The following is a 72,089-nucleotide window of genomic DNA, read 5'->3' on the forward strand; positions in this document are numbered from 1 at the left end:
TCCAAGATGCAAACCCATTATTCTAGTCACTTCGGAAGGACATTCTTGCTATTGAGGGAGTGCAGCGAAGGTTCACCAGACTGATTCCCGGGATGGCAGGACTGGCATATGAAGAAAGACTGGATCGACTAGGCTTATATTCACTGGAATTTAGAAGAATGAGAGGGGATCTCATAGAAAAATATAAAATTCTGACGGGATTGGACAGGTTAGATGCAGGAAGAATGTTCCCGATGTTGGGGAAGTCCAGAACCAGGGGTCACAGTCTAAGGCTAAAGGGGTAGGCCATTTAGGGCCGAGATGAGGAGAAACTTCTTCACTCAGAGAATTGTGAACCTGTGGAATTCTCTACCACAGAAAGTTGTTGAGGCCAATTCGTTAGATATATTCAAAAGGGAGTTAGATGTGGCCCTTACGGCTAAAGGGATCAAGGAGTATGGAGAGAAAGCAGGAATGGGGTACTAAAATTGCAAAAATGATCAGCCATGATCATATTGAATGGTGGTGCAGGCTCGAAGGGCCGAATGGCCTACTCCTGCACCTACTTTCTATGTTTCTATGTTTCTATGTAGACTGTGCTGTCAATAACAGGTAGGGAGGTGATCCAAGACTTGGTTGAAAGGATAGGCTTTAAGAGGCTTTTGAAGGTGGGGAGAGATGTGACAAAGCTCAGGAAGAGACATCCAGAGTGCAGGGCTGAGGCAGGTAAACGTTCTGCCACCAATGAAGAGCGAAGAAGATGGACTGTAGGCAGAGTTGCAAGAAACGATTGTGGTGATCTGGGACACAGGGCTGGAGGAGGTCACAAGATGGGGATGGGGTGAGCTGGGACAGAGGGCTGGAGGAGGTCACAGGATGGGGTGAGTTGGGACACAGGGCTAGGGGAGGTCACAGGATGGGGATGGGGTGAGCTGGGACAGGGGGCAGGAGAAGGTCACAGGATGGGGTGAGTTGGGACAGAGGGCTGGAGGAGGTCACAGGATGGGGTGAGTTGGGACAGAGGGCTGGAGGAGGTCATGGGATGGGGTGAGTTGGGACAGAGGGCTGGAGAAGGTCACAGGATGGGGTGAGTTGGGACAGAGGGCTGGAGGAGGTCACAGGATGGGGTGAGTTGGGACAGAGGGCTGGAGGAGGTCACAGGATGGGGTGAGTTGGGACAGAGAGCTGGAGGAGGTCACAGGATGGGGTGAGTTGGGACAGGCTGGAGAAGGTCACAGGATGGGGTGAGTTGGGACAGAGGGCTGGAGGAGGTCACAGGATGGGGTGAGTTGGGACAGAGGGCTGGAGGAGGTCACAGGATGGGGTGAGTTGAGACAGAGGGCTGGAGAAGGTCACAGGGTGGGGTGAGTTGGGACAGAGGGCTGGAAGAGGTCAGAGGATGGGGGAGGAGAACCAAGTGGAGGAGAGCCCAGTCACTGTGGGCAGTCCGGACAGGCCTGAGGCACCGCAAACAGCAGACACTCAGGCCAGCGCCCAACAACCGGAGCCCCAATTCAGGTGCTCTACAAGGGAACGTAAACCACCAGAGAGACTTAACCTGTGATCCCAATAAGACTTTGTGGGGAGGTGATGTCATGTATTCAACTGTCATTGTAACCCATGTATAAACTGACCTAAGTTGTACACCGTGAGAACATTGACCACTAGGTGGTGAACTTGTGGGAGACACTCCTAACCTGGACTTTCAGGTATAAAAGAGGAAGCTCCACCCACCTTCATCACTTCAGTGCTGGCTAATAAAGGTTACTGGCCACAGAGTGACCTTCTCTCAAGTGTGGGCCTCGTGTGCATTTATACTGTATAGTAAGGACATGTTAGATACTATCTTTTTATTCCAGATGTATTTAATTAACTGAATTAAATTCCCCAACTGCCACAGCAGGATTTGAACTCATGTCTCCGGATCAGGTCTGGATTATTAGTCCAGTGACTTAACCACTATGTTACCATACCCATAACAATGAACTGTCATCCCATCAGCACACCCCTCCCACCACTTCCGCACTCCTAATACACCGCTAGTTGTGTTCCCAAGTTCCACATCTCTCGCTCCTACTATTTCAAGACACAATGACCTCACCAATAGTCTTCCAATGCTTCCCACCCCATTGGCTCCTATATCATCCTCTAAAAACTGTTAACATCAGCATCCCTCATAAGAACATAAAAACATAAGAAATAGGAGCAGGAGTAGGCCATTTGGCCCCTTGAGCTTGCTCCGCCATTCAATAAGATCATGGCTGATCTGATCTTGGCCTCAACTCCACTTCCCTGCCCGCTCCCCATTACACTTTACTCCCTTGTCATTCAAAAATCTGTCTATTTCCACCTTAAATATATTCACTGTCCCAGCCTCCACAATTCTCTGGGGCAGAGAATGCCACAGATTTACAACCCCCTGAGAGAAGAAATTCCTCCTCATCTCCATTTTAAATGGGCCGCCCCTTATTCTGAAACTATGCCCCCTAGTACTAGATACCCCCATAAGGGGAAACATCCTCTCTGCATCTACCCTGTCAAGCCTCCTCAGTATCTTATACGTTTCAATAAGATCCTTCTCATTCTTCTAAACCCCAATGAGTAGAGACCCAACCTGCTCAACCTTTCTTCATAAGACAACCCCTTCATCCCAGGAATCAACCTAGTGAACCTTCTCTGAACTGTCTCCAAAGCAAATATATCTCTCCTTAGATAAGGAGACCAAAACTGCATGCAGTACTCTAGGTGTGGTCTCACCAACGCCCTGTACAGTTGTAGCAAGACTTCCCTACTTTTATACTCCATCCCCCTTGGAATTAAGGCTAACATTCCATTTGCCTTCCTAATTTGCAGGTACTTGCTGTACCTGCATGCTAACTTTTTGTGTTTCCACAGATCCATCTGTACCTCAGCATTTTGTAATCTCTCCCCATTTAAATAATAATTAGCTTTTTTTATTTTTCCGACCAAAGTGGATAATCTCACATTTTCCCACATTATACTCCATCTGCCAAATTTTTGCCCACTCACTTAGCTGATCCACATCCCTTTGCAGATTCTTTGTGTCCTCTTCACAACTTGCTTTCCCACCTGTCATTGTATCAGCAACAAATTTGGCTACATTACACTCGGTCCCTTCATCTAAGTCATTAGTATAGATTGTAAATAGCTGAGGCCCCAGCACTGATCTCTATGGCACCCCACTAGTTACGGTTTGCCAACCTGAAAATGACCCATTTATCCCGACTCTGTTTTCTGTTAGCTAGCCAATCCTCTATCCATACTAATATATTACCCCCAACACCGGGGGCTCTTATCTTGTACAGTAACCTTTTATGTGACACCTTATCGAATGCCTTCTGGAAATCCAAATACACGGCATCTATTAGTTCCCCTTTATCCACCCCGCTCGTCACATCCTCAAAGAACTCCAGCAAATTTGTCTACTATGATTTACCTTTCATAAAACCTTGCTGACTCTGTTTGATTGAATTATGCTTTTCCAAATGTCCTGCTACTGCTCCCTTAATAATGGACTCCAGCATTTTCAAATGACAGATGTTAGGCTAACTGGTCTATAGTTTCCCCCTTTCTGTCTTCCTCCTTTCTTAAATAGGGGCATTACATTTGCGGTTTTCCAATCCGTTTGGATTTCTCCAGAATCCAGGGAATTTTGGTAGATTACAACCAATGCAACCACTATCTCTGCAGCCATCAGGTCCTGGGGACTTGTCCACCTTTAGTCCCATTAGTTTGCTTGGTACTTTTTCTCTAGTGATAAGTTCCCCCCTCCCTATTGCCCCTTGATGATCTATTATTGGGATGCTTTTAGTGTCTTCTACCGTGAAGACTGATACAAAATATTTGTTCAAAGTCTCTGCCATTTCCCTGTTTCCCATTATTAATTCTCCAGCCCCATCCTCTAAGGGACCAATGTTTACTTTAGCTACTCGCTTTCTTTTTATATACCGGTAGAAGCTTTTACTGTCTGTTTTTATATTTCTTGCTAGTTTACTTTCATAATCTATCTTCTCTCTCTTTATTATTTTTGTAGTCATCCTTTGCTGGTTTCTAAAAATTTCCCAATCCTCTGGCCTATCACTAATCTTCACAACATTGTATGCCTTTGTTTTCAATTTGATACCATCCTTAACTTCCTTATTTAGCCACGAATGGCTCATCCTTCTCTTGGAGTATTTCTTCATGAAATATATCTTTGCTGAGAGTTATGAAATATCTGCTTAAATGTCTGCCATTTCTTCTCTCCTGTCTTACCCTTTAATCTATTTTCCCAATCCACTTTAGCCAACTCTGTCTTCACACCTTTGTAATTGCCTTTATTTAAGTTCAGGACACTAGTTTGAGACCCAAGTTTCTTATCCTCAAACTGAATTTGAAATTCTAACATGCTGTGATCACTCTTCCCTAGAGGATTCTTCATTAAGATCATTAATTAATCCTATGTCATTACATATTACCAGATCTAAAATAGGCTGCTCCCTGATCGGTTCCACAATGTATTGTTCTTAGAAACCGTCCCGAATACACGAACTCTTCCTCAAGGCTACCTTTGCCAATTTGATTTGTCCAATCAATATGATGATTAAAAGCACCCATGACTATTGCAGTACCTTTCTTACAAGCCTCCATTATTTCTTGATTTATACTCTGTCCTACAGTGTAGCTACTGTTAGGGGGCCTATAAACTATTCCCACCAGTGACTGCAGCCACGGTGCGCCGGTGGTGGAGGAAGTGAATGTTGAAGGTGGTGGATGGGGTGCCAATCAAGCAGGTTGCTTTGTCCTGGGTGCTTTCAAGCATTTTGAGTGTTGTTGGAGCTGCACTCATGAAATGTGAAGTGCCTTAATAATTCGTTAATCCTTTAATCCAGTCGCCATTTCATATTTATCTCTAACCTTCCCCTTCTCACATCTTTAACTTATTTAATTTCACTACCTCTTACTAAACCGCCGCCTGAACGACCTGAGCTTTCCTGCGGTGATGGGAAAGGTAATTTTTAAGCTGCTTCAGGTTTCGAAATTTTCGGTTTGTTCTGTCATATTTCTGAATAGTTTTATGTACCTGTATGTTTATTAAAGAATTCACAGTCAGTGAAAACACATCCATTGATATTATAATTCTTAGTAGTGAATGAATAAACAGGAAAATTATTTACTAGAAAAGCAATTTTTCTAGACTGTCTGGAATTTGTCCAGTCCCCACCTTATCAATTTTTACTGTGCCCACACCCATCGTCCTGTGATCTCTCCTACCCTCTGTGCCCACACCCATTGTCCTGTAATCTCTCCTACCCTCTGTGCCCACACCCATTGTCCTGTAATCTCTCCTACCCTCTGTGCCCACACCCATTGTCCTGTGATCTCTCCTACCCTCTGTGCCCACACCCATTGTCCTGTGATCTCTCCTACCCTCTGTGCCCACACCCATCGTCCTGTAATCTCTCCTACCCTCTGTGCCCACACCCATCGTCCTGTGATCTCTCCTACCCTCTGTGCCCACACCCATCGTCCTGTGATCTCTCCTAGCCTCTGTGCCCACACCCATTGTCCTGTGATCTCTCCTACCATCTGTGCCCACACCCATCATCCTGTGATCTCTCCTAGCCTCTGTGCCCACACCCATTGTCCTGTGATCTCTCCTACCCTCTGTGCCCACACCCATTGTCCTGTGATCCCTCTCACCCTCTGTGCCCACACCCATTGTCCTCTGATATCTCTTGCCTTTTTTTCCCATCACTAAGGAATGGCCCTTCCCACAATACTTATGAACAATAACCGACAGGGAAAGACCCTCTGGTCCATCCAACCTGTCCCACACAATTGTGATCCCGTGTGTATCACAATATCAGTTAATCCTTCCCTGGCCATTATCTCCCCAACTCCAGCAGGGTGGTACCAGTCGTGAGGGGCGAGACTTTGCGCCAGGCGCAGAACTCTCGCGAGAAATTGGGGTTACTGCCCCCCCAAAAGGATACTCCACTTCCGTTCTGGGGCGGTGATGGGGCACACACCTCGGGAGCGGGACACAGCGCTATGCACTGGGCTGGGTAACGCTGCCGTGGAGGTGGGCTCTTCCCTGAATTAAAGGGAAGGGCCCAAACTGCATACTCTGCAGCATAAAAAGGGTCCTACTTGGACCACCGGGGAGCGGGGGTACCGTGCCAACTGCCCGGCACTCAAGCAGCGTACTGGGCTGACTGATTGCGGCACAGAGCCCACGTTCAAAGCAATAATGGGGAGAGGGAAAAAAAATTGGCAATTTTGTTTTTAAGAGCACCGCACCTCCTCTTTAACTTTTGCCCCGCGGACGGCTGGCCGGTGCGTGTCCTTGTGAAGTTGTCGCTGTCATCGCCCGTCACAGCGGAGCAGGGCGCTATGGGTTACTGCCGCCGCTAAATACCAGCTGAATTTAGCGGGAGTCGTTAGCGGCCCCGCGCCCGGTCGCTAAGTCACTTGCGCCCCGTTAGAACGGGAGGCAAAAATGACCCGAATTTTCCCCTCCAAATGTTTCTATTGGTTGCACACCCCAGCCGGCAGGCTTGAAGAAAATAGCATGAGTTTCCGGTAATGAGGTTGAGAACAGCCACGCTTACTCTGCACCTTCCGTGGCTCACTGTGAGAATGGGGTTATGATCAGAACGCATAGAGGCAGGGAAGTAATAGCCGGGAGTTTCCTGTTTTAATTAGGTGATCAACAGATTATATAAAGATACACATACTTCCGTAGTCATTGGCATTCATGGTTGCATATTGCTTGCAGGAGAGCGCGTTTGTAGCTTAGGCTTGTTGTCAAAGCTGATGAGATTCTGCGAGAAAATATGCATTAAGAAAGAAAGAACTTGGATTTGTATAGCACCTCCCATGTCCCCAGGATGTCCCAATGTGCTTTACAGCCAATTAATTACTTTTGAAGTGTACTCACTGTTGCTTGGTAGGCAAAGAGAGCCAATGAATGTACAACAAGCTTAAAACCGCGGTCATCACCAACCCGCCCCCCCCCCCCCCACTCAAAAAAGCCATCCTTGATCCGTCTGTCTTCACAAACCACTGCCCTTTCTCCAATCTCCCTTTTCTTCCTAAAGTCTTTGAATGTCTTCTTGCTTCCCGAATCCTTGCCCATCTTTCCCACCACTCCCTGTTGCAAAGGCACCAAAATGGCCCTAATCAAAGTGGCAGACGGCATTTTATGTGTCTGTAACTGTGATGCTTTAGCACTCCTCGTCCTCCTTGATCTCTCTACATCCTTTGAAACGGTTGACCACAACCTCCGCCTCCAATACCTCTCCGCTGTTGTCTAGTTCGGTGGGGCTGTCCTTGCTTGATTCAACTCTATAAGAACATAAGAAATAGGAGCTGGAGTAGGCCATTTGGCCCCTCGAGCCTGCTCCACTATCCAACAAAATCATGATCTTCTAGTTCAACTCCACCTTCCCGCACTATCCCCATATTCCTTAATTCCCTTTATTCCCCAAAATTTGTCGACTTCTGTCTTGAACGACTGAGCATCCACAGCTATCTGGGTAGATAATTTGAAAGATACACAATTTTTTGAGTGAAGAAATTTCTCATCTCAGTCCAAAATGGCCAACCCTTTATTTTGAGACTGTGACTCCGTGTTCTAGATTCCCCACCCAGGGGAAACATCTTCTCAGCAATTCTGTCAAGTCCCTTATGAATTGTAAATGTTTCAATTAGATCACCTCTCATTCTTCTAAACTCAGGGGAATATAGGCCCAGTCCTGCTGCAACTGTACAGGGTATTGGTGAGGCCGCACCTGGAGTACTGCGTGCAGTTTTGGTCACCTTACTTAAGGAAGGATATACTAGCTTTGGAGGGGGTACAGAGACGATTCACTAGGCTGATTCCGGACATGAGAGGGTTACCTTATGATGATAGATTGAGTAGACTGGGTCTTTACTCGTTGGAGTTCAGAAGGATGAGGGGTGATCTTATAGAAACATTTCAAGTAATGAAAGGGATAGACAAGATAGAGGCAGAAAGGTTGTTTCCACTGTTCGGGGAGACTAGAACTAGGGGGCACAGCATCAAAATACGGGGGAGCCAATTTAAAACCGAGTTGAGAAGGAATTTCTTCTCCCAGAGGGTTTTGAATCTGTGGAATTCTCTGCCCAAGGAAGCAGTTGAGGCTAGCTCATTGAATGTATTCAAATCACAGATAGAAAGATTTTTAACCAATAAGGGAATTAAGGGTTATGGGGAGCGGGCGGGTAAGTGGAGCTGAGTCCACGGCCAGATCAGCCATGATCTTGTTGAATGGCGGAGCAGGCTCGAGGGGCTAGATGGCCTACTCCTGTTCCTAATTCTTATGTTCTTATGTTCTGCTCAATCTCTCCTCACAGGGCAATTCTCTCCTCTCAGGAACCAGTCTAGTGAACCTTCGTTGCACTTCCTCTAAGGCAAGTATGTCTTTCCTGAGGTAAGGAGACCAGAATTGTATGCAGTACTCCAGGTGTGGCAGCACCAGTGCCCTGTATAATTGCAGTAAAATTGCCCCTTTTAATAGCCCCGTTAGTACCTCCGGGGGGCGCTAATGGGGTGCAACAGCATTTTCACCCGAGGGACGGGAGGGGGGGGGGCGCTTTTATCTCCCAGGAATTTGCCCCAGAGGTTTGGGGGGGGGGGGGGCACTGTCCCGCCAGCGCTGCGCCCTGTGATAAGTGCCCTGGGCCGGTGCGCAATCGGAAATGATGTCATCGCCGTGCGCGTTGACCCCTCACCGCCCCGCGCCGACCTCTTTGCACCCCGTGTGGGAAATTGCCCCGCGGGTCAGGAAGCTGGCGAGCATCCGCCGCCAAAGCGCCCCTTAAAGGGGAGGCCTTTAGTGCCCCGAGCCGCCATTTTACTTTGTTAGCCGACTCTGTGTCGGCCCGACAATGCCGGCCCTCGCTTCGACTGGGCTGCCATCGTGCAGCCTGGCGCTCCTTTTCGGGTGCCGGGCCGTTGGCCTGGTTGATCGGGTCCCTGGTGGCCCTGTGGCTGATCACCAAAGGGCCTGCGGAGTGTGCAGCTGCCCTCCCCTTTAATTGAAGGTGAGGGGCATTGTAGCGGGTTAGCACTATGCAGATGCTCCGCGTAGCGCTGGCCTCCTTAGCGTGGCGCTGGACTGAGCTCCGCGCTGCCCCCCCCCCGGGAGCGCACCTCCAAGCACGGCCCAATTCCGCGTCGGGGACGGCACTTCCGGGCTGGGCAATAAAAGTCCCGGCCCTGGATGCTAAATGCCCCCAATCGGGGCAAGGGTTTGCCCCTCTTTACTCATACTCTAGTCCCTTTGGAACAAAAGCTAACAAAAACTATCTGATCGTAGCCAGTACATCTTCCACAAAACAGGATAACCTGTTACTGTCGGCACTGCCTTCTCTTGTCGCAGCCCCACCTAGGTCACAAGACCAAACAAATAGACCCCCGTAATAGCTCAGAGGCATATTTGGGGACGGAGGGTGGGGTTGCAATATTGAGTGAGAAACCCGGAACACGTTTCAGTGTGTCTGTCTGTGGGATTTTAATGGAGAAACCTCAATGTGATATTGCTTCCGGGTTTGGTGTTGAATGCTCAGCAGCGGGCGTGATGCAGACCCGCGTGATGTGATCGCAACTGGAGTATTTAAAGGGCCAATCGAAAGATGGAAGTTGGAGCAGTTAGGAGGTTGCACGCAGAGAGGGAGAAGTTTCATCACGGATTCAGGGTGGTCAAAGGCTGCGCCTTGATTTACTAATGCATTGCTTGATGCACTGCTGGGTGCAGTGAGGAGTTGGAGAATAATACTCTTCCCCAGCAACAGCAGGAGGAAACCTGTTGCTGCAACAAAGAAGGGGTGACTGGAGATGGCCCAGGAGGTCAGCAGCAGGAGCATGCTACCACACTCCTGGATATCAGTGCAGGAAGTGCTTTAATGACCTAACTAGGCTAGGAAAAGTGAGAACAGTTGCACATTCATCTACATCCAACTGTGCGCATCACCCCAACCCCCTCACTCTGTCTTGTCACGTCTACTCCATTACATCACTCCTCACACCCAATTATCTTGCAAGTGCACCCATCGTTCTCTTTCTATGCACTTCCTCACATCCCCATCTATCCATCCAACACTGCCATTCACCCTCGTCCTTATGCAATGTCATGCCTCTCCCTCATAGTCACCCTCTCCAGAAACACTTCTTCTTTCGTATGGCAGCAGCAAAGCAAATCAAACGTCAATATCCAAGTCGGATATCCAGGCCAAAACTTCCGGTGTAACAGCGTGGCTATCTTGTAGGCTGCCTTCAAATTTCCTCTGAGGGCAGTGCTCAGTGATGTGCTCCAGGGTCTGACTAGGAGCTCCACAGTCACATGATGGGGATGCTTTAATCTTCCATCTATGGAAAAGGTGGCAGCATCTACCGTGACCAGTTCTGAGGCAGTTGATGGTTGTCCACTGTTTGTGAGGAAGGTTTGATCCTTCAGGTTATACTGTGGGATCCTCTATAAGAAATCCATTCCGTTTGTCACAGTTCTTCCAAGCATTTCTCCATCGGTCATCAGGGATGAGGGGAGATTGCTGAAGGGCTTCACCAAAAGCACTGCATCCATCCGTTGTAGAAGGAGAGAGCACAGAACACTCAGGAGAGGAAATGAACCGGTGGTGGGCCTCCATATGTTTCACAGCTGCTGAGCAGGAAGCGCTGGAGATCAGTGGCAATTCAAGGTGCCTGCTCATCAGAGATGGAGAGCTTGGGACCTCCGAGCTACCTGGTGACACAATTAAATATCAGCGGCCCACATGTCATACACTCAGTTATGTTGACTCGATTTCAGCAGCGAGTGAAATATGATCATCTTCATAAAGCTAAATTGTAACATTCTTACCTTGTCGTTACTAATTCATTTCTTTTTTTTCTCTCTGCCAGGGCCTTCATGGGTGGAGCAGAAGTCGCTGGAGTGTCTGGACGACGAATCCTCAGAGGAGCAGATTCCTTCTGAGGTTCACCGTTGCAGGATTCGAGCCTACCACACATCGGCACGGATACTTGCACTTCAGTGGGTCTGGTTAGGCGGTCACTTGGGATTTGGCCTGGAGGACACAGTTTGTGAAAGAGCAGGAGCAGACAGTGGTGGCAAGGACACATGCGGAGGGTCCGCGTTGGAGGGCACAGCCTCCGGTGAGCTCGACCTCTCACTGCCGACCACACGCGGGTCTCTCCACAGCAGGTGGTTGCCGCTGCTGATGGTCATTGAGCTCCTCGTCCGAGGTCCGATCCAAGATGGCCGTGACGCCACCCATTCTGCTCTTGAGTCCCAGTACCGCCAAAGTTCACATGTTAGCCTCTCACCACAAGTACGCTCAACAAACACTTTCCCAGTGGAAGATTAGAAAGCAACTGTGTGAGCACTGAATATTTATTGATGACCATATACCTGCCTTTTATTGAGCCCCATGAATTGCCTTTCAGACTCCTCGCCCTGTTTTCAATGCCGTGTTTTGGGAACCCATGTGTAATATATGCACCAGTGAGTGTGCTCACAGGTTTGTAGAGCTGTTGATACATCTGAGCCAGGATGCCCCTGGAGATGGAGCACGCGGTGTCCACTGGTACGTTCGCGGACTTCCGTGAGAGGTGGGTGCCGGAGGGACTGGAGTGCATCATCACCTCCGGCAACCAAACTTTAATTTAATTTGGTGAAGTTCCCATGTTAATTTGGACATTTGTTGGGTCTAGTGCCCTCACAAAAGGGGGTACTTGATTTAAAGTGCTTACAAAAATAGTTGTAGAGCTGTTGATACATTCAAGCCAGGGTATCCCTGGAAATGGAGCACGCGGTGTCCACTGGTATGCTCATGGCCTTCCATGAGAGATGGATGCCGGAAGGACTGGAGTGCATCATCACCCCCGGCAACCAAATTTTAATTTGCTTAAAAGTTTTCGTTACAGTCTTAAATTGTTAATTTGTGGGTTCTACTACCCTTATCAAAAGGGAGCATTTGATTTAAGTATCAACAAAATAGTTGTAGAGCTGTTGCATTGTGAGTGGCTTAGCCAGTTATGTGATGTTCACAAGACTCAATAAAACCTCAGCCAGTTGGGTCTAGGTCCTCTACGATGAGGTACGCAGTTGTGGGCCTAGTGGATGAACTGGTAATGTGTCGTGTGATTGTTAAACCATTTTTAAATAAACTAACTAGTTCCTAATAGCAATGTGTTGCTATGAATTCTTAAGCAAAGAACCCATGAAGCAAATACTTTACACCGTGCATCTGCTGTTAAATTCAAATGGCGGTTCAAATATCGCTGGAATACACTCATTTAAATATTCTGATCACTAACCCATCTCTCCGAGGGGTTTACGCAGACACAGTCAAACATGGCTGAGTTAAACCTGGAAATGGAAGGTTGGAGCCGGGTTCCGGAAGGACTGACATCTTTTCCGAATTTAACCCCCACCCGCACGCACTTCAACGTTAAAACGCTCCCCCCCCATAGTTTCAGCCGTTAAATGGTATTGAAGAGCTGAAGCTACATTTGATCTTGATCCCGAGGTTGCACTGTGGGGAGCAAGGCTACGATCTACATTAGTTAGCTATTCTGTTGGCTCGGGAGGCTGGGCATGTCTGAAAGCTGCCATATTTCATTTGGAATGAATGAGTAATCTCACAGGGTGCAGCTAAATCTGAGAGAGCGCGCACATATTAGCTGATAATCTGAATGTTCACTCCTCTGATGACTGCTCCAGTTATGCATCGAGACATCACAAGGCAGGCGGTTTTCCACGGGCTCGGACTTGCCTCATTTTCATTCGTAATCACCATGCGATTTTACGAGCTTTCCCATTTCCACAACCCTGCTGACTTTTCTAATTGTCTTCCTTACATTAACCTGAAGTTTATGCGATTTGTCAAACTGGCCTGTTGAAAGCTGAAGTGTTCTCATTCGCATTGCACAATAAAACCAATCCTAACACCCACATTAATAGGCACCAGTTAATCAGCTGCCGCCACTGGTTTTTTCTGCTGATAAAGAAAATCTGCAGGAAACTAATTTCACTCCACATTGTACAGTGTTGCTATTTTCACTCTGCATCTTTCTTTATAAATATCTTAAAGATGATGAAAGAACATTTTTCATGCAAGGGATATTCTTAATAATTATCATTAATCCTCTCCCCCTTCCGTGTTCCCTGCACCCTTATCTCCAACAACAAGTGTGAGGATCTCATGGACTTTTTTGAGGCCATCCGTTCAGCTGCCGCTGCTATTTCCTGCCCCCTACCCCTTGCTCTCAAAGACAAAACCTCTTCCCCCACCCCCAGGCTCCCTTGTGCTCTAGCTCTGAATACATCTCTCCCTTGAGCTTCTCTCCTATCTCCCTCCACACCCACTTATCCATGAGATCATCCCCCCATCCCTCTGGCCACTCCCTAGACCCCATTCCTTCTAAACTGCTGGCCACCCGATTTAGCCTTCCTGGCCCCATGCTAGTTGATATTGTAAATGGTTCCCTCTCCTTAGCTACCGTCACCCTCTCTTTAAAAACTGTTGTCATTAGTCCCTTGCTCAAAAAACCCACTCTTGGCACCTCTGTCCTTGCAAACTATTGCCTCATCTTCAACCTTCCTTTCCTTGCCAAAGACCTTGGACATGCTGTCACCTCCCAAATCCATGCCCACCTTTCCCACACCGGTCCAATATCGTTTCTACCCCTGAAACAACACCAAAAATGTCCCTAACCAAAGTACTCATCCTCCTCATGCTCCTCAATCTCTGCCCCCTTCCCAGCCACCATCTCAGACTGAATCAACCTTGACGTCTTTTTCCATTGACTACATCCTCCTCCTTCAATGCCTCTCCTCTGTTGTCTAGCTCGGTGGGACTGCCCTTGGCCGGTTCTACTCTTACCTGCCCTAGCCTGGTCAATGCATCTTCAGCAATAGTTTCTCTTCCTAACTGGCACCGTTACCTCTGGAGACCCCAAGGATCTATCCTCGTCCCCCAGTGTTTTCCTCACCTTCACGTTGACCCTTGGTGACATTATCCACTGACATGGGGTCAGCTTCCACATGTATATTGATGACACCCAGCTCTAGCTTTCTACCGCCTCTCTGGACACCTCCGTTACCTTTGTGTACGCCCAGTCCTGGAGGAGCTGCGATTTCCTTCAGCTAAATATTGAGAAGACCAAAGCCATCGTCTTTGGCCCCACCACATACTCCATACCCTTGGCCCTGATTCCACCCCCTTTCCCAGCCACTGCCACAGACTGAATCGACCTTGCAACCTTGACATCTTTCTCAATACCGAACTGAGCTTCTGGCCTCACATCCTTTCCACGACAAAGACTGCCTACTTTCACCTCCGTAACATTGCCGACCTCTGCCCCTTCCTCAACATATGTTTGCCTTTTGTCACCTCCAGACTCAAGTATCCAATGCAAGGTCATCGACCTGAAATGTTAACTCTGTTTCTCTCTCCACAGATGCTGCCTGACCAGCTGAGTGTTTCCGGCATTCTGTTTTTATTTCAGATTTCCAGACCCGCAGTTATTTTGCCAACTATTCCAATGTCAGGCCTCCCTTCCTCCAGCCGTCATAAACGTCCACTGATCCAACATTCTGCTGCCTATGTCCTCTCCCTCGCCAACTTCCACCCTTCACCCTTGACCTTGCTGATCTACACTGCCTCCTGGTCCTCTCCCTATCTCTGTAATCTCCTCCAGCCCTACAAGTATACCCTACAACTCTCTCTACCTCTGGCTTCTTATAAATCTGCAACTTCCCACCCCACCATTGGCAGCTACGCCTCTGTGAAGTTTTTGTGATGTTTTTCTACATTAAAGTTTTTCTACATATATGTGGAAGTTGTTGTGAAAATACTAAAATGCAGTGTAAATACATATTGTGTGAATATTCCTCACATTATGTGTATTTGCCATTTAGCTTCTATGTTTACAGCCACCTAAGAACTCATGCTAAGAGTGGAAGCAAGTCTTCCTCAATTCCAAGGGACTGCCTATGATGATGATGATGATGATTGGTATGTTGGGAATTGAAGAGGAACAATTGTTAAGATTGAAAGCTTCCAGCCAGTATAAATGTGTTTCCAAGTTTATCAACACAGCAAAATAGTATTGGGGAATTAAGGAAATGCCATCAAGGTTTTGGATGGGTTGTAGAGGAGAATCATGGCCACTCTGTGGTAAATCAGATATCTCGGCCCGGTGCCAAATGATTGCAATTTTAACCTGCCAGTCCGAGCAGGTGACAAGGACACCTGCCCAAAGCCAGTGGGGTCCTTTGTTACATCTGCATGTCGGGTCCTGATGATGTCATCGGGTCTGGATGACGTCATTGGGGCCTGACTGCAATCTTAACTCGGTGGCCTGAACGGGAAGCAGCAGGGAGCTTCCAGCCCGGCCAACCCAGAGACTCAGGGCCAGCCGACGCCTGTAATGTATTTGCTTCATGGGTTCTGTTATGTATGTAAACATTACCAATGTGTAAGACTTGCCACCAGGAGGCACACCTGTGGGAAACCCAAGGGTCACCTGCATACCCTGGGCAAAAAGGTATAAAAGACAGTCTATCATGCTGCCTCCTCACTCTGAAGTTACAACAAAGAGACCAAGGTCACAACAGTTTGAGCTTAAGATATACAATCTTATGGAATTATTTTAAACATAACAATTGGCGACGAGTAACAGATCACGAACTTTCACGCAGTTATGGCTGCCGTTGGTATTCTTGAGAGATTTGTTAAGGGTGATGATTGGGAAGCCTTCTATGAGCATCGTGACCAGTACTTCATGGCCAACGAGCTGGAAAAGGCAGAAACCGCGATCAAACGCGATTCTCCTCACCGTTTGCAGATCCACGATATATGGCCTCATCAAAAATCTGCTAGCACCAATGAAACCAATGGACAAGCCATATGAAGAGTTGTGCACGTTGGTTCGGGAACACCTCAAGCTGAAGGAGAGCATCTTGATGGCCAGGTATCACTTTTATACGCACCACCGCTCCGAGGGCCAGGACTGGGCGAGTTAGGTCGCCGACCTAAGACGCCTTGTGGGACAGTGCATATTTGCTGGATTTTTGGGAGAAGTATTGTGGGACTTTTTCATGCTTGGAGTCGACCACGAGGCCGTTCTTCGCAAACTGCTGTCTGCCGAATCCCTAGATCTGAGCAAAGCCATCACGATAGCCCAGGCTTTCATGTCCATGAATGATAACACTAAACAGATATCATTGCAGCATTGGAACTGACCGGCAAGTATTGTGCAAAAAATAACACCTTCAGCAGGAAGAACTGTACATGGCAGGGCCTACACGCCCACAGAGGCCAGACCTAGGATGACTCAGATTCTGCCGTGGGGCGTGAATGCAAATCCATTGTTGGCGCTGCGGGGGTAATCATCGAGCCCATCAATGTCGATTCAAGCACTACATCTGCAAGGGCTGTGGGACAATGGGACACCTCCAGCAAATGTGCAGACGTGCTGCGACTCACCACGTGGCAGAGTCGGCAGAAGATGACCGATCCGGCGCGGATCACGCTGAACGAGTAGGAGAGGCAACTCAACCCGAGGCTGAAGAGGAAGTATATGGGGTACACACTTTCACCACCAAAAGTCCTCCGATAAGTTAAAAGTCAAATTAAACGGCATTCCAGTTTCCATGGAATTGGACACAGTCAATTATGAGCCAGAAGGCTTTTGAGAAACTGTGGGGCAACAAGGCACAAAGGCCAAAACTAAGTCCGATCCACACTAAGCTGTGCACTTACACCAAAGAGCTCATACCAGTCATTGGCAGTGCGGCAGTGAAGGTATCATACGATGGAGCTGTGCATGATTTACCAGGCGATGGTCCAACGCTGTTCGGCAGAAGCTGGCTAGGAAAGATCCGATGGAACTGGGATGACATCAAAGCACTGTCTTCGAAGGATGATGCCTTGTGTGCCCAAGTGCTAAACAAATTCCCGTCGTTATTCGAGCCAGGCATCGGCAACTTCACAGGTGCCAAAGTGTAGATCCATCTAGTCGCTGATGCACAACCTGTTCATCACAAGGACCGAGCGATTCCATACATGATGCGAGAGAAAGTCAAGATCGAGCTGGACAGACTTCAATGAGAGGGGATCACATCGCCTATAGAGTTCAACAAGTGGGCCAGTCCAATTGTTCCGGTGTTGAAGAGCGATGAGATGGTCAGAATCTGCGGGGACTACAAGGTAACGATCAACTGAGTCTTGTTACAGGACCAGTACCCACTACCCAAAGCGGATGACCTGTTTGCAATGCTAGCAGGGGAGAAGTCATTCACCAAGCTGGATCTAACCTTTGCTTACATGACACAGGAGCTGGCTGAACCTTCGAAAAGATTGATGTGCATCAACACGCACAGAGGACTGCTCATATACCACAGATGCCCCTTTGGGATTCATTCGGCAGTGGCCATTTTCCAGAGGAACATGGAGAGTCTGCTGAAATCGGTTCTGTGCACCGTGGTGTTCCAAGACAACATCTTGATCACTGGCCGCAACACCACCGAACACTTGCACAACCTGGAAGAGGTTCTCAAGCGACTGGACAGAGTGGGACTCAGGTTGAAATGCTCCAAGTGCGTTTACCTGGTGCCAGAGTCGAATTTCTGGGGAGAAAGATTGCGGCAGATGGCATCAGACCCACGGACTCCAAGACGAAGGCCATCAAGACTGCACCCAAACCACAGAATGTAATGGAGCTGCCTTCGTTCCTGGGACTCCTCAACTATTTTGGTAACTTTCTACCGGGGTTGAGCACTTTGCTGGAACCGTTGCATTTATTGCTATGCAAGGGTGATGACTGGGTTTGGGGTAAAGCTCAAGAGACATCCTTTAACAAGGCCAGAAACCTGCTATGTTCCAACAAGTTACTTGTATTGTATGACCCGTGTAAATGTTTAGTATTAGCTTGTGATACATCTTCGTGTGTTACAGCAAGCTAATGGGTCAGGCAAACTGCAACTGGTTGCATATGCGTCCAGAAGCTTATCTAAGGCTGAAAGAGCCTACAGTATGGTTGAAAAAGAAGCATTAGCATGCATATACGGGGTTAAGAAAATGCACCAATACCTATTTGGGCTCCGGTTTGAGCTCAAAACCGACCACAAGCTGCTCATTTCATTGTTCTCAGAAAGCAAAGGTATTAACACCAATGCTTCGTCCTGCATCCAAAGATGGGCACTAACGTTATCAACGTATTATTATTTAATCCGCCACAGACCAGGCACGGAGAACTGTGCTGATGCCCTCAGTCGGCTACCATTGCCCACCACCGGGAGGAAATGGCGCAACCCGCAGACTTGCTTCTTGCAATGGATGCTTTTGAGAGCGAGGGGTCACCTGTCACGGCTCACCAGATCGGGACCTGGACTAGCCAGGACCCGGTGCTATCACTAGTAAAAAGCTGTGTCCTCAATGGGAGCTGGTCGGCGGTCCCAAGGGAAATGCAAGACAAAATTAAGCCGTTCCACCGACGCAGGGATGAAATGTCCATCCATTCGGACTGCCCCCTATGGGGGAATCGTGTAATTTTGCCAAAAAAAGGCAGGGAAACGTTTATACGTGATCTTCACAGTACCCACCCAGGCATAGTCATGATGAAGGCTATCGCCAGGTTGCACGTTTGGTGACCTGGCAGTGATTCGGAATTGGACCAATGCAACATTCTTCACTGCCGTTGCCCTCCTGCAGATGATGAATGCAACACTTGCTCACGGTTGAGCAATGCACCAAGGGAGGCCCCACTGAGTCTGTGGTCATGGCCCTCCAAACCATGGTTAAAGATCCACGTAGATTTCGCTGGCCCCTTTCTAGGAAAGATGTTCCTAATAGCAGTGGACGCTTACTCTAAATCGATTGAATGTACAATAAAGTCGTCAAGTACGTCCACTGCCACCATTAAAAGCCTCCGGGCCATGTTCGCCACCCATGGTTTGCCCGACGTCCTTGTTAGTGACAATGGACCATGCTTCACCAGCTCGGAATTCAACGAGTTCATGAGCCGCAATGGCATCAAGCATGTCAGGTCTGTGCCGTTTAAGCTCGCATCCAATGGTCAAGCGGAACAGGCAATCCAAACTATCAAGCAGAGTTTGAAATGCATGACTGACAGTTCCCTGCAGACCCGGCTATCTCGGATTCTGCTCAGCTACCCGGCGTCACCGGCATAACAAGTACCACGAATGCGCGGCTGTATCACGCAACATTGAAGTTAATGACCCTGTGTTTTTCTTAATTATGGTCATGGACCCAAATGGGCAACACAGATAACTATGAAAGGGATCCTCTCCTCTCCTGGAAAGCATCGATGCTTCGACTAGATACAGTTCCACGAGCGAGAGTTGTCTCATGTAATGCGCCAATGGGGGCATTCTTCATGTGTATGGGTGCTGGGGAAGGCCATCAAAGTCGAACCCCATCCTGTCCTCACCCAATGCCCTCAACAGGCACACTTACAGCAGGGGGTTCGACGAGTCAGATAGTAGCTGTCATCTTGATTTAATCACAATGGAAAAAGAAAATGAAAGAAAGACTGCATTTATATACCACCCGATGTCTCACAGTGCTTTACAGCCAATGAAGTACTTTTTAGAGTGTAGTTACTGTTGTAATGTGGGAAACGCGGCAGCCAATTTGCGCACAGCAAGCTCCCACACACAGCAACGTGATAATGACCAGATAATCTGTTTAATGATGTTGATTGAGGGGTAAATATTGGCCAGGACACCGGGGATAATTCCCCTGCTCTTCTTCAAAATAGCATCATGGGATCTTTTACATCCACTTGAGAGAGCAGACGGGACCTCGGTTTAACGTCTCATCCGAAAAACGGTGCCTCTGACAGTGCAGCAGTCCCTCAGCACTGCATTGGGAGTGTCAGCCTAGATTTTTTTTGTACTCAAGTCCCTGGAGTGGGACTTGAACCCACAACCTTCTGACTCAGAGGCGAGCGTGCTATCCACTGAGCCACAGCTATAATGAAATTACATTACAGCTTTCAAACTTTAAAAAAGTATTGCAACAGTAGTAACGATGTACTACTTTCTGAGGCGATGGCGGCAGTTTGTGCTCAGGACAAATACTTAGGACACTCACTTTCAAATGTTCTGTAGGGACGCTTCTGCAAATATTGACACATTTCCCGGGATTCTGTCCTAACTGCTGAAAGACCGTGTTACGGTTATTGTAGAATTTTTTTTTAAAAGCATTAGTGTACAGCAGCAGAAATAATATGCTGGTACGTCAATAACTACAGAAGCAGATAGAGGTCCGATGATCTCACGGACCCACTGGGATCCCTTAATAGCTTTACTAGGGACCAGTGGCCCCACTTTGAAAACCCATGGTTTCGGGAGGAGAGCGAAGACAAAGTGAAACCCCGAAATCTCCCAAACTCTGTTATGCACCACAGTAGAAGGGATCCCCTCTCCCCATGGGATAACGGAAATTGCCAGATCATTGAGAATGCCCAAATTGTGGTCTTACATATTTGGCATAGCAACACAGGTGTGGGTATGAAGACAGGTACAATAAGATTTTGCATAAATTGAATTTAATGTATTGGGTTGTGAGGTTGATCCATGTCGGTCGGAAAGAGAGTTTTGTCAGTGGTCTGTACAACGAGGCAGCGGGGGGATAAGAACATAACCCCTTCAGGACTACTGACCGAGGGCCGTGCGGCTCTTTGTCGGCCGGCGCGGACACGATAGGCCGAAATGACCTCCTTCTACGCTGTAAATTTCTATGTTTCTATAAGAACATAAGAAATAGGAGCAGGAGTAGATCATACGGCCCCTCGAGCCTGCTCTGCTATTTAATACGATCACGGCTGATCCGATCATGGACTCAGATCCACTTCCCTGCCCGCTCCCTATAACCCCTTATTCGCTTATCGGTTAAGAAACTGTCTATCTCTGTCTTAAATTTATTCAATGACCCAGCCTCCACAGCTCTCTGAGGCAGCGAATTCCACAGATTTACAATCCTCTGAGAGAAGAAATTCCTCCTCATCTCAGTTTTAAATGGGGGGGCCCCTTATTCTAACATCATGCCCCCTAGTTCTAGTCTCCCCTATCAGTGGAAACATCCTCTCTGCATCCACCTTGTCAAGCCCCCTCATAATCTTATACGTTTCGATAAGATTACCTCTCATTCTTCTGAACTCCAATGAGTAGAGTTCATGCTGTCAGTGGAAGCTTTGTCCATTGGCAGCGCAAACCAGAAGTCGAGCACAGACTCATAAAATTACCCTGAGTGCTTCGTGTACAGTATAGTCACACAGAAATTGGAGGGTATCTAACAGAGATTTCACTGTACTTTCATTTGACCCAGTTGAGACTTTGGGTTTGGCTGTGCCCATATGTATCACTATTGCCTTTGTACTTTAACCAAACTTCTGCTTTCATGATAGGGCAGCAAGTGGAGGGTAGCAACAAGCTGGACCAACAACATCTGGGCCTTCACCCTGAATCAGCTGGTCCCTTGCCAACCACCACCACTGCCATCTCCTCATCACCAGTAACTGGTTCCTCACCTTATGCATCCTTGCTCACATCACTCCGATCTTCTTCCACATCTGGTTTAAGTTGCTTTAAGTGAGGATGGTGACAGTTGGTGCTGAGGTAAGTGGTGGTGATTAGGACACTCCTGTGGAGCTGTTGCACTGTGAGTGGCTGAGCCAGTCACATGATGTTCACAAGACTCAATAAGACCCCGGTCAGTTGAGTTCAGGTTCTCCACGATGAGGCGTGCAGCTTTGAGTCTGGTGGATGAACTGGGAGTGTTCAGTGTGATTGTTGAACCTTTGCTCATAAACCAGCTGGTTCTTTACAGCAAATGTGTAGCTGTGATGAGAGGTGGGCGCCGGAGGGACTGGAGTGCATCATCACCCCTGGCAACCAAATTTTTATTTGATTTTATATGTTTTAAAGTTTAATTGGTTTATTGTGCCGGGTTTTAGTGTCCCCTCCCTTTTAGCCAGGGGGCATTTGTAGAATTTGTGGTTTTAGTGCCCAAAAAACCCCCACAAATCCCCCCCCCCCCAAAGAACCAAAACAAAAGGGCACTTGAAAACTGTTTGGAGTGTCCCCCCCTTTAATAAGGGGGCACTTGATTTAATGTTTATTTTTGTTTTCTACAAAAAGAATTGTAGCTGTGAATTCTTGAGCAAAGACCCCATGAAGCAAATACACTGCAGGCGTCCTAAACAATCTCCTTGTTCTGCAAAGAGAGCAGATGTAACATGATGAGTACCTATGCACAATTGTCTATTTTGGACCCTGAGATGATCAATTAGTGTGCATGGATACATTGAGGCAGCATTTGTAAATCACAAAATCAATATCATTTAAAATGTCACTTCTAGCACACGACCAGTGCATCACAACACTTTTCAAACGTTCTACAGTTCAGAACATCACATCTCCAAAGCGTCACATAGCCACATGACAAAACAACAGTAACAGCTTGTATTTATATAGAGTCTTTAATGTAGTGAAACATCCCAAGGTGCTTCATAGGAGTATTACGAGACAAAAAATTTGACACTGAGCTGCATAAGTAGAAATTAGCGCAGGTGACCAAAAGCTTGGTGACCAAAGAGATACATTTTAAGGAGTGTCTTGAAGGAGGAAAGAGAAGTAGAGAGGCGGAGAGGTTTAGGCAGGGAGTTCCAGAGCTTGGGGCCTAGAGAAGGCACAGCACCAATGGTTGAGCGACTACAATCAGGGGTGCTCAGGAGGGCAGTATTAGAGGAATACACACATCTCAAGGGGGGATTGTGGGGCTGGAGGAGATTAGAGAGATAGGGAGGGGCAAGGCCATGGACGGATTTGAAAATAAGGATGAGAATTTTGAAATTGAGGCGCTGCTTAACTGGAAGCCATTGTAGGTCAGCGAGCATAGGGGTGATGGGTGAACGGGACTTGGTGCGAGTTAGGACACGGGCACTTATTTGTTGTTATTAATCAAATATCTGATTGGCTAAATGTCAGCAAATCAAAAAATGATTAAAAGGTAACAATGAGAATGAGTACAAAATCCATGGTGCATGAATTAATTTTGCAACAATTCTTAGCTGCATGAGAAACATAAAAAAATGATTCTTGCAGGTGCCTTGTGATTGGCGACGAGTTTTGCTGTGAGTACTCAAAAGGAAGCTGGGGGTGTTCCTGCAACAGGAAGACATCTCACGTTACAGAAGATTAATGGGTTGGTGGTTTGATAAGGGTCGATTATGAGCTCAAGTGGGATTTTAATCCACAATCTTCTCACTTAGTTGTAAAAGTGCTACCAACCGAGCCAGTCTGACACACACGAGTCATTGGATAGCAGTCAGAAATGGGAGGCCGGACTCAGACTTTGCTCCCCATACCCAGGTACATGTTGGAAGAGAAGATTTTATGTATAACAAGCGTTACTTGTAACCATTGGTGGCCGTGCCTTCAGCTGCCCGGGCCCTAAGCTCTGGAACTCCCTGCCTAAACCTTTCTGCCTCTCTACCTCTCTTTCCTTCTTTAAGACGCTCCTTAAAACCCAACTCTTTGACCATCTGCTGTAATTTCTTCTTACGTGGCTCGATGTCAAATTTATTTGTTTTGTCTTATACCACTGCTGTGAAGCGCCTTGCGACGTTTTGCTACGTCGAAGGTGCTATATAACTAAAAGTTGTTGTTGTTGTTAACTTTATGAAATTGCATAATCGGGCAATTCAGCCTCCATGATTTTTCCACGCGTTACTGGATGGAAAATTGTGAGGAGTGCGTGCCTGAAATCCCGAAATGTGCTCCTGGTGGGTGAAGCTCTGCATTGGGAGCACGACTTTGGAAAACGGTCCCAAAAATCCCTGTTTACATGACGTGCCATTTTCTGGTCAGCACTGTTTCTCTCCGTGGTATTTAATAAGTACCTGGTATAAATTGCAGTCGCGAGGCAGAAAAATCCCTCAGCTAATGCCTGACTGTATTTATAGAAAACATCCCCACGTAAATCATTTTTTATTGATACCCACGTAGACGTTTCACAATCAGCGCTATTGTGAAGAAAATAAAAGGACTTTTTGTGGCAACCCTGGCCAGCCTGCTGTTGCTAGGCAACGGGCTGCTTATCTTTTGGTTTCCACCGTTACTCAAATAACACAATATAGAGGAGAGCACGTGCATAAGGGAGCTGTATAATAATTGTGTGTACAGAGATTGTTTTCAACTGTCGGACAAGTACTGATTTCCTTTCCGTGTTAAGCAGCAGCTGGGTGTGAGTAGTGTTCAGCCAGTGACAAACAGGCAGCGTGCTGTTTTCGAGGACAGGGAAGATATTAAGGCTCTTTACATGGCTCATTAAGAAGCTCTTGTCCCAATTTATTGCCACCTCCAGTTATGAGTCCTGCCTTTTCATCTGCATGGTGCCAGCCATGGCTCAGTGGGTAGCATGCTCACCTCCGAGTCGTGACGGTTGTGTGCTTCAAGCCCCTCCCCAGAGACCCGAGCATAAATTCTAGGCCGACACCCCGAGTGCAGTGCTGAATCACTGGTCATCCGACCATTATCTCATCGCTGTTTGCGGAACCTTGCTGTGCACAAATTGGCTGCCTGGTTTCCCGCGTTACAACGGTGACCGCAGGCCCTGAGTTTAATTCCGCGGCGGCTAGGAGCGCAGGGGTCCGATAGCGGGCCGGAAACCCTGGAAATAAGCGCAGCGCGCCTGTCATTGGCTTTTTAACTCAGCCACCTCATTATCGTCTTACTTCCGGGTTTCCCGCCCAATCAGCGGCAGCGGACGTGATGCGGACCCGCGTTGACGCAATCTCAACTCCAGTATTTAAAGGGACACTCCAAGCCCGCAGGTTGAAGGGGTTTGGAGTTGGGGAGGAAGGAGAAGTGTGTGTCAGAATGGAGTCCAGACTGGCAAAGGCCGCGCCGCGTTTCAGCCACACCTGCCTGGATGTGCTGCTGGGGGCAGTGAGGCGCAGCAGAGAGGTGCTGTTCCCCAGTGACGGGAGGAAGAAGCCTGCAGCTGACACCAAGAAGGCACGTGTAATGTATGCACCTGTGAGTAGGTTACAGATTTCTGGAGCTGTCGGGTGTCCCTGGAGATGGAGCACGCAGTGTCCACCGGTACGCTCGCGGCCTTCCGCGAGAGGTGGGCGCCGGAGGGACTGGAGTGCATCATCACCCCTGGCAACCAAATTATAATTTGAACCTTTAGTGTCTAAAGTTTAATTTGTTTAAGTTGTCGATTTTAGTGCTCCCCCCTTTTAGCCAGGGGGCACGTGATTACTGTGTCTACAAAAATAGTTGTCGAGCTGTCGTGTTCTCCCCTGTCTGGAGTGGTGACTGTCCTTCGGGAGCCGCTGCTCGGGAATCCGTACCTCCACGAACACGGTTTTAGGTTGCATGTGGACGAGAGGGCTGTGTTTGGCAAGGTGACCAGGATCAGGGACCTGCTCGATGGCGGAGGAGCGGGCTGGATGGTGCCAGAGGAGCTGGCACGGCGTCTATCCTGGGCCGACGTCCGGTGCGCGGCCAATGCCATCGAGTCACTAAAAACAGCGCTGGGCCCTGACTCCGTTAGGTGTGTCGAGGAGGCTCAAGCACGTGGGGAGGATCCCGTCCGAACTGACCCCCGTCCGGACGGAATTCCTCAGTGGCGCCAAGCTCCAAAACCTCCCTCGGGAGCCGGCGCCTCACAACTTGAACCTCCTCGGGGAAATCCCCTCCTTGCCTTTCAGTTCCGCGCGGAGGGGTTTCCTGTACGGGATGCTCTTGCACACTCTCCACTTTGCCATCCTCGTCTGCCATCCGGACACGCCATGGCGCACCATCTTGCCGTCCGGAGGAGGCGGGGGTCCCCAATGGAGTGCTTTCTATGCGGGAGTCCTCCCTTGATTTATTGGGAACTTGGCCTAGAGGGTGGTGCACGGAGCAATCGCGGGCAATAAGCTTTTAAGTCGGTTCACGGACTCCTAGGCCGCCTGCAATTTCTGCGGCCTGGAGGAGTCCGTGTTCCATGTTTATGTTCAGTGTGCGAGGTTGCAGCCCCTCTTTCAATATTTGAAGGGGCTGCTCCTCAAATTCTGGTTGCACTTCAGTCCCGTGCTCCTGGTCTTTGGACACCATGTGCTGAGGGGAGTGGGCAGGTCGGATGGACCTCCTCGTAGGACTACTCCTGGGCATGATGGTCGAGGGGGTCGTTCAGCCCGACTGCCTGCCTCTCTTCCACGGTTACATCCAAACCAGGGTGTCCCTGGAGATGGAGCATACGGTGTCCACCGGTACGCACACGACCTTCCGCGAGAGGTGGGCGCCGGAGGGACTGGAGTGCATCACCACCCCCGGCAACCAAATTTTAATTTGACCGTTTAAAGTTTAATTTGTTTAATTTGTCGGTTTTAGTACCCCTTTAATAAGAGGGCACGATTTATAGGTTCAACTAAAATAGTTGTAGAGCTGTTGCATTGTAAGTGGCTTAGCCAGTCACGTGATGTTCACACGACTCAATAAAACCCCACTCAGTTGGGTCTGGGTCATCCACGATGAGGTATGCAGTTGTGAGCCTAGTGGATGAACTGGTAATGTATCATGTGATGTTTAAACCTTCATTAATAAACCAACTAGTTCTTAATAGCAATGTGTTGCTATGAATTCATGAAGCAAAGAAACCATGAAGCAAATACATTACAGTGTGGTTGGAGGTTGTGGAGGAGGTCAGCAGCGGGCATGTGGTGCCATCTCCTGGAGTCAGTGTAGGAAGCAGTTTAATGACCGAAGATGAGCGCAGTGGCACATTCACCTACATCCTGCTAAATGCATCACTCCATTCACTCACTCTGCCTTCTCAAGCCTACTCCATCACAGCACCCGTGACACCTATTTACCATGCAGGTGCACCCATCTCTTTCTCACATCTCCATCCACCACTCCCACTCATTCTCATCCTTACACAATATCATGCCTCTCCCTCATCGTCACCCTCACCAAATGCACTTCATGCATCAGGTGAACATGTGCCGTTGCACTAATTCCTACGTCTCTTCTCTCCTGTCGTGCAGGGGAAGACAGCACAGAAGACCAGGGAGAGGGCAAGAACCGGTAGGGGGCCCTCTAAACAACTCGCAACTGACAAGCGCAAAGGAGGAAGCGCTGGCGATCGGTGGAGTCCCGGCATCTCTGGCCGTTGGAGATGGGGAGATGGGCAGCTCCCAGCTACATGGTGACTGAATGAAATAAAAGACAGCCACATGTCATACGGCACTCAGTCATACCGACTTGGTTTGAGCAGCGAGTGAAATATGATCACCTTCAAAATGATAACTTGCAACATATTCTTACCTTGCCAGGACTAATTTGTGTCTTTTATCGCCCAAAGGGCCTTTTCAGTCAGTGCAGCTCACCGCTGATGACTCCTCAGAGGAGCTGAGTCCTTCTGAGGGTGCACCATCATAGGACTCACGCAGACCGTGCATGTGCTCAGATACTCACACTTTGGTGGGACCAGGAAGGCAGAGGATTGGCTTTTCGCCGGGTGACTCGCACTTTACAAGTGAGCAAGGGCAGATGTTGGGGACTGGGACAGCAGTGGAGAGCCTGCATCGGAGAGGGCAGGACACACCGCGGCTCTACTCAGCTGGATACAAATGCTGTACCTTGGACCGTAGATGAAGAGGAGAATCATTGAGCAGTAGCAGAGAATGGGCCTTCAAAGTGGAATCACCACGCTTGCAGAGAGAGTGGCAGAGTCCTCCCCAAGCATGAGACGGTTGATGTCACCGGGTACTGAGATGATATCTTCATCCATGGATAGACCATCATACACTCCAACCAAATGAGTCCGTGTACCCTTTCAACACCACTGGGCAGACTCTGGATGCCAACATGTCTGCCACCTTATCATCCATCATAGGCAGTCCTTCGAAATCGAGACTTCCACTCCAAAAATGAGTTCTCAGGTGGCTGAACAGTCCAATACTGGAATTGCAGTCTCTGTCACAGGTGGGACAGAGAGTCGTTGGAGGACAGGGTGGGTGGGTGGGACTGGTTTGCCGCACGCTCCTTCCGCTGCCTGCGCTTGTTTTCTGCATGCTCTCGGCGACGAGGCTCGAGGTGCTCAGCGCCCTCCCGGATGCTCTTCCTCCACTTAGGATGGCCTTTGGTCAGGGATTCCCAGGTGCCGGTGGGGATGTTGCACTTTATCAAGGAGGCATTGAGGGTGTTCTTGAAACATTTCCTCTGCCCACCTGGGGCTCACTTGCCGTAGGAGTTCCGAGTAGAGCGCTTGCTTTGGGAGTCTCGTGTTGGGCATGCGAACAATGTGGCCCACCCACCGGAGCTGGTTGAGTGTGGTCAGTGCTTCGATGCTGGGGATGTTGGCCTGATCGAGAACACTAATATTGGTGCGTCTGTCCTCCCAGGGGATTTGCAGGATCTTGTGGAGTCATCTCCAGCGATTTGAGGTGTCTACTGTACATGGTCCATGTCTCTAAGCCATACAGGAGAGCGGGTATTACTACAGCCCTGTAGACCATAAGCTTGGTGCCAGATTTAAGGGCATGATCCTTGAAGACTCTCTTCCTCAAGTGGCCAAAGGCTGTGCTGGCGCACTGGAGGCGGTGTTGAAACTCGTCGTCAATGTCTGCCCTTGCTGATAATAAGCTCCCGAGGTATGGAAAGTGGTCGACATTGTCCAGGGCTGCGCCGTGGATCTTGATGACTGAGGGGGGGGGCAGTACTGCCCCCTGCCACCTCTAATAGGATGTGACAGATACCTTAACCTTGGCCTTACAGGGCTGCACTGATCCACACCAAAGTGCTCTCCAGCACAGTGGTCGCAGTGAAGTGCAGCTGGGCCATGGGAGGGGTGATGGTGAAAGGGGACATGGAAGTGGGGACTCCATTCAAAGCGAATCGACTTCTCCCCCACCTCCCCCCCCCAGCCCCCCTCTCAGTCAGATGGCCGAGGTCAGAGGTGCAGGTGGAGCCAGGGGGACGTCGGCCAAGAGCATCTCAGTAGTCCGAGCAGGGTCCTGAGCAGCCTGCTCCACCTCTGCTGAAGCTGGACAGGTTGTTCCATGTCGGAGTAGTAGATAAAGGAAGAGCAAAGGGCTTGCATATAAGTGTCTGAGAAAATGTTTTGTTAAGTTTTTCTTCTTGATTTAGCTCCCATAAATGTTATTTTTTCACCACTTTCCCATCTTGAGTGTTGGATGGTAAGTGGCTTTGTAACTTGTTTGATGATGAATGAGGACATGAATTGATGGGGGACCAACAAGGGGTGCAAGGGGTGGTTGGTTGGTCGCAGGACTGCTTTGTGTCAGTGACATTGGGTTGAGAGGAGGGGGAAGAGTGGCTGCTGTATTTTCTGGTAGCATGGGAGCACTGGTGCAGCATAAGTGAACCTTACATCAATAAAGGCATCCCTGGCATCCCGGGCAGCAATGTGAGCAAGTGAGGGTGCATCGCCCTCATCGGCCCTCCGAATCGTCCGAAGAGGACCCGAGCTCTTCGCTGTGTTCCTCACGTAGGTCCAATCCCCACTGTTGTGTAATGTGAAGACCCTGGGTAGTGCCTCCTGCAAGCTGCACCTCTCTGCTGGTCCTCCCTCTGCTGGTCCTTCATGGAAAATGAGCCCTAGGTGGGCAGAGGAAAGTTTACAAGGACATCCTCAAAGCCTCCCTGATAAAGCGCAACATCCCCACCGACATCTGGGAGTCTCTGGCCAAAGACCGCCCTAAGTGGAGGAAGTGCATCCGGGAGGGCGCTGAGCACCTCGAGTCTCGTCGCCGAGAGCGTGCAGAAACTAAACGCAGGCAGCGGAAAGAGAGTGCGGAAAACCAATCCCACCCACCCCTTCCCTCAATGACTATCTGTCCCACCTGTGGCAGGGACTGTGGTTCTCATATTGGACTGTTCAGCCACCTAAGGACTCATTTTAAGAATGGAAGCAAGTCTTCCTCCATTCCGAGGGACTGCCTATGATGATGATGCTGGTCCTCTCTCGGCTGGTCCTCTCTCTGCTGGTCCCCAGTCTGCTGGTCACCTCTCTCTGCTGGTCCTCTCTCTGCTGGTTCTCTCTCTGCTGGTCACCTCTCTCTGCTGGTCCCCAGTCTGCTGGTCACCTCTCTCTGCTGGTCCCCAGTCTGCTGGTCACCTCTCTCTGCTGGTCCATGAGCAGCAGGCAGCTGCTGGTCCTCATTTGAGGTCCAATCTAAGGCAGCATTAGGGACACCCATCTTGATGTGATAGAGGAAACCCCCAAAGTGTAGAAAGTAATTTCTAAATTGTAGATGGTAACCTCTCAGCAAAAGCACTGTGACTCACTCAGGTGCAACCTGATCTATCTTTATTCCAGCCCAAGAGTGCCAGCTTCCTGAGGTTTGCATCATGGTTGATGTCTATCACGAAGACATCACACAGCATGTCTTTCAGCATGTTCCCGAACTTACACGGCTCAGCAAGACGTCGCAGGTCGGCAACAAATCCCGACATGTCCTAGCCCGCAGCACAAACATGCGTGTAGAAATGATAGCGTGATGTGATGATCCCCTCTTTTGGCTTCAGATGGTTACCCACGAACGTACACAATTCCTCATACCCTTTTTCCGCCGGACATACAGGCGAGAGAAGATTCTTCATGAACCATAAATTTTCAGACCACAAATGGTGAGGAGAACTGCCCTGCGCTTAACTGCGTGGGCCTCTGCCTCCATGCTGTTGGCCACAAAATGATCGAAGCGGGCGACAAAATCTGCCCAATTCGCCCTCCACGAATCTCTCCAGGATTCCAACAGTGCCCATTGTGCATGCAAAGGTTCTTAAATTACCTTTCCAGCGGGTAAGGAAGCAGCTGTGAATATTGAGTATTTATCGGCACCTTTGCCTGAGATTGATTCAGCCCCCTCAATTGCTGCTGTGGACTTGCCTTGGTTTGACTTGCGAGTTTCGGGAATCTCGGCAGGCCCGTGGACCCAAAGTTAATCTGCAAACAGGGTGCCAATATCGCTCTAATTGCTTCTCAATGTGCTGTCAGTTTTGCCAGTTTTAATTCCCCCGCCTGCTCCCAAACCCATAAGCTCGCCCACATTAAACTTCAGCCCCACATTTCAAAACGTACTTCATTGGCTGCAAAGCGCTTTTGGACATCCTGAGGTTGTGAAAGGCGCTATGTTAATGCAAGTCTTTCTTACTAATGGTGGCCAAGAGAATGTCCTGTTCCTGGGCTTTATATGAGGTGGTTACACAGAGAGAGCACGGCCTCAGATTTTCCCGCTCCCTGGGGAGGAGATGTGTGAGGGCTAATTTTCCTCTTTTCCCCCTTTCCCCAGTTCGAACAGCAGAGCAGACCCAAAGTATCACTTTCAGTTCTTAGTCGTTTATTTCCCTGCCTCTAAGAACTCTTGGCTGAGGCAGTAAATTTGACTCAATATTACAGAGCTGCTCCTTCAAGGCTTTTGATTTGTGGTCATTCCAGGCCCCTCAGTATAGTGTGATTTGCTGCTTATGTAAATGATCTGTATTTTGGAACCGTTTCCAAGTTTTGATACAATTCTTTTGTAGCGGGTGGCACGGCTGATATTGCTAATCCAGGTAGCACAGCTTGTAGCATTAACTAGACTTATTCGAGAAAGGCTATTGTGGTTTTACCAATGGCACTGGGACTGAACTAATTTCAGACATGTTTATATTGCAATCAATTGGCGGTTTTATTTTAATAATTATTGAAATGATAGCTCTGAAAATGTACTCCTCTCAGAGCCCGGCTCAACAGTACAACCCACGGTTAGGTCAGGTTAGTAACATGGGGAGCTTGTGAAGGACATCCCAGGGTTTGTTATCCTTTTCACATCTTTTTATATTGGAGAATCATAGAATGGCTACAGCACGGAAGGAGGCCATTCGGCCCGTCAAGCCTGTGTCATGTCCCTGTAGCCCTGCAGGTACTTATCCAACTTCGTTTTGAAAGCCGCGATTGAGTCGGCCTCCACCACCATTCCAGGCAGTGCATTCCAGATCCTAACCACTCGCTGCGTAACAAGTTTTTTCCTTATGTCGCCTTTGGTTCTTTAGCCAATCACCTTAAATCTGTGACCTCTGGTTTTTTGACCCTTCCGCCAATGGGAACAGTTTCTCTCTATCTACTTTGTCCAGACCCCTCATGATTTTGAACACCTCTATCAAATCTGCTCTCAACCTTCTCTGCTTTAAGGAGAAGAACCCCGGCTTCTCCAGTCGACCCACGTAACTGAAGCCCCTCATCCCTGGAACCATTCTTGTAAATCTTTTCTGCACCTTCTCTAAGGCCTTCACATCCTTCCTAAAGTGCAGTGCCCAGAATTGGACACAATACTCCAGTTGAGACCAAACCAGTGTTTTATACAGGTTCCTCATAAATTCCACCTTGTTGTACTCTACGCCTTTATTCATGAAGCCTAAGATCCCGCAAGCATTTTTAATCGCTTTCTCGAATGATTTTTGCACGTATACCCCCAAGTCTCTCTGTTCATGCACCCCCTTTAGGATTGTACCTTTTTGTTTATATTTCCATTCTTTCTACCAAAATGTATTACTTTGCACTTTTCTGCCACGTGTCCGCCCATTCCACCAGCCTGTCTATGTCTTCCTGAAGTCTGTCACTCTCCTCCTCATTGTTCACGATACTTCCAAGTTTTGTGTCGTCTGCAAGTTTTGAAATCGTGCCCTGTGCACCCACATCCGAGTCACTGATATAGATCAAGAAAAGCAGTGGTCCTCGAACTGACCCCCGGGGAACACCACTGTATACCTTCCTCCGGTCCAAAAAACAAACGTTCACCACTACTCTGGAACTTACGACTGGCTGTTCCGACAGGTGTGGGTTTCAGCACCACAGTTGAGTCGACGGACGGTGTTAATATAGAATCATAGAATCACAGGGGCCGAACTTGGTGGACTCACCGCCCGTTGCCGCTGAGTTTTCTGGGCGTTCTCCCCTCCGAGCGAGTTTGGTGGAGGCCTCCCACCGGAGGGGAGGGAAGACCGTAGGGAACCGCCTGCTGACGTCCGCTGGCGCGCAACACGTGTAAGCGTCCTCCCGCCCGCCGAGCTGCCAGTTTGGTCCGGGCGGGAGTCCGCTGCAGCAGGGGGGAAGGACCACCACGTGGAGGCAGGTCTAACCTCAACGGTAAGTAAAGAAGACCTGCAAAAAAAAGGTTAGTAAACTTATTTTATTTATTTTTGTTCCAGCGATTCAGGTGGATGGGGTCCCCTGAAGGTTTTCCAGTGTTTTTTTTCTTATTTCTTATAAACTTAAATTTTTATCTGGTTCCCTCCTCCCTGGGCCCGACTCAATTCTCGGCGGTACTTTACCGAGGATCGCATTTGCCGCTGAGATTGGGAGCTCCTGCCCGCTGCCGCCCAGATTCAGGGCGTAAGTCGCTTTTTTGCCGCCGGGCGGCCTTTCCAGGACTTTTTCATGAAACTTCCATCCAAAGTACCCTCAGGATCTCAGCGATCCTTTGGCCGGAACTTGGCTTCCACCAAGTTCGGGGCCAGAGAAATTTACAGCACGGAAGGAGGCCATTTCGGCCCACCGTGTCCGTGCCGGCCCACCAAGAGCTACCCAGCCGAATCCCACTTTCCTGCTATTGGTCCGTAGCCCTGTAGGTTGCGGCACTTCAAGTGCACATCCAAGTACTTTTTAAATGTGGTGAGGGTTTCTGCCACTACCACCCTTTCAGGCCGTGAGTTCCAGACCCCCACCACCCTCTGGGTGAAAACATTTCTCCTCAAGGCCCCTCTAAACCTCCTACCAATGACTTTAAATCTATGTCTCCTGGTTGTTGACCCCTCTGCCAAAGAAATAGGTCCTTCCTATCCATTCTATCTAGGCCCCTCATAATTTTATACACCTCAATAAGGCCTCCCCTCAGCCTCCTTTGTTCCAAAGAAAATAATCCCAGCCTATCCAATCTTTCCTCATAGCTAAAATTCTTCAGTCCAGGCAACATCCTTGTAAATCCTCTCTGTACCCTCTCTAATGCAATCACAGTACACAGTACTCTAGCTGTGGCCTAACTAATATTTTATACGGTTCTAGCATAACCTCCTTGCTCTTGTAGTCTATGCTCTTATATTTAATGTCGGAACACTAATAGGCCATTCAGCCCCTCGAGCCTGTTCCACCATCCAATAACATGGTGGTTTGTCTGTACCTCAACTCCATTTACCCACATTTGTTCCATATCCTTGAAACCCTTAGCTAACAAAAATTTATCAGCTTCAGTCTTGAAAATTTCAATTGACCCAGCAAGCTCAGTCTTTTGGGGGAGAGAGTTCCAGATTTCTACTTGTGTGAAGAAGTGCTTCCTATTTAGGAGTTTCGCTCCTAAATAGCCTCGCTCTAACTTTAGGATTGTGTCCCCTTGTTCTGGATTCACTCAACAGAGGAAATCATTTCTCTGTATCTACCTTATCGAAACCCTTTATCATTTTTAAATGCCTTGATTAGATTCCCCCCTCAACCTTGTAAACCCAATGGAATGCAAAATAAGTTTATGCAACCTCTCCTCATAATCTAACCCTTTAAGCTCGCTAAATTCCTTCAAGCGAAAGCTGAATTTGTTTCTGGCTGGGGTGGAGATCACCTCTTACAGAAGGTAGGTACTGCATGGAATTCAAGGCCAGAGTGATCTCCTGGACTAGTTTCAATCGCCTCGATGGGTTGGAGAGGAATTTCCCAGATTTATTTTTCCCAAATTGACCTGGGTTTTTTAATCTGATTTTTTGGCCTCTCCCAGGAGATCACATGGTTTTGGGTGGGGTGGAGTGTATATTTTGAAATACACAAAGTATTGCAATTGTGTGGGACAGGCTTGATGGATCAGAGGGTCTTTGCCTGTCCGTCGTTGTTCGTATGTTTGTATGTAAGCCCCGGTATAATTCTGGTGAATTTGCACTGTACCCCTTCCAAGGCCATTATACCGTTCCTCGGTACGGTAACCAAAACTGACCACAGTATTCCAGATAGGGTCTGACCAAGGCTCTGTATAACTGAGCATCACTTCCTCGCTTTTGAATTGCAGTCCCCTTGAGATACAGGCCAATATTCCATTAGCCCTTTAGATTACTTTTTTGGACCTTTGCGCCAGCTTTAATCACTGAATTTTAAAAGAGATTTAGGGATGGAGTGGGCTGGGGACGAAGTTCCTCCTGTTGGTGTACTCAAACTGAGCATTTTTGGGGGAGAATATCCAACAGAAGCAGTCACACTCCCCTAGCTCGGTGCTGCAGCCACACTGGGGTCAGGTTACAGGTTCTCAGTGCAATACACTGGCCCTGATGCTCCCAGACAGGCCTGAAACTCCCACACAAAACATGTGCTCCCAGACAGGCCTGAAACTCCCACACAAAACATGTGCTCCCAGACAGGCCTGAAACTCCCACACAAAACATGTGCTCCCAGACAGGCCTGTAACTCCCACACAAAACATGCTGCTCTCAGACAGGCCTGAAACTCCCACACAAAACATGCTGCTCTCAGACAGGCCTGTAACTCCCACACAAAACATGCTGCTCTCAGACAGGCCTGTAACTCCCACACAGAACATGCTGCTCTCAGACAGGCCTGAAACTCCCACACAAAACATGCTGCTCTCAGACAGGCCTGTAACTCCCACACAAAACATGTGCTCCCAGACAGGCCTGAAACTCCCACACAAAACATGTGCTCTCAGACAGGCCTGAAACTCCCACACAGAACATGTGCTCCCAGGCAGGCCTGAAACTCCCACACAAAACATGCTGGTACAGCGCTAAGGGAGGCGTTGTACACCTCTCGTGGCGCAACGAAGGGAAACTCCCCGAAGGGAAGCGCTCCGAGAGAGGGGTGGGGTGGGGTGGGGGGGGGGGTTGGGCGCTGAGGTGGGGTGGGGGGGGGGGGGAACTAAAAAACACAGCAAATTATTCCAAAAACATTGCCCACGCCACTGCTACACAAATCACACAAAATTTTAAACAAAAAACCCTCGCACTTACCTTTACACCTCCCTCACTGCCGCCAGCTCTGCTGAACCGCTCTGATTTCCCAGGCGGTCATTGTGGGCGCACTTGCGGGCGGACGGATCGGGCAAGAGTTAAAACTCGCGCCGGTGTCGCGACCAGGGGTGGCGCAGCTCTTCCCGGCGGTCCTGCTCCGCGCTCCAAAACCCGACCGGAGGATCGCGACAGGATGCAGCAGACCTGAACACCGCCTTTCAAACCGCTCCGGGGCAAAACCTGGAGTGCAAAGGACCGGAAAATCCAGCCCTAAATGTTTTCGATGAAGATGGCACATTTGGGTGGTTGATGATGTATTTTACGGGAGGGTCCCAGAAGATGTCTACACTGGTTGGGAGGGGAGAATCCATTAAGAACATTGAAAGCCGCTGCCATATTGTAGTTTTACATTAAACAGTAGCATCTTTTCACCTCTCTGGCACATTTTCCTAAAAGTGATGAATAAAACGATCTAAAATGTGGAGTTATTTGTACAGTAATTCAACCAGTGAATGGCCCTGATGTGCTATAAGGTCCTATTTAATGTGCGTAATCGACCCAGTATTCTAAGAGGTCCTGCATCATGTTGTGTGATTGCATAATGCTGCCATTCGAACTGGGAGCTAAACAAGGGATAACATAACTTAGTGGATACATGACGGACAATCAGGCAGTAATCTAATGGCTGGGTTTGGATCACAAACAAAATACTTGAGTTTTTCTGAGCCTCTATCTTCATTTATTGACTTTCACCAGTATCCAGTATCCTCAATGTAGTGCCGGGTTCCTGTGCTGATTGGCTGACGATTACATCATGCACTGTAATGCTAAATGCACAAAACTGAATGAACCAGATATAGCTGAATGAATCCACTAAGCTGGGTGGCAATGCGAGCTGCGAGAAGGATGTTAGGAGGCTGCAGGGGGACTTGGACAGGTTAGGTGAATGGGCAAATGCATGGCAGATGCAGTATAATGTGGATAAGTGTGAGGTTATCCACTTTGGTGGCAAAAACAGGAAGGTAGATTATTATCTGAATGGTGAAAGATTAGGAAAAGGGGAGGTGCAACGAGACCTGGGTGTCATGGTACATCAGTCATTGAAGGTAGGCATGCAGGTACAGCAGGCAGCAAAGAAAGCAAATGGCATGCTGGCCTTCATAGCGAGGGGATTTGAGTATAGGAGCAGGGAGGTCTTACTGCAGTTATACAGGGCCTTGGTAAGACCACACCTTGAGTATTATGCACAGTTTTGGTCTCCTAATCTGAGGAAGGACATTCTTGCTATTGAGGGAGTGCAGCGAAGGTTCACCAGACTAATTCCCGGGATGGCAGGACTGTCATATGAAGAAAGACTGGATCGACTAGGCTTTTATTCACTGGAATTTAGAAGAATGAGAGGGGATCTCATAGAAACATATAATATTCTCACAAGATTGGACAGGTTAGATGCAGGAATAATGTTCCTGATGTTGGGGAAGTCCAGAACCAGGGGTCACAGTCTAAGGATAAGGGGTAAGCCATTTAGGACCGAGATGAGGAGAAACTTCTTCACTCAGAGAATTGTGAACCTGTGGAATTCTCTGCCACAGCAAGTTGTTGAGGCTAGTTTTTTTAGATATATTCAAAAGGGAGTTAGATGTGGCCCTTACGGCTAAAGGGATCAAGGGGTATGGAGGGAAAGCAGGAATGGGGTACTGAATGTGATCAGCCATGATCACATTGAATGGCGGTGCAGGCTCGAAGGGCCGAATGGCCTACTCCTGCACCTACTTTCTATGTTGCTATAGATCTACGGGGAACGATTTCCTCTGTGCACTATTAGTAGTGCAATTGTAAACAGCTTCTAATTAGTTAACGTAACTAGTGGACAGAGCAAGTCTCCCCCGTTATATTGCACTGGCTTTCACCATCAACACCAGGTACTCAGAATGGAAGTAGCAGAACATACCCAATGGCAAATCCAAGAGTTCTGATATTTATGTACCAAAACATACAATAAAGGCAACACATTAATATAAAATTAGTAATTGACCATCCCTTTTGTCTTTATCATACGGTTTAAGCATCTTAACACTGAGGCTCCACAGAAACAGTCCCCGTCTTCACTGCTGGTCCAGAGTTATCCTGACAAAAGCCAGGCCGCAGCCACATTGACGAGATGTGGAGAACTTAATGAGATTTGAAGTGAATTCTGTTGTATCTGTTGGTGCTGGCCAGTCACGTCTAGTATCAGTCTGTTGCTACCCAGAACTCAATATTCCTTTCAGGTTGGGATCCTTTCACAGAATTAAACCTCATCAGTTTAGAGTCACATCAATGTTCATGGCTGGCAGTCCAGTTAATGTCTATTTCACTGCTTCTGGACAACAGCAATTCACGGAGATCTGGCTGATTCCGCATTTGATTCATTCTTTCGCTGCCCCTCCTCCTCACCTCAGATTGGCGGCTTAGCTCCAGGAGCATTGGCGGACCTCTGATACTTTACCCAAGTAGCCGTTCTTCCAGTGTAAGGCTAGGCAGTGAGTGTTACCAGGCTGTTGAACTACAGAGGTATCACAATCAAGCCTGGCTTTGTCCTCACCCGACATCCAAATCTGTCCTCTCCAGCAGGAATCACTGGCTGGCCATCGGGATATAGGAGCCCTGGCCAATTGTTCTCTCCCTAGCTTGCTAGTGACCCCAGTGTGCCCTGAGATAAGAACATAAGGATTAGGAGCAGGAGTAGGCCATTCGGCCCCTCGAACCTGCTCTGCCATTCAATAAGACCACGGCTGATCTTCTACCTCAACTCCACTTTCCTGCACTACCCCCATATCCCTTGATTCCCTTCATATCCAAAAACCTATCGATCTCTGACTTGAATATACTCAACGCCTGAGCCTCCACAGCCCTCTGGGGCAGAGAATTCCAAAGATTCATCATCCTCTGAGAGAAGAAATTTCTTCTCATTTCAGTCCTAAATGGCCGAGGGGGGGTTGTTAAAAAAAAGGGAGGAAAGGGAACAAAATACGGACAAAGGTTATGGGGCTAGATTTTACACTTTTGTGCATATGGCCCAAAAATGGGCGTTATTTCCGGCGTGGGCGATAAAAATGGGTTTTCAAATCGTTGGCTTCTCACCCATTCTCAAAGCACCCAGTCTCCATTTTTAAAATTGGGCGTTACCACGAGCGATATGAAATGGGCGGTAGCGTTAAATCTCTCTGGCCTTCTGCTGTAAAGTGTCGCCGTCCTTGGCAACGGTCGATTCGCATGATTCAGGAGATCAAGGGTCATCATGACATACGCAGAAGAGGAGACAGAGAGAGAGAAGGAGCACAGAGGGACTGAAGGCGTGTGTGGGTGTGGTGTGGCTGCTTTGGGAGGAAGGAGAGAGAGCTTAGAGCTTTAGAGCAAATAGAGAAACAAAAATTAGCTGTTACCAGCCACATATTTGCCCGAATTTGGCCTATAATGGAGGAAGAGGAGGAGGCATCACAGCACGCTGTGGAGACTGATGCTGGCGAGAGCAGTGAGCTGGGAGAGGAGCACATTGGAGGGCGCAAAAGAGCGAGGAGGTTCTCGGGCAAGGCAAATGCCTCCCTCCTGCAGGAGGTCGAGTTACGCTGGGGTGATTTGACACAGGGAGGATGTGGGAAGCCCACCCCAAAGGCCTACCAAAAGATGTGGACCGAGATAGCAGAGGTGATCTCGTCAGCGACCAACGAGGTGTGTGAGGGCAACCATTGCTGCAAACGATGGAACGACCTTGAGGGATCCGCAAGAGTAAGTATTGCATTGATTTACATGTACTTATGTATTTATATAATTTGATTTGTAACAGTCATGAGTGACTATCAGCAGATGTGAGGTCTTTCACTTTTACCGGGAATGTTGTACTAAAAGCCTGCGGTCATGACGTACGTCTTTAGGTAAAGAATGATCATTATCATAATAATGATGATTACATCTGTCAGTTATGCCTACCCTGCAGAGGCTTCCTGGATGCAACAGGTCTGGTCCATGAGCGCCATATGAAAGCGGAGAGATGGTACGGTTGTCCAGGAGGACTGTAGACACTGGTGACCAGCTCATTGAAGCATTGGGGCGCATATCCCGACAGCTGGCCACCATGACTGAGTACGTTCCGCGGATGGCGGAGGCCCTCGATGCGATAGCCAGGAACACTGCTGGCACAGGCCTCCCCATGGTCCCAGAGCGCGGCACTCCACCCCTAGGTTCCGCACTACCACTGCGAACGACAGAAGAGAGGAAGGACCAAGATCCTGCTTCTGCATCAGAGAATGTTGCCCCCTCGGCACCCCCCACTCCCGTACCCGTGCAACCACCGCCTCCGACTTCATCCCCCCCAATGCGCCATGGAGCGAGGAGGGGAAGGGGTAGAGGTGGTGAGAAGAAGGGGCAGGGGGAAGGAAAGTGAGGTGCATGTCCGCAGGTAATGGCTGTGTTACATCTCCATCAGTGTGTCAGTGTTGTCACTCACAGCAACATTCTTTCAGGCAAATCGTTCAGATATCAGCTCCTCACGTAAGAGTCTTGCAGCTATGTAGCCACCACGGGCCCTTTCCTGCGGTCTGAAGGGGGTCGTGGGCATGGTTGCATAGCCAGCCTGATTGTCTGGCCCTAGGTCAGTGTCCAGCCCCTCGTCATCCTCTTCCTCTCTTTCCTGAGGTGCTCCAGACATCTGAAGTGTTGCTTAAGCACAGTTATTGTTTTGCGGACCACATTGTGTGTCTCTGTGGCTCTGGTTGTATTGCTTCTTGGCTTCGGTGTGGGTGTAACGCAGAGAGGACATCAGCCAGGTGGCTAGGCCATATCGGTTATCACCAAACATTCAGCATTGTCCTTGTGGTTAACTCTTAAAGATGTCAGAGACAGCGCTCTCATGCAGGATGTGAGCCTCATCGAAACTGCCCGGACATTTGGTATTCACTGCCATTATGATCTGGTTGTGGTCGACAACTAGTTGGACTTTCAGGGAGTGAAATCCTTTTCTGTTACAAAAAAGCTCTGGGTCCTGAGAAGTGCCCACATGGCGATGTGAGTGCACTGTATAGCTCCCTGCACCCTGGGAAAATTAACAATGCGGTAGAATGCTCCAGCCCTGTCAATCTGAATCTCCGTGGTCATGGGTGTTATGTATGTAAACCTGTAATTACCATGTCTAACCACCAGAGGGCTTATCCCCTGGAGTCCCAAAGGATCCCACAATCCCTTGGGAACACCTGTATATAAGGAGGACTCATAGGCTGGAGAGGCACTCTGAGATCTGTAATAAAGGACTACGATCACACTTACTTTGAGCTTGCAGTATCTAGTCTGACTCTCTATTCAAGACATAACAACTGGCGACGAGATACAGATGACGAACCCCAATGCAACAATGCAAAGAACTATGGGCATCCTGGAGAAATTTTCGGAGGGAGATAATTGGGAATCCTTCGTGGAGCGACTTGACCAGTACTTCATGGTCAACGAGCTGGAAGGAGAAGGGAATGCTGCCAAACGAAGGGTGATCCTCCTCACCGTTTGCGGGGCACCAACCCATGGCCTCATGAAAAACCTGCTCGCTTCATCAAAACTCACAGACAAGTCGTACGATGAGTTGTGCACACTGGTCCGGGAGCATCTAAACCCGAAGGAAAGCGTTCTGATGGCGAGGTATCGGTTCTACAAGTACAAGAGGTCTGAAGGCCAGGAAGTGGCGAGCTACGTCGCCGAGCTAAGGTGCCTTGCAGGACATTGCGAATTTGAAGGACACTTGGAGCATATGCTCAGGGACTTCTTTGTACTTTGCATTGGCCATGACGTAATACTTTGCAAACTTTTGACTGTGGAGACCCCAACCTTGAGTAAAGCCATAGCGATAGCCCAAGCATTTATCTCCACCAGTGACAATACCAAACAAATTTCCCAGCACACTAGTGCTGCTGCAAGTATTGTGAACAAAGTAACATTGTTTTCGAATCGAAATGCACATGGCAGGACTTACACACCTGTAGCTGCACATCCGCAGATGACTCAGAGTCCGCCATCAAGAGTGGTGACTACAAAGCAATTAACACCTTGTTGGCGCTGTGGGGTGATCACTGATTCCATTCATGCCGCTTCAAAGGATACGTTTGCAAGGGCTGTGGAACAATGGGACATCTCCAATGTATGTGCAGGTGAGCTGAAAACCCTGGTAATCCTGCAAACCACCATGTTGCAGAGGAGGACAGATCCACGATGGATCACGACGAACCAGAGCCACAGACCGAGGAGGCAAAGGGATATGGGGTGCACACATTTACTACAAAGTGTCGCCCGATAATGCTGAAGGTTGAATTAAATGGACTCCCGGTGTCCATGGAGCTGGACACGGGTACAAGCCAGTCCATAATGAGCAAAAAGACTTTCGATAAGTTGTGGTGCAACAAGGCTTCAAGGCCAGCCCTGACTTCCATTCGTACCAAACTTAGAACGTACACAAAGGAACTGATTCTCGTAATTGGCAGTGCTACTGTAAAGATCTCCGACGATGGAGTGGTGCATGATTTACCACTCTGGATGGTACCGGGCTCCACGCTGTTTGGCAGAAGCTGGCTGGGAAAGATACGCTGGAACTGGGATGACGTCCGAGCGCTTTCGTCTGTTGACGAAACTTCGTGTGCCCAGGTCCTAAGTAAGTTCCCCGTGCGGTTCGAACCAGGCATCGGGAAGTTCCAAGGAGCAAAAGTGCAAATCTATTTTATTCCGGGGGCGCGACCCATCCATCACAAGGCGAGAGCGGTACTGTACATGATGAGAGAGAGGGTGGAGATCGAGCTGGACAGGCTGCAACGAAAGGGCATAATTTTGCCGATCGAATTCAATGAGTGGACCAGTCCAATTGTTCCAGTCCTCAAGGAAGACGACACCATCAGAATCTGTGGTGATTAAAAAGTAGCTATCAATCATTTCACACATGCAGGATCAATACTCGCTACCAAAGGCAGACGACCTATTTGCGACACTGACGGGAGGGAGAACGTTCACGAAGCTGGACTTGACCTTGACCTACATGACGCAGGAGCTGGAGGAATCTTCGAAAGGCCTCACCTGCATCATCACGCACAACAGATGCCTGTTTGGGATTCAATCGGCCGCGTCGATATTCCAAAGGAACATGGAAAGCTTGCTGAAGTCGGTCCCACGCACCGTGGTCTTCCAGGACGACATCTTGGTTACAGGTCGGGACACCATCGAGCACCTGCAGAACCCGGAGGAGTTTCTTAGTCGGCTTAATCGTGTGAGGCTCAGGCTAAAATGCTCGAAGTGCGTTTTCCTGGTGCCTGAAGTGGAGTTCCTGGGGAGAAGAATTGCGGCGGATGGCATCAGGCCCACCGATTCGAAGACGGAGGCAATCAAAAACGCACCCAGACCACAGAACGTGACGAAGCTGCAGTCGTTTCTCGGACTCCTGAACTACTTTGGTAACTTCTTACTGGGTCTTAGTACATTATTAGAACCCCTGCACTCTCTACTGCATAAAGGAGATGAATGAGTATGGGGTAAAAGCCAAGAAAATGCTTTTGAGAAAGCTAGGAAGCTGTTATGTTCAAATAAATTGCTTGTGTTGTACAATCCATGTAAACGTTTGGTGCTAGCATGTGATGCGTCGTCATACGGGGTCAGGTGTGTATTGCAACAAGCTAATGAATCTGGGAAATTGCAACCGGTTGCTTATGCATCCAGAAGTCTGTCTAAGGCCGAGAGGGCCTACAGTACGATCGAAAAATAAGCATTAGCGTGTGTTTACGGGGTAAAGAAAATGCAGCGATATCTGTTTGGGCTCAGATTTGAATTGGAAACCGACCATAAGCCGCTTATATCCCACTTTTCTGAAAATAAGGGGATAAATACGAATGCATCGGCCCGCATCCAGAGATGGGCGCTCACGTTGTCCGCATACAACTACGCCATCAGCCACAGGCCAGGCACAGAAAACTGTGCCGATGTTCTCAGTAGGCTACCACCGGGGTGGAGATGGCACAGCTCGCAGATCTAGTTATGGTACTGGAAGCATTCGAGAGTGAGCAATCACCTTTTACCGCTCAACGGATTAGGACCCCTTACTGTCCTTAGTAAAAAAAACTGTGCGCTCCACGGGAGTTGGTTTAGTGTCCCATTAGAGATGCAGGAAGAAATAAAGCTGTACCAGCGGCGCAAAGGTGAAATGTCTATACAGGCAGACTGCCTCCTATGGGGTAATCGGGTAGTTGTGCCGAAAAAGAGCAGGGACACTTTCATTAGTGATCCCCACAGTACCCACCCAGGCATTGTAATGATGAAAGTGATAGCCAGATCCCACGTGTGGTAGCCCGGTTTCAATGCAACTTAGAGTCCTTTGTGCACAAATGTAATACATGTTCCTAGTTAAGCAATGCACCCAGGGAGGCACCACTAAGTTTATGGTCTTGGCCCTCCAAACCGTGGCCTAGAGTTCATGTCGACTATGCAGGCCAATTCTTGGGAATGCCACCATTGAAAGCCTACGGGCAATGTTTGCCACGCACGGCCTGCCTGATGTCCTTGTAAGTGACAATGGGCCGTGCTTTATCAGTACCAAATTCAAGGAATTCATGACCCGCAATGGGGTCAAGCATGTCACGTTTGCCCTGTTTAAGCCAGAGACCAACGGTCAGGCAGAACGAGCAGTTCAAACAATCAAGCAGAGCTTGAAAAGGGTAACTGAAGGCTCACTGCAGACTCGTTTATCCCGAGTCCTGCTTAGTTACCGCACAAGACCCCACTCACTCACCGGGGTCTCTTCCGCTGAACTGTTCATGAAAAGAGCACTTAAGACAAGGCTCTCGTTAGTCCAGCTTGATCTACACGAACAGGTAGAGAGCAGGCGGCTTCAACAGAATACATATCACGATTGCGCAAATGTGTCACGAGAAATTGAAGTAAATTATCCTGTATTTGTGTTGAGCTATGGACAAGGTCCCAAGTGGATTGCTGGCACTGTTTTGGCCAAAGAGGGGAGTAGGGTGTTTGTGGACAAACTCGCAAATGGACTCACCTGCAGAAAACACTTGGACCAAACCAAACTCAGATGTACGGATTATCCAGATCAACCCACAATAGACTCTACCTTTTTCGACCCTCCAACACACACACAAGTGGCAACCGACCCAGTGGTTGACCATGAAGCAGAACCCATCACGCCCAGCAGTCCAGCAAGGCCAGCTGTGCAGCAGCCCAGCGAAGGCCCAACAAATGACTCACCAACACCAGCATTTGCACCAAGATGATCAACCAGGGAAAAGAAGGCTCCAGATCGACTCACATTGTAAATAGTTACACTATTGACTTTGGGGGGAGTGGTGTTATGTATGTAAACCTGTAATTACCATGTCTAACCACCAGAGGGCTTATCCCCTGGAGTCCCAAGGGATTCCACAATCCCTTGGGAGCATCTGTATATAAGGAGGCCTCACAGGCTGGAGAGGCACTCTGAGATCTGTAATAAAGAACTATGGTCACACTTAGTTTGAGCTTGTAGTATCTAGTCTGACCCTTTATGCAAGACATAACAATGGGGAAGCTGATAAAGTCCATCCTTCATGCGTACAGGGCCTCCATGACTTGTCTAATGCAATGATGGGTGGCATGGTGAGACAAAGGGAAAATCTCAACCACGGAGGCCCGAATGGAACCAGACGCGTAAAAAGACAGTGCTGCGGTGACCTTGACCTCGACCGACACTGATGTCCTGATGGCAGGCTGCATATGTGGCCTGATGAGCTCACATATTTCATTGATCATTGCCTTGTGGAAGCGCAGTCTCCGAGGGCAGGTGTGGTCGGACACGTCGAGGTAAGACCTCTCCTCCTGTACGTGTGGGGTGTATATGGTCTCGATCTCCTTCTCAGTCTTGCACGTCTTAAATTGGGGACATAATGATGTGCATCACACATTGAGCCATCTGCAGCTCTGCAGCATCGATGCAGGCTGAGAAATGGCTGGCCCCATTACAATGAAAGCATAATAGCGATTGATCAGAGGCAATCATTTCCTCACTAAAATATACCTAGAGTAAACCCCCAGTAGTCCAGTGTCTGAAAATATGTCTGTTGAGATGGTCACTTCACCTGAGGAAAAACTCCAGAGTCAATCTAAACTCCCCCGAAGTTGAAGCAGCCTTTTGAATGAAGTGACCTGCTATTTTAAAAATGACGTCCACACCGCTGGCTTTAGTTCAGCACAGTTCCACTTTTTCTGGGCGTTTTTTAGGCGAGCGATATTGTGGGCGATATGTGTGCGAGGTGGTGAAAGTGGGCGATCTCCTGGGCGTTAATTTCAGCAAATGTGCTCTTTACAACAAAAAAAAAGTGGGCGGTTGGTAGTATTGAATCTCGGCGTTAATTCTGTGCGGAAACTAACGCTGGGCGATATTATGGACGTTGATTTCACCCATCCTGATTATTCCGCCCAAAAAAGTGGGCGGGCAGTATTATTGAATCTCGGCGTTACACACATGGGGAAAGTAACGCTTGGCGATAAGTTTCCGAAAAATGCCTGTCAGTTTCCATTTTGTGGCTAAATGGGCGATATATGGGTGTTCATCATTTCAGCAGTAAAATGGATGTTAAGTGGGCGTTAAGCATGCAAAAAAAGTGGAAAATCTAGCCCCGTGGTCTGAAATTGTTGAACTCGATGTTGAGTCCAGAAGGCTGTAAAGTGCCTTAACGAAAGATGAGGTGCTTTTCCTCGAGCTTGCATTGAACTTCATTGGAACCGTGTAGGAGACTGGGGACTGAGATATCAGAGTGGGGGTAGAGTGGAGAATTACAGTGACAGGCGACTGGAAGCTCAGGGTCACACTTATAGACAGAACGAAGGTGTTCTGAAAAGCGGTCACCCAATCTGCATTTGGTCTCCCCAATGTAGAGGAGACCACATCGTGAGCAGCGAATACAGTATACTACATTGAAAGAAGAACAAGTAAATCGCTGTTTCACCTGGAAGGAGTGTTTGGGGCCCTGGACAGAGGGAAGGGAGGAGGTAAAAGGGCAGGTGTTGCATCTCCTCCGCTAACACGGGAAGGTGCCGTGGGAAGGGGAGGGGGTGCTGGGGGTGACTGCGGAATGGACCAGGGTGTCGTGGAGGGACCGGTCCCTTCGGAATACTGAGAGGGGAGGGGAGGGGAAGATGTGATTGGTGGTGGGATCACGCTGGAGGTGGCGGAAATGGCAGAGGATGATCTGTTGAATGCGGAGGCTGCTGGGGTGGGTGAAAGGTGAGGGCAAGAGGAACCCTGTCATGGTTCTGAGAGGGAGGGGAAGGGGTGAGTGCAGGAAATAGAACAAATCCTCGGTTGAGGAAGAAGGAAGACATATCAGAGACACTAGTGTGGAAGGTGACGTCGTCAGAACAGATGCGACGGAGACGGAGAAACTGGGAGAATGAAATGGAGTCCTTACAGGATGTGGGCTAAGAGGAAGTGTAGTCCAGGTATCTGTGGGAGTCAGTGGGCTTATAGTGAATGCTTGTCAATAGTCTATCCCAGGAAATGGAGACAGAGAAGTTGAGGAAGGGAAGAGGTGGAGATGGACCATGTGAAGGTGAGGGAAGGGTGGAAATTGGATGCAAATTGAATTAACTTTTCTAGTTCAGGGCGAGAGCAGGAAATGGCAACGATACAGTCATCAAAATACCGGAAAAAGAGTTGCTAGTTACAACCTCAAAAATCTCTTACAAATTTGTCAAACACGATTTCCTTTTCATAAATCTGCCCAATCGTTTTATTATTTTCGAAGTGCCCTATTACCACATCCTTAATAATAGATTCCAGCAGTTTCCCTACTATTGATGTCAGGGTAACTGGTCTGTAGTGCTCCATTTTCTCTTTCCCTCCCTTCTTAAATAGTGCGATTACATTTACTACCTTCCAATCCGTGGGAACCATTCTCGACTCGTTGGAAATTTGGAAGATGACAACTAATGCATCCACTATCTCTATAGCTACCGCTTTTAAAACCCTCTGATGTAGGCCATCAGGTCCAGAGCATTTATTGGCTTTCAGTCCCATTAATTTCTCCAGTATTATTTTTTACTAATACTAATTTCTTTCAGTTCCTCATTCTCGCTAGACCCTTGGTTCTCCACTATTTCTGGGAGGTTTCTTGTATCTTCTTCCATGAAGATAGACACAAAGTATTTGTTTAATTTCTCTGCCATTTCCTTGTTCCCCATTTTAATTTCTCCTGTCTCAGCCTGTAAGGGACCCACATTTACTTTTGCAAATCTTTTCATTTTTACATTCCTATAGAAGCTTTTAATGTCTGTTTTTATGTCTCTCACTAATTTATTCTCATTCTATTTTCCCTTTCTTAATCAATTTCTTGGTCCACCTTTGCTGAATTCTAAAATCCTCCCAATCCTCAGGCTTACTGCTCTTTTTGGCAACATTATAAGCCTCTTCCATTAATCTAATACTATCTTTAACTTCTCTTGTTAGCCACAGTTGGACCACTTTTTCTGTGGGGTTTTTGTGCCTTAAAGGAATGTATATTTGTCGTAAATTATGTATTAATTCTTTAAATACTAGCCATTGCTTGTCTACCGTCATAGCTTTTAATGTAGTTTCCCAATCTACCTTAGCCAAGTCTCCCCTCATACCTACGTAGTTTGCTTTGTTTAGATTTAAGACCCTAGTTTCGGATTTAACTAAATCACTTTCAAACTTAATATAAAATTCTATCGTATTATGGTCACTCTTCCCTTTACAACAAGGTTCTTAATGAACTCCTTCTCATTGCACAATACTAGATCTATAATAACCTGTTCCCTAGTTGGTTCCTCAACATACTGATCTATAAAACTGTCTCGTATACATTCCATGAATTTGTCCTCCACACTATTACTACAAATTTGGTTTGCCCAGTCTATATGTAGATTAAATTTCCCCATGATTACTATTACCCTTATTACATGCGCCTCTAATTTCCTGATTTATACTCTGCCCTACATTACAACTACTGTTTGGAGGCCTATAAACAAATCCCACCAATGTTTTCTGGCCCTTGCTGTTTCTTAGCTCCACCCAAACTTATTCTACTTGTTGACTTTTGGAGCTAAGATCCTTTCTCTCTACTCTCTTTATCCCATCCTTTATCAGGGCTACCCCTCCTCCTTTTCCATTTTGCCTATCTTTTCAAAAAGTTAAGCATCCTAGAATTATTTACTTCCCAACCTTGGTCACTTTGCGACCACATCTCTGTAATGGCTATTAGATCAAACCTACTAATTTCTATCTGTGCTATTAATTCATCGATTTTGTTGCGAATGCTTCGCACATTCAGATATAGTGCCTTTAGCTTTGACTTATGTCTATTTTTCCCTGATGTCCCTTTAGTCACTGATGTTGTTGTATCTTTGTTATTCTCGCTGTCCCTTCCTGACCCACTTTGCTTAGTTTTACCCCAAACTCTACTCTGCTCTAGAGCCTTGACATTTCTCTTGCTGATTTTAAATTTACTCTTAACTGAATTCTCCCACCCCTCCCCCTTCATTAGTTTAAAGCCCTGGCTATTACCCTTGTTATTCGGTTCACCAGGACACTGGACCCAGCCCGGTATAAGTGGAGCCCGTCCCAACAGAACAGCTCCTTCTTTCCCCAGTACTGGAGCCAGTGCCCCATGAACTGAAACCCCTCCTTTCCACACCACTCTTTCAGCCACGCATTTAAACCTTTAATCTGTTTGTCCCAATGCCAATTGGCGCATGGCTCAGGTAATAGTCCAGAGATTATTACCTTTGAGGTTCTGCTTTTTAATTTGCATCTGAGCTCCTCAAACTCCCTCAGCAGAAGCTCATTCCTAGATCAAACTTGGTATCTTGCTAGTCACGGTGCATTTAATCCTGAGACATCAGGGAGCCATTTGTCGAAAACAACTGAGGCATGTTTCCCCTAACATAATAATAATCTTTATTTCAGCTGCTTTTAGTCAAAAAAAGCACTAAAATATTCTTAGGCTACTGAGTGTTGATCTCAAAGGGTGTTTTTGAGACTCTCCAGATGCACAAAAACATGATCATCATCATAGGCAGTCCCTCGAAATCGAGGAAGACTTGCTTCCACTCTAAAAGTGAGTTCTCCGGTGACTGAACAGTCCAATACGGGAATGACAGTCTCTGTCACAGGTGGGACAGACAGTGGTTGGAGGAAAGGGTGGGTGGGACAGGTTTGCCGCACGCTCTTTCCGCTGCCTGCGCTTGGTTTCTGCATGCTCTCGCCGACCAGACTCGAGGTGCTCAGCGCCCTCCCGAATGCACTTCCTCCACTTAGGGCGGTCTTTGGCCAGGGACTCCCAGGTGTCGGTGGGGATGTTGCACTTTATCAAGGAGGCTTTGAGGGTGTCCTTGAAACGTTTCCTCTGCCCACAAAAACATAACTCTAGGCTGACACTCCAGTGCAGTGCTGAGGGAGTGCTGCACTGTCGGAGGTGCCGTCTTTTGGATGAGACATTAAACCAAAGCCTCGTCTGCACTTTCAGGTGGATGTAAAAGATCCCATGGCACTATTTCGAAGAAGAGCAGGGGAGTTATCTCCAGTGTCCTGGCCAATATTTATCCCTCAATCAACATAATAAAAACAAAAAAAACAGATTATCCAGTCATTATCACATTGCTGTGTGTGGGAGCTTGCTGTGCGCAAATTGGCTGTCGCATTTCCTACATTACAACAGTGACTGCACTCCAAAAGTACTTCATTGGCTGTAAAGGGTTTTGAGACATCCAGTGGTCTTGAAAGGTGCGATATAAATGCAAGTCTTTCTTTCTTCCTTCTAGACATCTTCCCTGGCTTGGCTTGTGTGAGATGGTGGTTTGTAAAGATGAAGACTTGTATTCTACATTGACCGACTCTGGGTTTCTCTGAAGTTGAACCAATTCCATCTGCAGCAATGCAGAATGAAGAATTGTGTAGCTATCATCGTGGCCTTTGTAGTCTTGGAGTTGAATTGCCTCCAGGCTTACATTATGATGACTTGTTATGCAAACATGTTGTCGAACCACCTGTTCCAGCTGGTCTTTTTCAGCCAGAAGTACGTATTTGGCCCATTGGTTGTTTAAAACCTTAATTTGTTTAGCACAGCAAAATGAATTACCTCCTAATGTCATACCGTGGCTATACTTCAACGAGTGATTGCATTTTGGATTAGCAAGTACAAATGTATTAGCTAGCTGCTCCAGACGTTTCAAAACAGTATTTTGTCTTGGCCTAGGAACTTTGGGCTAGATTTTCCACTTTTGTGCCGATCGTCCAAAAATGGACGGTATTTCCGGCGTGGGCGGTATAAAAGGGTTTTCAGATCGCCGGCTTGTAGCCTGTTCTCAAAACCCCTAGTGTCCATTTTAAAAATTGGGTGGTACCACGAGAATTATGAAATGGGCGGTAGCGTTAAATCTCTCTGACCTTCTGCCATAAAGTATCGCCGTCCTTAGTAACGGCATGGCAACATTTGTTTCCCGTGATTCGGGAGGTCAGGGGTCATCATTACATGTGCAGAAGAGAAGACAGAGAGAGAGGGAGTAGAGAGGGACTGAAGGCATGTGTGGGTGTGGTGTTTGCTTGTTTGGCTGCTGTGGGAGGCACGAGGGAGATTCACCAGCAGCAAAAAGCCTACCACCCAGAACATAGTTGGCACCGAGTTTTTGTCCAACAAATAACATATAAAAAGGAAAGAATGGAGGAGGCCCTAAACCTGTTAGCCAGGGACACTGGTGGCAGAGGGCTCCCAGTGCTCCTGGAGCACAGCACTGCACCCCAAGGTGCTGCACCCCCATTGCCAACCACACACGAGAGCCAGGAGCAACATGTTGCTTCTGGCTCGGAGCACGTTCCCACCTCGGGACCGTCCTCTCCCGTATCTGTCCAAGCAGTGGTTTCGGCCATCATCCCCGGCACCCTCCCGACCAATGAAGCACCTCGGCCAGGCGGCTTGGAGTCAGGAAGGAAAGGGGAAGGGGTAAAGGTGGGGATGAGAAGAGGGGGCCGGGGGGTGTTGGTTTTTACAGAGATACTTATGATTTCAGACAAATGTTCGGTTTAAATGTTTTTTATTTAACATAACCTTTGTTGTGCATTGGCTCAGATAGCTGCACTGTTACACACTGGTGATTCCTTAACATGAAAGGGTATAATTACACTTAACTTCAATCAACTGTATGAAACACTGGTTAGGCCACAGCTGTAGTTCTGGTCACCACATTACAGGAAAGATGTGATTGCACTGGAGAGGGTGCAGAGGAGATTTACGAGGATGTTGCCTGGACTGGAGAATTTTAGCTTTGAGGAAAGATTGGATAGGCTGGGGTTGTTTTCTTTGGAACAGAGGAGGCTGAGGGGAGACCTGATTGAGGTGTATAAAATTATGAGGGGCCTGGATAGAGTGGATAGGACGGACCTGTTTTCCTTGGCAGAGGGGTCAACAACCAGGGGGACATAGATTTAAAGTAATTGGGGGGAGGTTTAGAGGGGATTTGAGGGGAAATGTCTTCACCCAGAGGGTGGTGGGGGTCTGGGGCGGAACTCACTGCCTGAAAGGGTGGTAGAGGCAGAAACCCTCACCACATTTAAAAAGTACTTGGATGTGCACTTGTAACCTACAGGGCTATGGACCGAGAGCTGGAAAGTGGGATTAGGCTGGGTAGCTCTTGGTTGGCTACCAAAAATGTAAAATCTAGCCCTTTGACTTTAACCGTTGGAGAATATTGCAGTGCTCTATTTTTTGCAACCAAAGACAATTTTTCACCCACTCAGAGAACGATTTATGCAAGATAAGATCTGTGCTCCCTCCATTTTTCGTAGCATGTGACACTAAAACCTGCGCAAAATTATTTATAGGTGCTACACAGTAGCAGATGAGCATTCCTGAAACTTGCAATCTCCATTAAGCAGCCGTTGCATGTCAAAGACCATTTTACGAACATTCGGAACTGATGGACAAGGTAAGACCAGCTGGTCCATCAACGATAGGGGAGTTTTGAATGATAGGGGAATTAAAGGTTATGGGGAGCGGGCAGGAAAGTGGAGTTGAGGCCAAGACCAGATCAGCCATAATCTTATGGCATGGCGGAGCAGGCTCGAGGGACAAAATGGCCTACTCCTGCTCTTATTTTTTTCTGTTCTTATGTTCAAGCCTGCCCCATACCCATGATGAAACACTCCCTCCCCTCCCTCACACAGCCATGCAATCCCCCGGGAAAGGTATATTCTCCATAAGATGCAATCTCTGTTCCAGTCAAGAACCAAGACAAAAGCAACAACCACTTGCATTTATATAGCGCCTTTAATGTAGCAAAACGCCCCAAGGCGTTTCACAGCAGCGTTATCAGACAAAAATTGACACCGAGCTACATTCGGAGATATTAGGACAGATGGAGGCGGAGGTTTAGGGAGGGAATTCCAGGGCTTAGAGCTTTGGCAGCTGAAGGCACGGCCACCAGTGGTGGGATGGAGGAAATTGGGGGTGCGCAAGAGGCCAGAATTGGAGGAGCGCAGAGTTATCGGAGGGCTGGAGCAGGTTACCGAGATAGGGAGGGGCGAGGCCATGGAGGGATCTGAACGTAAGGATGCAAATTTTAAATTTGAGGCAATGCTGGACCGGGAGCCAATATCGGTCAGCGAGCACAGGGTTGATGGGTGAACGGGACCTGATGCGAGTTGGGTTATGGACAGCTGAGGTTTGGATGAGCTCAAATTTACCCTAGTTTTCATGTAATTCGCTGACTATATGAAAAAACTATTGGATCACCTGTGTTGTTGCTTACAGCAACCACAATTTGCATTTATACAGGGCCTTGAACATAGAAAAACACCTCAAAGTGCTGTACTGAGGAGAGAAGGAATGGATGGAAAGGTAGCAGAGGTGACTGAGATCTTGGCCGAAATGGTGGGTTTTGAGGAGGCCTTTAGGGAGTCGAAAGCTCTGCAAATCAAAAGTGGACAGCCAAAAATAGCCTGTTTCTGAAGAAAAGAGCATGAAATCATATAATAGACGATGGTTGGCAGGAAGCTTCACTGCAAGAGTGAAGTCGAATGCTTTATGAATGTCAACTGAACCCTGAGATTTAATTACTGCCTTTACCTCTTGACCAGATTGTGATAATCACTGTAATTTATAGTCATTAGTTTACTTCTAAATCTAGTGATCTCCCATAATGTTGCTCACAGTCAATCAGCATTTACACTGCTTTATCCTATTATATATTTTCAGGGCCGCTTATTTTAGGTGATATAGATTATTAGAGTGTTAGGGGAATGTTAATTCAAATTATGTGCCTTTTTCCATATTTTTATAAAAATTGTAAATCAGAGGCCTTTATTATTATAATTTTTGTTTTAGCTTTGTATTCAATCTTACATCATACTTTATTTTAAAAGTCCCAGATTTAGAGGAAGATGGTTAGGGATAATAGTCCAGGTAGCAGATAGGCAGGAGGTGTGCAGGAATATGGGATGGTGGGGGGGCTATTGGGAGGGGGTAACTTAAACGAATCACGATCACTAGGGAAAAAGTACTAGGCAAACTAATGGGACTAAAGGCGGACAAGTCCCCTGGACCTGATGGCTTACATCCTAGGGTCTTAAAAGAAGTGGCTGCAGAGATAGTGGATGTATTGGTTGTAATCTACCAAAATTCCCTGGATTCTGGTGCGGTCCCAGCAGATTGGAAAACTGCAAATGTAATGCCCCTATTTAAAAAAGGAAGCAGGCAGAAGGCAGGAAACTATAGAACAGCTGGCCTAATATCTGTCGCTGGGAAAATGCTGGAGTCCATTATTAAGGAAGCAGTAGCAGGACATTTGGAAAATTATAATACAGTCAAGTACAGTCAGCATGATTTTATGAAAGGGAAATAATGTTTGACAAATTTGCTGGAGTTCTTTGAGGATGTAACGCGCAGGGTGGATAAAGGGGAACCAGTAGATGTCATGTATTTGGATTTCCAGAAGGCATTCGATATGGTGTCACCTAAAAGGTTACTGCACAAGATAAGAGCTCACGGGGTTGGGGGTAATATATTAGCAAGGATAGAGGATTGGCTGACTAAAAGAAAACAAAAGAGTTGGGATAAATGGGTCATTTTCAGGTTGACAAACTGTAACTAGTGGAGTGCCACATGGATCGGTGCTGGGACCTCAACTATTTACAATCTATATTAATGACTTGGATGAAGGGACCGAGTGTAAAGTAGCCAAATTTTCTGATGATTCTAATATAGGTGGGAAAGCAAGTTGTGCGGAGGACGCAAAGAATCTGCAAAGGGATATAGACAAGCTATGTGAGCGAGCAAAAATTTGACAGATGGAGTATAATGTGGGAAACTGTGAAGTTATCCACTTTGGTAGGAAAAATAAAAAAGCAAATTATTTTTTTAAATGGGGAAAAATTACAAAATGCTGCGGTACAGAGGGATCTGGGGATCCTTGTACATGAAACACAAAATGTTAGCATGCTGGTTCAGCAAGCAATCAGGAAGGCAAATGGAATGTTGGACTTTATTGCAAGGGGGATGGAGTATAAAAGCAGAGAAGTCCTGCTACAACTGTACAGGGTATTGGTGAGGCCACACCTGGAGTACTGCGTACAGTTTTTGTCTCCGTATTTAAGGAAGGATGTACTTGCATTGGAGGCAGTTCAGAGAAGGTTCATTAGGTTGACTCCTGAGATGAAGGAGTTGTTTTATGAAGAAAGGTTAAGCAGGTTGGGTCTATACTCATTGGAGTTTAGAAGAATGAGAAGGATCTTATTGAAACGTATAAGATACTGAGGGGGCTTGACAGGGTAGATGCAGAGAGGATGTTTCCCCTTATGGGGGTATCTAGTACTAGGGGGCATAGTTTCAGAATAAGGGGCGGCTCATTTAAAATGGAGATGAGGAGGAATTTCTTCTCTCAGAGGGTTGTGAATCTTTGGAATTCTTTGCCCCAGAGAGTTGTGGAGGCTAGGTCGTTGAATATATTTAAGGTGGATAAAAACAGCTTTTTGAATGATAAGGGAGTAAAGCGTAATGGGGAGCGGGCAGGGAAGTGGAGTTGAGGCCAAGATCAGATCAGCCATGATCTTATTGAATGGCGGAGCAAGCTCAAGGGGCCAAATGGCCTACTCCTGCTCCTATTTCTTATGTTCTTATGTTCTTATGAGGGATGCTGATGTTAACAGTTTTTAGAGGATGATATAGGAGCCAATGGGGTGGGAAGCATTGGAAGACTATTGGTGAGGTCATTGTGTCTTGAAGTAGTAGGAGCGAGAGATGTGGAACTTGGGAACACAACTAGCGGTGTATTAGGAGTCGGAAGTGGTGGGAGGGGTGTGCTGATGGGATGACAGTTCATTGTTATGGGTACGGTAACATAATGGTTAAGTCACTGGACTAATAATCCAGACCTGATCTGGAGACTGAGTTCAAATCCTGCTATGGCAGCTGAGGAATTGAATTCAGTTAATTAAACACATCTGGAATAAAAAGCTAGTATCAGTACCAGATTGGCATAATAAACCACAGCTGGCTGAGTTCTGAAGGACATTGCTGCCAGACTGGGCCTGTAGCAGGTGGTGAGAGAACCAACATGAAGGAAAAACCTACTTGACCTTTTCCTCACCAATTTACCTGTCGCACATGCATCTGTCCATGACAGTATTAATAGCAGTGACCACCGCACAGTCATTGTGGAGATGAAGTCCTGTCGTCACCGCCTCCATTGTGCTGTGCTAAATGGGACAGACTCAGAACAGATCTAGCAGTTCAAAACTTGGCATCCAGGAGGCGCTGTGGAGCAGCAGAATTTTATTTAACCACAATCTGTAATCTCACGGCCCGGCATATCCCTCACTCTACCATTACCATCAAGCTAGGGGACCAACCCTGGTTCAATGAGTGTAGAAGAGCATACCAGATGTACCTAAAATTGAGGTGCCAACCTGGGGAAGCTCCAACACAGGACTACATGCATGCTAAACAGCAGTAGCAGCATGCTATAGCCAAGGCTAAGCGATTCCACAACCAACGGATCAGATCAAAGCTCTGTAGTCCTGTCACCTCCAGTCGTGAATGGTGGCGGACAATTAAACAACTAACGGGGGGAGGAGGCTCCATGAACATCCCCATCCTCCATGATGGCGGAGCCCAGTACGTGAGTGCAAAAGACAAGGCTGAAGTGTTTGCAAGCATCATCAGCCAGAAGTGCTGAGTGGATGGTCCGTCTCGGCCTCCTCCTGAGGACCCCACCAACACAGAAGCCAGTCTTCAGCCAATTCGATTCACTCCACGTGATATCAAGAAGCGGGTGAACGCACTGGATACAGCAAAGGTTATTAGCTCCGACAATGTTTCGGCGTCGTGCTGAAGACTTGTGCTCCAGAACTAGCCACGCCTCTAGCAAAGCTGTTCCAGTACAGCTACAACACTGGCATCTGCCCGACAATGTGGAAAATTGCCCAGGTATGTCCTGTCCACAAAAAGCAGGACAAATCCAATCCAGCCAATTACCACTTCATCAGTCTACTCTCAGTCATCAGCAAAGTGATGTAAGATGTCGTCGACAGTGCTATCAAGCACCATTTACTCACCAATAACCTGCTCACCGATGCCCAGTTTGGGTTCCGCTAAGATCGCTCGACTGCAAACCAATTTACAGCCTTGGTCCAAACATGGACAAAAGAGGCGGGGTGAGAGTGCCTGCCCTTGACATCAAGGCAGCATTTGACCGAGTGTGGCATCAAGGAGCCCTAGTAAATTGAAGTTATAGGGTATCAGGGGGAAAAATCTCCACTGGCTAGAATCATACCAAGCACAAAGAAAGATGGTTGTCATTGTTGGAGGCCAAATATCAGCCCCAGAACGTCGTGACAGGAGTCCCTCAGGGAAATGTCCTGGGCCCAACCATCTTCAGCTGCTTCACCAATGACCTTCCCTCCATCATAAGGTCAGATGTGGGGATGTTCGCTGATGACTGCACAGTGTTCAGTTCCATTAGTAACTCCTCAGATACCGAAGCAGTCCAAGGCCGAATGCAGCAAGACCAGATGACATTCAGTTTTGGGCTGATAAGAGGCAAGTAACATTTCGCACCACACAAGTGCCAGGCAATGACCATCTCCAATAAGCGAGAGTCCAACCACTATCCCTTGACATTTAACAGCATTACCATCGCTGAAACCCTCACCATCAACATCCTGGGAGTCACCATTGACCAGAAACTTAACTGGACCAGCCACATAAATACTGTGGCAACAAGAGCGGGTCAGAGGCTGGGTATTCTGCGGCAAATGTCTCACCTTCTGGCTCCCCAAAGCCTTTCCACCATCTACAAAGCACAAGTCAGGAGTGTGATGGAATACTCTCCACTTGCCTGGATGAGTGCAAACTCCAACAACACTCAACAAGCTCGACACCATCCAGGACAAAGCAGCCCGCTTGATGAGCACCCCATCCACCACCTTAAACATTCACTCCCTCCACCACCGACGATGCGTGTCTGCTGTGTGTGCCATCTACAAGATGCACTACAGCAACTCACCAAGACTTCTTCGACAGCTCCTCCCAGATCTGCGACCTCTGCCACCTAGAAGGACAAGGGAAGTAGGCGCATGGGAGCACCATCACCTCCATGTTACACACCACCCTGACTTAGAAATATATCGCTGTTCTTTCATTGTCGCTGGGTCAAAATCCTGGAACTCCCTCCCTAACAGCACTGTGGGAGCACTTTCACCACACGGATTTCAAGAAGGCGGCTCAGTACCATGCTCTCAAGGGCAATTATGGATGAGCAATGAATGCTGGCCTTGCCAGCGACGCCCACACCCCAGGAACGAATTAAAAAAATTGTGGTAGTGCTGACAGGATATGGGATCACTGGGATGATTATGGTGGAGTGTGGGGGCATTGGGATGGTGCTAGTGTGTTGTAGAAGCAAGTGGGGAAGGTTAAGCGTGTTTTAGAAAGGACAATGAGAACAGTGGTGCTCCCAACATGACCGTGTGCTAGCTTTAAGTTGGTTAATCTTTTGCTATGAGAGTAGAGGTGCAGTGAAGCCCTAAACAACATGAAGCTGGTCGCTCATCATGTCTGGGCATCCAGCTTTTCGCACCATGGTTTGGGGTCAGAGTGGGGGCATGTAGTGTTGAGCAGGGAGGGGAGAAGATCTGGCTTGGGCCAATGGGAGGCCTTTCCTAGGACCGCCCCCTCCATTGCTGCACTTTGGGGGCCTTACCACCTCTACCCTGGCCCTACCACAACCTGCTGCAGGCGGTCCCAGGGAATGGAGGGGGCGGGAAGGGGGTAAATGGGACAGGAGGCTGGGCTCTGCCTCTCCACTGGCAGTTCCATGTGGTGGGCAGGGGGGAGGAGCCAATGACGGTCCTGGCAGCAGCAAGAGGAAGAAAATTGAGGTCAGGACAGAGACACAGCAGTAGGCCTCACTGCCCCATTTTCCCGCCATTTCTTGCCGCAATCCCACCCGATTTCCGCAGGGATAGTGAAGGAAAATTCTGCCCTTGCTACCACCGCCGCAGATGTGTGTTTAGAATCTTAATCCTTCCTCGCACCCACAGAAGTTCTTCCAGGAGCAAACGGGCTTTCCGTTTCTGAGAATCCAAATTTAGATTTGTCATCATTTTACCGCAAGCACCTTCGCCACGTGAGCAAACCAGGAAGTGTCGGAGCTCAGCACCAGTGTGACTGACAGAGCTGAGCGACGGGAGGCGCTGTGATTCAAGCCCTTTGGCACCAGATAGCAGAACAGGTTCAGGTATTGTTCAACTGCAGGGCCAAAAATAGACTTACAGTAAGTCAAGCAATCATGTGCAAAGAGCAGCCACGTACAGCGTTCCAGCCGTGTCCCGGTTGAGCTGACCTGTTTTCAGTCAATAGGATCAAGCAGTGATTGCTGGCTGAGGCACGCCAAACACAGCAATAAATTGCGCATGTAATCCCAGTAATGAGATAGCAGCTTTGTTCCTTCTGGTCAGCTGCTGGGATACAATACTTTGCCTTTGATTAACAATCCACACAGCAGCCTTTACCTTCCACTGAATTGTCACTGGGTGTTCGAAATTCTGAAGGGTTTTGATAGATTAAATAAGGAGAAATTGTTTCCACTGGCAGGAGGGAGATAACTAGAGGGCACAGTTTTAAGGTAATTGGCAAAAGAACCGGGGAGAGGGGCGGGGGGGGGGGGGGGGTGGAGAGATGAGGAAAATCTTTTTTACACAGCAAGCTGTTACGATCTGGAACACACTGCCTGAAAGGGCGGTGGAAGCAGATTCAATAGTAACAGTTCAAAAGAGAATTGGGTAAATAGTTTTAAAGGAAACATTTGCAGGGCGATGGGGAAAGAGCGGGGGAGTGGGATTGATTGGAGAGCCGACACAGGCACGATGGGCAGAATGGCCTCCTTCTGTGCTGTCTGATTCTATGCTTGTCTCGATTTGGCAGTTCAATGACAGATTGACCAGTAAATGTCTCAACTACTTATCAAATCTAGCTCACCTGTGACTTCCTTTTATTTTTCTTCACTCTCCATTCACTATGGGCTAGACTTTCCATCGGGATCGCCCAGTTACCGCCCAGTTACCACCTATTTAACTGCTTTGATTGAGTTTGACGCCCATACTTGACTATAAATGGAAACTAATGCCTGATTATCAGCCATTTATCGCCAGCGTAACTTTCGGCATGTAAGATCGAAGAAGGCCATGTATAAGGGCTGGTGCTGTTCCCTGCATTTTTCCTGCAGCTGTCGCGCTGCAAAAATCATGTCCGTTGTGCCCCGTAGGGGACGAAATCCGCACTGTGACTCCGGGAGGAGATCCTCAGCCACGGGGAGAAGACGGTTGAGGAGGACTCTAGCGACGACTTTCCCAGTGACTGATAACAGGGAGATTCCTCTGTAGTTGCCACAGTCGGACTTGTCCCCTTTTTTAAAGATGGTCACGATCACTGCATCCCTGAGATATCACCGCATTGCTCTCCTCCCTCCAGATGAGAGAGATGAGGTCATGTATTCGCGCCAGCAGTGCCTCTCCGCCATACTTCAGTGCCTCAGCAGGGATTCCAGCCGCACCCGTAACCTTGTTGTTCTTAAGCTGTCTTATTGCTTTTTCTACCTCGTGCAGTGCTGGGGTTTTACTGAGGTGGTGGCAGCTAGCATGCTGCGGGATGGAGTCGAGAACACTCGAGTCAAAGGCAGAGTCTCGATTGAGGAGATCTTCGAAGTGCTCCTTCCAGCGGGTCCTGACTGCCTCGGTGTCCGTGATGAGTGTTTCCCCATTCTTTGGCTTTTGACACTATCAATCACAAGGGTCTATGGTGCATCCTCCTCCGTTTCTGTCATGTATGTATGTTTGGGTTTACTAGCCACCAGGTGGCGCCACTGTCGGAGGTCATTTGGGCTGTGCGCACGTGTGTGCGGCCCAGGTATAAAAGGCCAGCCATCTTGTAATGTGATCACTTCGGGCCTTAATAAAGTACAGCCAGGTTTGTACTTGTTCGGAGTTTACAGTATTCAGTCTTTTGAGTTATTGCATACACAACAGTTTCAGATGTGATCCTTACCAACAGATCCATTACAGACCCAATCCACGTCCGGACCGGGGTCAAACATGGCTGTGTCATCGCCCCAACCCTCTTCTCAATCTTCCTCGATGCCATGCTCCACCTCGCAGTCGACCAGTGGGAACATGTTCAACCTTCGCCATCTCCAGGCCAGGTCCAAGACCAACCTCTGTCATCGAGCTACAGTACACAGACGATGCCTGTATCTGTGCACATACAGAGGATGAACTCCAATTCATAGTCAACGTATTTACTGAGGCGTATGAAAGCATGGGCCTTATGCTAATCATCCGTAAGACCTCCACCAGCCTGTCCTCGCCGCACAGCACAACCCCCGTCATCAAGATCCAAGCCGCGGCCCTGGACAATGTGGACCATTTCCCATACCTCGGGAGTCACTTATCAACAAGAGCAGACATTGACGACGAGATTCAACACCGCCTCTAGTGCATCAGTACAACCTTCGGCTGCCTGAGGAAAAGAGTGTTTGAAGACCAGGCCCTCAAATCTGCCATCAAGCTCATGGTCTACAAGGCTGTACTAATACCCGCTCTCCTGTATGGCTCAGAGACATGGACCATGTACAGTAGACACCTCAAGTCGCTGGAGAAATACCACCAACGATGTCTCTGCAAGATCCTACAAATCCCCTGGGAGGATAGACGCACCAACGTTAGCGTCCTCGACCAGGCCAATATCCCCAGCATTGAAGCACTGACCACACTTGATCAGCTCTGCTGGGCAGGCCACATAGTTCGCATGCCAGACACGAGACTCCCAAAGCAAGCGCTCTACTCGGAACTCCTTCAAGGCAAACGAGCCAAAGGTGGGCAGAGGAAACGTTACAAGGACACCCTCAAAGCCTCCCTGATATTGTGCAACATCCCCACTGACACCTGGGAGTCCCTGATCAAAGACCACCCTAAGTGAAGGAAGTGCATCCGGGAGGGCGCTGAGCACCTCGAGTCTCATCGCCGAGAGCACGCAGAAACCAAGCGCAGGCAGCGGAAAGGGCGTGCGGCAAACCTGTCCCACCCACCCCTTCCCTCAACAACTATCTGTCCCACCTGTGACAGGGACTGTGGTTCTTGTATTGGACTGTTCAGCCACCTAAGGACTCATTTTTAGAGTGGAAGCAAGCCTTCCTCGATTCCGAGGGACTGCATATGATGATGATGAACTTTCGGCATACAATTAATGCCGGGAATGAGCTGAATCGCCCGCCCATATTTTTTCAATAAAATCTAACATCATTACTCGTGCACCGCTCAGAAGACTGTTTGTAATGGAAACGAATGCTCAAATACCAGTCGGCTTATCGCTGAGCGCTACTTTCGGCATCTTGCCCATATACTGCCCAAATGATCGCTCGCCCGAAAAGACGCTCAAGAAAAGCTGAACTCACCTGACCTTAACCCAGCGGTATGGACGGCATTTTGTAAATCGGAGGACTTTTCATAAAAGGCTGCTTCAAGTTCATGGGAGCTTTGGGAACCATTTTAAAATCTCTTGACAACCATCTAATCACATTGTGGTGAATTTTGAGTTTCTATTGCGTTTTTAGAGGACAATTTAATAATTTTGAAGACGTAATAGGGCATTTATAGTAATGGGGCCTGTAATTTCTCAGCCAGTATTGATAACTACTCACATGCTGCAGACTAGAGATAGGAAAAGGTTTATTGAAGAACATTATATGCCCAATCAAAGAGGTGGCAGACTGCTGAGGAGGAGGAGACCTTACACCCAACGCATTTACAGGGATAAGTGATCATACCTGGACTTGTCCGATAACATGTGCCTTAGGAGGCTGTGCTTCCGAAAGAGGTCATCAGTGAGATATGCCAGCTTATTAAGGGAGATCTGCAGCCTTCCAGCACCATCAGGACCGCACTGCCCATTGAGGTCAAGGTTACTGCAGCACTTTCCTTCTACGTATCGGGCTCCTTTCAGGCCTCAGCTGGCGACATTTGTGGTATCTCTCAGCAACGCCACACATTGCTGCATTCGACAGGTGACTGAAGCCCTTTACGCTCGCAGAATGGACTTTATAAACTTCCCTATGACCAGGGAAGCACAGAGTGAGAAGGCTTTGGGTTTCTCGAGAATAGCAAACTTCCCCAAGGTGCAGGGAGCAATAGACTGTACGCACAAGGCCCTGTGAGCACCTTTTCAGGATGCAAAGGTGTTTCGGAACTGAAAGGGATTCCATTTCCTGGATTCGCAACTCGTTGTCGACCACAAGCAAATAATCATGGCAGTAAATACAAAATTTCCAGGGAGCATCCATGATGCACACATCTTGCGTGAGAGCACTGTCTCTGACCAGTTTAAGATTCAGCCACAAGGTCACAGTTGGATGCTGTGGGATAAAGAATGTGGCCTTGCCCGCTGGCTCATGACCCCCCTGCGTAAGCCCCAGACGGAAGCCGAGAAGCGCTACAATGAAAGCCACAGAGCTGCATGCAATATCGTTGAAAAGACAATTGGAGTTCTGAAGCAGCACTTCAGATGCCTGGACCACTCAGGAGATGGCTTACATAATCACCCTGAGCAGGTCGCTGAGTTCATTGTGGTGTGCTGCATGTTGCATAACTTAGCTATCAGGAGGGGACAGGAATTGCCAGATGGGACTGCTGGTCCAGCTCAGCAGAGAGGGGAGGCGGAAGATGAGGACGAGGAGGTGGACGAGGACCTCAGGGAGGACAATCAGGCTGGCGTTGAAACCATGCCCCCACCCCACACTAGACCGCAGGAAAAGCCCCGTGGTAGTTACGCAGCTGCAAGACTGTTGCGTCAGCAGCTCATAAATGGCCGCTTTGTGTGAAGTTACGTTGGTGACAGTAACAGTTGCGTTAAGTTATGTTTTATCCTTGCTTGGCCTGGCCTGGCCATTGTTTGCAAACCTTGTATTGATGTTTAACCTTTCTGTTATTGGAAGACACTACACAACAATGTTAAGTTAAATAAAAATATTTAATGATTACAAAATTATTATTTTTTTTAACAAACATACATGTGAATACAAACACCCATCTACCCCCCCACCCCAACCCCAACAGGGAATTAAAAAAAATAACAGTAACGATAGTAATATATAACAATATAACAACAACACTTTTTCAAAAACAATTATAAATATAACAGCCAGCCGCCCAACAGTCAATAAGTTTATTAATAACAATAACAATAACTGAGTAATACAAAATACAAAAAAATACTGTCCCCCCTCCCCTACTTGCAGCCTTGCCTTTACCCCCCGCCCCGGTCTGAACGCCCCCTCTTCCACATACACCCCCCCTTCTACCCGCATTAACACCAAGCCGCCTTGTAGCAGGGCACCTCGAGCACTGCTGCTGTGGTTGGGGCGGTGGCGGGGGGGAGGCAGGGGGCGGGGGGCGGTGGCGGTGGCAGAGTCATAGTTGAGGCTGGAGAATCTGGAGAAGAAGTTTCCAAAACAACCGCTTCCTCGTGACTCGCATCCGTCGATAAGGGTGGTACAGCACCTTGGGGTGCAGTGCTGTATCCTGAGCCCAAGCCTTCCGTATAGCATCCATGGCAGCGGCCATTCTCTGCATTGCCGCAACCACCTGCGGCATCTCCTCTGAGATTATCGCAGTCAGATCGGCAACGGGTTAAGTCATGGCAGGAGAGCTCGGACCCGTGTCACGCTCCTCCTGTGCTATGTGGGAAATCAGGGACTATTCCAGTGTCCCCGACTACTATGTGTGCAGGAAGTATGTCCAGCTGCTGCTCCTGACAGACCGCATGACGGCACTGGAGCTGTGGATGGACTCACTCTGGAGCATGCGCGATGCTGAGAATGTTTTGGATAACACATTTAGTGAGTTGGTCACACCGCAGGTAAGGGTTAGGACAGATAGTGAATGGGTGGTGACCAAGAGACAAGGTAAGAGCAGGAAGGTAGTGCAGGAGTTCCCTGCGGTCATCTCCCTCCAAAACAGATATACCGTTTTGGATACTGTTGGGGGAGATGACTTACCAGGGGAAGGCACCAGCAGCCAGGTTCATGGCACCATGGGTGGCTCTGCTGCACAGAAGGGCGGGAAAAAGAGTGGGAGAGCTATAGTGATAGGGGACTCTATTGGAAGGGGAATAGATAGGAGTTTCTGCGGCCGCAACCGAGACTCCAGGATGGTATGTTGCCTCCCTGGTGCAAGGGTCAAGGATGTCTCGGAGAGGCTGCAGAGCATTCTGGAGAGGGAGGGTGAACAGCCAGTTGTCGTGGTACATGTAGGTACCAACGATATAGGTAAGAAGTGGGAAGAGGTCCTACAAGCTGAATTTAGGGAGCTAGGAGTTAAATTAAAAAGTAGGACCTCAAAGATAGTAATCTCTGGATTGCTACCAGTGCCACATGCTAATCAGAGTCGAGGGAGCAGGATAGTTAGAATAAATACGTGGCTTGAGCAATGGTGCAAGAGGGAGGGATTCAAATTCCTGGGACATTGGAATCAGTTCTGGGGGAAGTGGGACCTGTACAAAAGGGATGGTCTGCACTTGGGCAGGACTGGAACTGATGTCCTTGGGGTAACATATGCTGATGCAGGTCGGGAATATTTAAACTAATATGGCAGGGGGATGGGAACCTATGCAGCGAGACAGGGCGAAGTAATATGGAGTCAGAAACAGATGGTAGAAAGGTAAAAAGCAATAGTGGAAGGCCGAGTAAACAAAGGCAAGAAACAAAAAGGGCCACACTACATCATAATTCTAAAAGGACAAAGGGTGTTAAAAAAACAAGCCTGAAGGCTTTGTGTCTTAATGCAAGGAGTATCTGTAATAAGGTGGATGAATTAACTGTGCAAATAGATGTTAACAGATATGATGTGATTGGGATTACAGAGATGTGGCTCAAGGATGATCAGGGCTGGGAACTCAACATCCAAGGGTATTCAACATTCAGAAAGGATAGAATAAAAGGAAAAGGAGATGGGGCAGCATTGCTGGTTAAAGAGGAGATTAATGCAATAGTTAGGAAGGACATTAGCTTGGATGATGTGGAATCTATATGGGTAGAGCTGCAGAACACCAAAGGGCAAAAAACGTTAGTGGGAGTTGTGTACAGACCTCCAAACAGTAGTAGTGATGTTGGGGAGGGCATCAAACAGGAAATTAGGGGTGCATGCAAAAAAGGTACAGCAATTATCATGGGTGACTTTAATATGCATATAGATTGGGCTAACCAAACTGGAAGCAATACGGTGGAGGAGGATTTCCTGGAGTGCATAAGGGATGGTTTTCGAGTCCAATATGTCGAGGAACCAACTAGGGGGGAGGCCATCTTAGACTGGGTGTTGTGTAATGAGAGAGGATTAATTAGCAATCTTGTTGGGCGAGGCCCCTTGGGGAAGAGTGACCATAATATGGTGGAATTCTACATTAAGATGGAGAATGAAACAGTTAATTCAGAGACCATGGTCCAGAACTTAAAGAAGGGTAACTTTGAAGGTATGAGGCGTGAATTGGCTAGGATAGATTGGCGAATGATACTTAAGGGGTTGACAGTGGATGGGCAATGGCAGACATTTAGAGACCGCATGGATGAACTACAACAATTGTACATCCCTGTCTGGCGTAAAAATAAAAAAGGGAAGGTGGCTCAACTGTGGCTATCAAGGGAAATCGGGGATAGTATTAAAGCCAAGGAAGTGGCATACAAATTGGCCAGAAATAGCAGCGAACCCAGAGACTGGAAGAAATTTAGAACTCAGCAGAATAGGACAAAAGGTTTGATTAGGGCAGGGAAAATAGAGTACGAGAGGAAGCTTGCAGGGAACATTAAGATGGATTGCAAAAGCTTCTATAAATATGTAAAGAGAAAAAGGTTAGTAAAGACAAACGTAGGTCCCCTGCAGTCAGAATCAGGGGAAGTCATAACGGGGAACAAAGAAATGGCAGACAAATTGAACAAGTACTTTGGTTCGGTATTCACTAAGGAGGACACAAACAACCTTCCGGATATAAAAGGGATCAGAGGGTCTAGTAAGAAGGAGGAACTGAGGGAAATCCTTATTAGTCGGGAAATTGTGTTGGGGAAGTTGATGGGATTGAAGGCCGATAAATCCCCAGGGCCTGATGGACTGCATCCCAGAGTACTTAAGGAGGTGGTCTTGGAAATAGCGGATGCATTGACAGTCATTTTCCAACATTCCATAGACTCTGGTTCAGTTCCTATGGAGTGGAGGGTAGCCAATGTAACCCCACTTTTTAAAAAAGGAGGGAGAGAGAAAACGGAATTATAGACCGGTCAGCCTGATATTGGTAGTGGGTAAAATGATAGAATCAATTATTAAGGATATCATAGCAGCGCATTTGGAAAGAGGTGACATGATAGGTCCAAGTCAGCATGGATTTGTGAAAGGGAAATCATGCTTGACAAATCTTCTGGAATTTTTTGAGGATGTTTCCAGTAGAGTGGACAAGGGAGAACCAGTTGATGTGGTATATTTGAACTTTCAGAAGGCTTTCGACCAGGTCCCACACAAGAGATTAATGTGCAAAATTAAAGCATATGCGATTGGGAGTAGTGTGCTGACGTGGATTGAGAGCTGGTTGGCAGACAGGAAGCAAAGAGTAGGAGTAAATCGGTACTTTTCATAATGGCAGGTAGTGACTAGTGAGGTACCGCAAGGTTCTGTGCTGGGGCCCCAGCTGTTTACATTGTACATTAATGATTTAGACGAGGGGATTAAATGTAGTATCTTCAAATTTGCGGATGACACTAAGTTGGGTAGCAGTGTGAGCTGCGAGAAGAATGCTATGAGGCTGCAGAGTGACTTGGATAGGTTAGGTGAGTGGGCAAATGCATGGCAGATGAAGTATAATGTGGATAAATGTGAGGTTATCCACTTTGGTGGTAAAAACAGAGAGACAGACTACTATCCGAATGGTGACAGGTTAGGAAAAGGGGAGGTGCAACGAGACCTGGGTGTCATGGTACATCAGTCATTGAAGGTTGGCATGCAGGTACAGCAGGCGGTTAAGAAAGCAAATGGCATGTTGGCCTTCATAGCGAGGGGATTTGAGTACAGGGGCAGGTAGGTGTTACTACAGTTGTACAGGGCCTTGGTGAGGCCACACCTGGAGTATTGTGTACGGTTTTGGTCTCCTAACTTGAGGAAGGACATTCTTGCTATTGAGGGAGTGCAACAAAGGTTCACCAGACTGATTTCCGGGATGGCGGGACTGACATATCAAGAAAGTCTGGATCAGCTGGGCTTGTATTCACTGGAGTTTAGAAGAATGAGAGGGGATCTCATAGAAACATTTAAAATTCTGACGGGTTGAGACAGGTTAGATGCAGGAAGAATGTTCCCGATGTTGGGGAAGTCCAGAACCAGGGGTCACAGTCTAAGGATAAGAGGTAAGCCATTTAGGACCGAGATGAGGAGAAACTTCTTCACCCAGAGAGTGGTGAACCTGTGGAATTCTCTACGACAGAAAGTTGTTGAGGCCAATTCACTAAATATATTCAAAAAGGAGTTAGATGTAGTCCTTACTACTAGCGGGATCAAAGGGTATGGCGAGAAAGCAGGAATGGGGTACTGAAGTTGCATGTTCAGCCATGAACTCATTGAATGGCAGTGCAGGCTAGAAGGGCCGAATGGCCTACTCCTGCACCGAGTTTCTATGTAACTTGCCCAGTTAACCCGCCCATTGCCTGGAGGAGCTCGGGACCAATGTCGACGCTCATCTGAGACAGTTGAATCATGTCCAGGTTGACATCTGTCTGTCTGGGAGCAGTCCAACCTCGCCGAACCAACCTTTGCGGGGTCTGCGCAGGCATTGGACCACTCGGGGTGCCCTGCTGCAAGGGGTTTGGCCCCGCTGCTTCCTCGCTGGAGGAGGACGTGGCTGCAGGAATATTAGAATAGTCTGCTACAGGCTCATCATCCATCTCCTCGCTCTCTTCGGTGGACAACAGGGACTCTGAACCACAGTGGAGAGGCTCTTGCCTCATTGCCTCCAGATAGAGCCTGGAAAGCCTGAGGATGCTGGGGAGCCGGAGGAGCCTGGGGACCTCGAAAACATAAATGAGGTTAGTAGAAGCGAAGGGGATGCCAGGGTGACATGAGAATGCTTACGCTACGCAGGCATATGTATGAGGACAACACTGCTGCTATAAATATCACTGTCAAACATCACATATCATTAACATCATGATAGTACAGAATCTGCATTGCATTACAATGATATTTCATGATCCCATCATTAATTACATAACATTACATAACATTACATCACTCATATATTATACTGAAATGGCATTAAATTACTTTAAATCACCAATGGTTTATACATTACTCACGTGGTGCAAGAACGGGTTGAGCACCACCACGGGGGACCGAACGATTATGGAACCCCACTAACGCCAACGCCCGCTCTTCCAGATCGGTGAGTTGGCACAGATCTTCCCTTCCTCCTCCGGTCTGCCTCTGCTCTGTGTGGTTTTTTGAAAGCTTCCTCTGCAAAGGTGACAAGAGCATGGAATAAGCTCATTGCGTAGGTACTATTACAGCTATTACAGATATTACTTGATACTATTGCTATTACACAACACACACAACACATAGAACTATTACACAGATAATCCACAATTAGTCATCGCCCTTGCTATTCATCATTAATGTTATATGCTAATATGCTTTGTATGCAATTGAATGCATAGTTATATCTACAGTCTGAGAATAAGTTTAATAAGATTGTGGTTAGGAACTAACACATGACACCAAGATTATCAGCTTAATTACAATTCAGTAGATCTACATTTGAATTAATGAGTCTTTGCATCATTACAATTATAATTATAAATTTAATACTTACTCTTACTGAACCAACAAGGTCGTTCCAGCGCTTGCTGCACTGGTTTGGCTCACGGACATCGTGTGCCGCCGATGACATGACTTCGGCGATCTCCACCCAAATTTTCTGATAGACTCGTGGTGGGGGTTTCCCACGACCACCCCGAGTTAATTGGGCCCAACGAGTTTCCACCTCGTGGACTAGGGCAGCATTTGTCTCATCTGAAAATCTCTTGGCATGCCTTCTGCCACCTATCGCTGCCACCTCACCAACATCACTCCCTTCACCCACCTTCGCCATCTCTCCTACATCACTTAAACGGGACTCGACATACTCCATTTTTAGGCTTATATTCATTGGAGTTTAGAAGAATGAGAGGGAATCTCATAGAAACATATAAAATTCTGACGGGATTGGACAGGTTAGAGGTAGGAAGAATGTTCCCGATACTGGGGAAGTCCAGAACCAGGGGTCACAGTCTAAGGATAAAGGGTAAGTCATTTAGTTCTGAGATGAGAAGAAACTTCTTCACTCAGAGAGTTGTTAACCTGTGGAATTCTCTAACGCAGAGAGTTGTTGATGCCAGTTCGTTAGATATATTCAAGAGGGAGTTAGATATGGCCCTTACGGCTAAAAGGATCAAGGGGTATGGAGAGAAAGCAGGAAAGGGGTAATGAGGTGAATGATCAGCCATGATCTTATTGAATTGCAGGCTCGAAGGGCCGAATGGCCTACTCCTGCACCTATTTTCTATGTTTCCATGTTTCTAGAACCAAAGGCGATGTAAGAAAAAACTTTTTAAAGTGGTTGGGTTCTGGAATGCACGGCCTGAAAGGGTGGTGGAGGCAGACTTGATCACTGCTTTCAAAAAGGAGTTGGATAAGTATCTGAAGGAAAATAGTTTGCAGGGCTATGGGGAAAGGGCGGGGGAGTGGGATTAGCTGAGAGTCAGCATGGATTCAACGGGCTGAATGGCCTTCTTCCGTGCTATGACCATTCTATGATTCTATTCTGTGGAAGAATTCAGCAAAGGGATGGCCAGGTTCCCGTCTCAGCAGAGAACAGAAGGGTGCATACTCAGCGTCACAGCATGGAGGAGGTGCCCATAGTCAAGAGCCAAAGTTGCAGGGCAACCAAGATGATGGATTGGTCTTCTGCTACTTCTACTTTCTCATGTTCTAACTTAGACATCTCAACATTTATAAGCAAACAGAAAGACTGCGCCTGTGGGCAACAGTGGCATACCCATGAATGCTCTTCCTATCTCTGTAATCTCCTACAGCCCCACAACCCCCCGAGATGTCTGCGCTCCTCTAATTCTGCCCTCTTGAGCATCCCTGATTATAATCGCTCAACCATTGGTGGCCGTGCCTTCTGTTGCTGGAGCCCCAAGCTCTGGAACTCCCTCCCTAAACATCTCCGTCTCTCTACCTCTCTTTCCTCCTTCAAGACACTCCTTAAAATCTACCCCTTTGACCAAGCTTTTGGTCAGCTGCACTAATTTCTACTTATGTGGCTCGATGCCAAATTGTTTTGTCTCATAACACTCCTGTGAAGCGCCTTGGGATGTTTCACTATCTTAAATATATGAATACAAGTTGTTGTTTTTGTTGTTGCTGTACAAGTGGAATGATCG

This window comes from Pristiophorus japonicus, chromosome 15 (assembly GCF_044704955.1).
Source record: "Pristiophorus japonicus isolate sPriJap1 chromosome 15, sPriJap1.hap1, whole genome shotgun sequence".
Classification (NCBI taxonomy): Eukaryota; Metazoa; Chordata; class Chondrichthyes; family Pristiophoridae; genus Pristiophorus; species Pristiophorus japonicus.